The 71477-nt window shown below is 36.4% G+C and overlaps 7 protein-coding genes across 8 annotated transcripts in view; 5 read left to right on the top strand and 2 right to left on the bottom strand.

The window, feature by feature from the left end:
- LOC140766634 (polyadenylate-binding protein 2-like) overlaps window positions 1-1927 on the top strand; it is a 10799-nt gene extending 8872 nt beyond the window's left edge. Inside the window, exons 7-9 of the mRNA XM_073106129.1 lie at window positions 874-1056; window positions 1187-1381; window positions 1495-1927. Coding sequence (XP_072962230.1) covers window positions 874-1056; window positions 1187-1381; window positions 1495-1749 — 633 coding nt within the window. The 3' untranslated portion in view covers window positions 1750-1927. The remainder of the gene's footprint in view (window positions 1-873; window positions 1057-1186; window positions 1382-1494) is intronic.
- A 5015-nt stretch (window positions 1928-6942) lies between these two features.
- On the top strand, window positions 6943-16129 carry LOC140766635 (probable E3 ubiquitin ligase SUD1). Its single transcript, XM_073106130.1, has 9 exons — window positions 6943-7394; window positions 8770-9465; window positions 11845-12624; window positions 12715-12926; window positions 13021-13395; window positions 14524-14681; window positions 14773-14936; window positions 15007-15153; window positions 15345-16129. The coding sequence occupies exons 1-9, from the start codon at window positions 7101-7103 to the stop codon at window positions 15870-15872; spliced, it is 3354 nt and encodes a 1117-aa protein (XP_072962231.1). The 5' UTR covers window positions 6943-7100; the 3' UTR covers window positions 15873-16129.
- An 8788-nt stretch (window positions 16130-24917) lies between these two features.
- LOC140767033 (uncharacterized protein At4g06744-like) lies at window positions 24918-26769 on the top strand. Its single transcript, XM_073106778.1, has one exon. It carries the CDS (start codon window positions 25158-25160, stop codon window positions 26481-26483), a length of 1326 nt encoding a protein of 441 aa, XP_072962879.1. The 5' UTR covers window positions 24918-25157; the 3' UTR covers window positions 26484-26769.
- Window positions 26770-31248: 4479 nt separating this feature from the next.
- LOC140767685 (cysteine proteinase mucunain-like) lies at window positions 31249-34221 on the bottom strand. The gene is made up of 5 exons (XM_073107679.1): window positions 33601-34221; window positions 33071-33306; window positions 32849-32989; window positions 31684-32133; window positions 31249-31549 (listed from the first exon to the last, which is right to left on the bottom strand). Exons 1-5 carry the CDS (start codon window positions 34088-34090, stop codon window positions 31457-31459), a joined length of 1410 nt encoding a protein of 469 aa, XP_072963780.1. The 5' UTR covers window positions 34091-34221; the 3' UTR covers window positions 31249-31456.
- A 14655-nt stretch (window positions 34222-48876) lies between these two features.
- LOC140767050 (probable beta-1,4-xylosyltransferase IRX14) lies at window positions 48877-56695 on the top strand. 2 transcript variants are annotated; one of them, XM_073106803.1, is made up of 4 exons: window positions 48877-49630; window positions 49706-50212; window positions 55953-56227; window positions 56327-56695. In XM_073106803.1, the coding sequence occupies exons 1-3, from the start codon at window positions 48930-48932 to the stop codon at window positions 56173-56175; spliced, it is 1431 nt and encodes a 476-aa protein (XP_072962904.1). In that variant the 5' UTR covers window positions 48877-48929; the 3' UTR covers window positions 56176-56227; window positions 56327-56695. The 2 variants fall into 2 exon arrangements, with proteins under 2 accessions (XP_072962904.1, XP_072962905.1); XM_073106804.1 differs by lacking the exon at window positions 56327-56695 and having other exon boundaries at window positions 55934-56158.
- A 2545-nt stretch (window positions 56696-59240) lies between these two features.
- Window positions 59241-61430, top strand: LOC140767088 (elicitor-responsive protein 3-like). The gene is made up of 7 exons (XM_073106870.1): window positions 59241-59406; window positions 59497-59601; window positions 59701-59827; window positions 60328-60399; window positions 60473-60518; window positions 60624-60897; window positions 60987-61430. The coding sequence occupies exons 1-7, from the start codon at window positions 59370-59372 to the stop codon at window positions 61010-61012; spliced, it is 687 nt and encodes a 228-aa protein (XP_072962971.1). The 5' UTR covers window positions 59241-59369; the 3' UTR covers window positions 61013-61430.
- Window positions 61431-70422: 8992 nt separating this feature from the next.
- The window catches only part of LOC140767460 (F-box protein At1g47056-like), a 2226-nt gene continuing 1171 nt past the window's right edge, over window positions 70423-71477 (bottom strand). The window contains exon 1 of the mRNA XM_073107379.1: window positions 70423-71477. This exon is cut by the window's right edge and continues 1171 nt beyond it. Coding sequence (XP_072963480.1) covers window positions 70853-71477 — 625 coding nt within the window. The 3' untranslated portion in view covers window positions 70423-70852.

Below are 71477 nucleotides of genomic sequence, written 5' to 3'. Positions count from 1 at the left end.
CTATCGCCCTATCTGAGCGGGTTTCCCCTCTCCTCTATGGAACTATAATATAACTGAATAGAATGGATACAGATTCTAATATTCCTTTAAACTTAGAGAAATCTCACTGTTTTAAGTTATTTGCTAGACAACCAATTCCAATGCACAAACTGATCCTCAGTTTATGATGTTTTCTACTTGAGTAAAATACTAAGCCCCTTTAACTTTATGAATAACTTTTTTTTTTAAATTCTGGAATATAACTCTTTATTTCAGAATAACTGCTAAAGATCATAATAATTCTATTCTAGAATACAAATACTATTTATTAAATTTATGTCATATATACTCACTAACTCAATTACTAATTTACTCTTAATATCTATCTTATTAACTTACTTTATATCAAATAAAAGGGTATTCATGATAATTTTATAAAAAATAAAATATTTTTTCTCTATTCTTTTCTTTACTTTATATCACATCAAGGGTAATTATTATAACCTTATTTTAGAATACGAGTGAATATAAGAATAATTATTCTTAGAATAAATATCTCATTTTGAGAATAATAAAGAGGATTTTTTTTCTAGAATTAATTTTATTCCTAAAGTAAATGCGGCCTAAGAATTATTCAAGTGTTTCATTTAAAGAACTCGATATATCAGATTATTATGTCCTTTTATTGGGTGTTATAGTTGAAATATTGAGGGATGGGTTGGTTGATTTCTTTTGCTGCTGAGGCTTTTGTCTTTGAATTAGAGTTTTCCTAATTTTGTTTATAGTATTTTAATGCATTTGCAGTAGGACCAGTGGTTTGATCTGACACCTTTACTTGTCTTAGTAGACTTAGATCACAAAAATACGTCCCTGAATAATATGTTTGTTTGACAGCCTGGATTTGGCTTCCAGCAGCCAATTGTTCCTGGAATGAGGCCTGCTGTTGCTCCAATGCCCAGCTTCATTATGCCCATGGTCCAACAAGGACAACAGGCTCAGCGTCCTGGTGGTAGACGATCTGGTGGAGGACCTGGTCAACAAACACAGCAGCACCCACTGCAACTGGTTCAGCAACAGGTGAATGATTTCCATTTACACTATTAGAGGAACTACTGCACTTTGTGATTTTGGCATTTTCTTTACAAATGTTCTAGCAGGCTTCAGGTATATCATCTGACACGTGTGTAATGTTAATATGAATTATCAGATGCTTCCTAGGGGAGGTCGTGCATACCGTTACCCTCCGGGGCGTGTCATGCCAGATGCTGGGATGCATGGTGTTGGCGGAGGAATGCTCTCTGCACCTTACGACATGGGTGGAATGTCTGGTAGACAGCAGCCTCTCCCAATCGGGGCATTGGCATCAGCGCTTGCGAATTCGTCACCTGAGCAACAGAGAATGGTAATAATCCTTTTTCCAGTCACTTTTATGTTTGCGTATTTAAAAAATAATAGATTCTTAAAGAAATCCATTCCATCACATTGTTGACAATTACTTATCTCTATCTCATGCAGATGCTCGGTGAAAGCTTGTACCCGCTCGTGGATCAGCTGGAGCATGACCAAGCAGCAAAGGTGACTGGAATGCTTCTGGAGATGGACCAGACTGAAGTGTTGCATCTGCTGGAGTCCCCGGAAGCACTGAAAGCGAAGGTTGCAGAGGCCATGGAGGTTCTGAGAAATGTTGCTCAGCAGCAGCAGCAGCGGCAGACTGATTCCCCAGCTGATCAGTTGGCTGCTCTCTCCTTGAATGATGGCATTGTTTCATGAGTCGATTCATCTTCGATTCCTTTAAAAAAGAAAAAAATCAACTAATGATTCAGGGTTGTTTAGTCTAAATTTACGTTAAGATTGTCTGGCAGAGGTTGGATATTTGCTCTCCATACTCTTGTCGTTGTTTGTTTGAGAAATTACTTTTTGTTGTCACTTATATGCTGGTTTTCTTTCTCGTTCTGTCTCTAGCAACCTTTTGCTTAAACTTTTTGAGTTGTCAAACATTTCATCGTAGGCTTGAGCACTGTGATCTCGGCTCGAACTTCGCTTATCACTTGGATATCGTCAAGGCACTACTGCAGTTCGTTGGAGATGACACTAGTTAGGTTTTATTCTTCTTTCACCATGATCTCAAGTTATCTCTTCACAATCTAATATAATTTATTTTGATTTATATTGGAGCTAGATCTAGTTGCATTGGAAAACAGGGCTACTATTGCAGTGATGGTGATTATTAAGCTATATTGTCATTTACAAGTTTACTACACTTAAGCTCAACGATGGCCGTGCCACAGGCATGGTTGGCACGGACGCTTGTTGGCCGTGTCATAAAAGAATCAGAGAAAGAGGTAAAGAATACTCTCATCTTAGCCATTGTAGTTGTTGTCGTTGCCACTCGTCGCTCGTTGCCCGCTTCGTGCCCTAGTTTTTGAGAGAGAAGATGGATCGAGAGAGAGAGAGAGAGGATCCGGATTCGAACTCGCAATTTAAATTTTAAACTCTCTCTCTCTCTCTCTCTCTCTCTCTCTCTCTCTCTCTCTCTCTCTCTCTCTCTCGGGAGCTAGGGCATGAAGCGGGTGGCGAGCAGCGGTGGTGGTGATGACGATGAGGTCGATGGTGAGCGGCGATGCGTTAGAAGGGGTGCTGTGCAGCACCTTTGTGTCACGTGTCGGTACGTCGTCGACACTTGCCGTGCCGACAGACACCTCGTGCCGGTCTGCACGTCCATCCTTGCTTAAGACATCTGAAATTCGCAGGTGGATTTGATGTAGAAAAATCCTTATAAACCAAGGAGTAGAATAATATGCACAGTGATACAAGATTTACAAACTGTTCAATATGCCATTTGCACAGGAAACATAATATTCTGTTGATTTTTTTTTCCCCTCCAAATAGGAATCACCATTTGCAAATCTAATTGACCACAGAATATAGAATAATTTGCTGTGGGAACTTCTGAGAACTTGAATAGCAATTCACCCTTTTGACTTATAACAAGCCACTTGGGGCATAAATACAAGATCTTTCACAGGATTTGAGTCATTTGACCATGGGAAGAATAAGTTGGGATGCTACATGTTCCAAAAAGATATTTGGAAGTCATTAGGATTGCTTGACGAGGAGTATTTATTTTTGTGATTAGTCTTCCTAATATAAAAACTGGGGATAATTGGGTCAACTGACAGCAGATATTAACCAAATCTGAGGAACTTTTCTAAAAGTAATATATCATAATAGATATTTATTCATTGATCATAGGTTGGTTGATAAATAGAGTTGCTTGGGAAGACAAGTTGTTTAGAACAACTCTGAAAATAAAGATAATTAGCATTTAAATAGAAGGGATACTAAAAGTATAATTTCTTTCTTTATGAGGTCATGACTCATGAGAGATGTTTATTTTGTTACTTTTTCAAGGAAAAGATTGTAGGCAAAGAACTTTATTAATACCAATAACTTAGTTATTTATATTGGTATGTCTTACAATTTAGATACTTGGTTTAGGGCTTAACAAGATACATACTAGTTAAGTTTTTAACATCAAATCTATAACAATAGTAGTGGGCAGGAGGATACTAGAAATTATACAAAAATTTTAAAATTAAATATAATATATATATATAAGTTCCCATTATTTTTGAAAGAAATACTAGGACTAGTTAACTAACCTAAAATTAAAAGACTAATAGAAATTCTTAGTCTCTATTTTGGTAGTGAGCCTAGGGTTGAAAATGGGTCGGATTAACTCTAACCTGACCCGCTATCCGACTCGATTCGGATAAAAAAATTTTATCCGATTCGGATAAGGATAGAATTTTTGAAAAAAATTCTATTACGGATCGAATATATTTTTCGGATTTGGATACGGATATCGGATATCTGTTTACCCGCATATTTTTTTAAATGATTTACAGTTTTTAGTTTGCTTATTTAACTTTTAAATATTAATATTATTACTAATAATACGTTATATATTATTTATAGAGATTAATTTCTCTAATTTTTATATATTTGACATACAAAAAAATTATTTGTTGTAAAACCCTTAATAATTTTATGTTAATTATATTTAAATAAAATATTATAATTATTTTAAATTCAATCAATATCCGTTTAATATCCAATCCTTTATCCGAAAATTATCCGTATTCGTTTAGTTAGGATATGGTTTTAAATTTTGCTATCCGTCCAATATCCGTATCCGAACTAAAAATACGGGTCCAGATATGGGTCAAATACTATCCGATCCGTATCCGATCCATTTTCACCCCTAAGTGAACTAGATTGCCACCTAGGTTCAATTAAAGAGGAGGAAAGAGAAAGGTGGTTGGGTACTTGGGTTAGTCCTGCTGTGTTTGGTTACTCACTTTCGAAAACTCTTGTATTTTCTAGTTATAAAAGTTAAATTAAAAAAGTGACTTTCTTATCTACCAAGTATAGTTTCGCCTAGAGAGAGAAAGGTGGGGTGAGTTTAGCTGAGAGAGACTAATCTCCAAAGCAAATGCCCCAGGAGACACGTAAAGAATGTTCGGAATTGAAATGGAGAGAGGGAAAATTAAGAATGGTCTCTTTTGCTACAAGAGAAATATCCAATCACCAATAAACTAATCCGTTCAATGATATTGCCCAAATTACAAACATTTATTAATATATATATATATATATTTAACCTCATCCAGCAGTAGTAAATTATCATTTCTATGACTTCTGCTCACCTAATGCAACCTCATCAAAAAGAGACATTTCTCTCTTAATTTCTTTTTATTTGAGAAAATTATATTTTATATCCCTATTATTAAACCCAAAATTATTCCAACTCTGCTGTAGTTTGATTTGTATCACTTTATCCACTTATAGTTATATCTAAACTAAAATCATCACTGTTTACCGTAGGCTGAATTTGAAGATCCTCCTTAGAGACAGAGTTGTAAATGATTGGATAAGTTTTTTAGCGGATCTAAAATAATACCGATCGAATTTCATACGATAAAGACAAGAAAAATATATTGAATATATGCATGTTCTTATTATATCTTTGTCATCAAAAATTCGATCAGTATTACTTTAAATACGCTAAATTTATCTTTAATGAGAATCCGACCAATAATTTGATTAGATACGATAAATATAGTAAAAATTTTAGTTTAAATATAACCCCAAGAGATAGGGGTGGCAAAATTTGACCCGACCCGATAACCCGACACGATAACCTGGCATTTAATCGGGTTTGGGTTTGGTATAATCAGGTTCGGGTCATAAACGGGTCAACCCGTCTAACCCGTTTAATAAACGGGTCGTGTTCGGGTTTATACAACTGACCCGTTTTGACCCGTTTGACCCGTTTAATTATACGGGTCGGGTCTAGTTGGGTCGGGTTAACCCGCCAACCCGTTTATATATATATATATAATATATAACCTAACCCTCTCTCTCAAATATATATATATATACATATATATATATATACCTAACCGGCTAACCCTCCCCACTCTCCACTCCAGCCGCCTCTGCCTTTCCAAATATTTGCCCCCATCTCTAATCTCTCTCTCCAGCGGCGATCGTCTGCCACCGTGTCTCCGCCTGCCGCCTCCCGCATCTCCGCCTGTCTCCTGCCGTCTCCACTCCGCGTCTCCCGTACCTCCCGCGTCTCCGCCTGCCATCTGCACTCCCCATCTCCTGCATCTCCGCCTGCCGTCTCCTCTCTCTGTCTCCGCCTACCGCCCACCACCGAGTCTCTCCCTGTCTTCGCTTTTCACGGTGCTGCAGTCTCCGCCTGCCGCCCCCGCTCCCTTTCTCCGCTTGCCGCGTCTCCTCTCCTCCTCTCCCTGTCTTCGCTTTTTGCGGTGCTGTAGTCTCCGCCTGCCGCCGTGCTGCAATCTCCGCCTGCCGCCCCCGCTCTTTCTCCGCTTGGCGCAACCGTCTGCCGCGGTGCCTCCGTCCTTGTATCTGCTTGCCACGGTGCCTCCATCCCCTTCCCCGTCTCCGCCTGCCCTCCTCTCCTCTCTTTGATGTGTTCACTCTCCTCCAATCGCCTCTCCGTCCCTAGCCGCACCGACCACCTCGTCTTCCTTGGCAGATCCGGAGCTCGCGCCATGGGAGCCAGCTCCTAGAGCCTTGCCTCCACCGCTGCTGCTTTGTCAACACCAACGTTGAAGCTTGAGACATTTGAATTTATTTTTACTAAATTTTCCTACAATATTGTAAATTATGCTGGATTTGTGTAAATTTGTGATAGTTTATCTCTGCGGCCTGCGGGTGATGTATTACGCCGATTAACTCTAAACGGGTTAAATGGATGTAAATTTAAATGGGTTGTATTTACGGGTTAAACGGATGGTTAAATGAGTTGAATAAAAAATATAATATATTATTAAACGGGTTAAACGGGTTATATAAAAAATATAATTTATTTATTAAATGGGTTATACGGGTCGTGTCGTGTTACCCGTTTAATAAACGGGTCGTGTTCGTGTTTAGAAAAATTGACCCGTTTATTAAACGGGTCGTGTTCGTGTTAGTACTATCTTAACCCGACCCGAATCTGACCCGACCCGAACCCGGCTAACCCGACCCGATTGCCACCCCTACCAAGAGACTATTCCGAGCTGAAGTCAATTTAGATCACTATAATTACCCTTTTTCTATTATTTTCCTCTAGTCAATAATATATTATAAAATAAATTTATTATTTTAATATGATCTTTTAAAGAAACTTTCTTTGGCTGGTGTGACCTTTGCAGCCGTAATTAATGAAATAACTAACGTTATTTGCATTTTGGCCCCTAATCTTCAACAAGAAAAATCGAATATCTTCGCAAAAATAAAGCTCATCAACGGAACCGACAGTCACATCCAAATCCATTTTACAGAAAAGTCCTATAAATAATTATAAATTATAATAGATCGTGTAATGTAGAAAGATTCCGCGGTTCTTCCATCTACCTAACCCGGTTTCCATTTCCTAATTCCCCCCCCCCCCCTTCTCCATCGATTGATTCCCCTCTCCGCGTTCCTCGATCGCTCCTCGCTCCCTCCTTCCTCCGAATTCTAGATATAAATAAAATCTATACAAATTTCGCGTCGAAAGGAAGGGAGATAGAGAGAGAGAGAGATCAGAGCGTGTGGCCATGGCGGAGATCACCACTGACCAAACCCTAGCAGCCGGCGCGGAGGGGATCTCCACGGGCGAGGCATCCGCCTCTGCGGCGGGGAAGGAGGAGGATGGGGGCTTTCCTGCGGCGGCGGCGAGATTCGACGAGGAAGATGAGGAGGAGGAGGGTGATGTTTGTCGGATCTGCCGAAACCCCGGGGATGCGGAGAATCCCCTCCGGTACCCGTGCGCTTGCAGCGGAAGTATCAAGTTTGTGCACCAGGATTGCCTCCTCCAGTGGCTCAACCACAGCAACGCGCGCCAGTGCGAGGTAGGTCTCGCTTAGGGTTTCTTTCCTGTTAGGGTTTCCTTCTTCTATGTGATGTTTCTTATCAATTGAGGGTTTCTGTGGGGGATTTCTGTTGGATAGCATGAATTATGTTGTTGGTTGCTGTTGGAAATGTGATTCATTAGGTAAATGACCAGTTTTTGATAGAAGCTTTTATATAAAAAAGAAATTGATTAGTTGACTAAGGAACTTTCTGGTTTAGTTTTTTATGAAAATTTGGCATATATGGTTATATTGTTCATTAACCACTCCTTGGCCTCCAGACATAGGACCAACTTGCTGGACTGCATGAGACTTAATTGAGCCTCAAATATTAATGCCATTTTTAACTATGATTTCTTCTGCAATCAAGTATAGACAGTTAGACACAACCATCATTCTTGTGTATCTCCTTTTGATATCCTTTATTTATCTATATTTACTATTCATTCTGTAATTGTGTATGGATTTATGTGCAGTTATAAACACCATCTATGCTTGTGTAGCAGTTTCTCTATGTTTACTGCATTTGTGTTATTCAACCTCTTGGTCGTCTACATAAACAATTTCTTGGAGTGAAACCTTTTCTCCTTGGATAGTTGGAATCACCTAGGTGTTGTATCTCTAATACAATAGCTTATTAAATTACCATTCTAAAATACGAGAGATTTCCAATTCGAGTTATTTCACGGAATAACACTCGTATATATTGAGCTCGTAATGGTACCTCGCAATTCAAAAGTTTCTCTACAACATAATCTTAGTTTGAATAGGGCAAATGAGATATGATCCACGTGTGCTGGAAGCTTAACCATTTACTAATCGGTTCGGTCATCTAGGCTAATCAAGGCCAGATACTAGAGTTATGAAAAATACAACAGCTTATTAAATTACCATTCTAAAATACGAGAGATTTCCAATTTGAGTTATTTCACGGAATAACACTCGTATATATTGAGCTCGTAATGGTACCTCGCAATTCAAAAGTTTCTCTACAACATAATCTTAGTTTGAATAGGGCAAACGAGATATGATCCATGTGTCCTGGAAGCTTAATAATTTGCTAATCGGTTCGGTCATCTAGGCTAATCAAGGCCAGATACTAGAGTTATGAAGAATACAACTGAAATAAATAGTGAAAAGTAGATAAAAAAATTCAAAATAAACAAAACCTAGCTAGAGATACTTATACTAAGTCTAGAACTTTCACTTGGCCAATTATGTGCTTTTGATACCTCTGGGAAATTGGTGAATTGGTTTGATCATATACTTGATTCTCATATAAATTTGATATTTCCTTTCAATTCTTTTATACATGTGAAATTTAGTTATAGATGAGGCAGTGATATATGAATTATGTACTTGTTATGCTTTGCAGGTGTGTAAGCATGCATTTTCTTTCTCCCCTGTCTATGCTGAGAATGCACCTGCAAGACTACCTTTCCAAGAATTTGTGGTTGGGATGGCAATGAAAGCGTGTCATGTGCTACAATTTTTCCTCCGTCTTGCCTTTGTTCTTTCTGTTTGGCTCCTGATAATACCATTTATTACATTTTGGATATGGCGCTTGACATTTGTGAGGAGTCTTGGTGAAGCACAGAGGCTATTCTTGAGTCACATTTCTGCACCTTTGATTCTTACTGACTGTTTGCATGGGTTTCTACTTTCTGCTAGCATTGTTTTCATATTTCTTGGGGCTACCTCTTTAAGGGATTATTTTAGACACCTCCGTGATCTTGGAGGACATGATGCCGAGAGGGATGATGAAGGTAATGAAAGGCATGGTGCTCGGGCGGTTAGGAGAATAGCTGGCCCTGCTAATAGAATTCCTGTTGGTGATGCAAATGCTGAGGATGCAGGGGGAGCCCAAGGAATTGCTGGTGCTGGTCAGTTGATAAGAAGAAATGCGGAAAATGTTGCGGCTAGGTTGGAGATGCAGGCTGCTCGCCTTGAAGCTCATGTTGAGCAGATGTTTGATGGCTTGGATGACGCTGATGGTGCAGAAGATGTGCCCTTTGATGAGCTTGTCGGCATGCAAGGGCCTGTCTTTCATTTGGTTGAAAATGCAATAACAGTAAGTGCATTCTTCTTTTATGCTGCTACATTTGCATTTCCTTATTTTCTCTCCATTATTGAAGTTCTCTATTGAGTTCTTGTACTTCTCTTCGAACTTATATTAATTTAAATTATTTGATCTGTGTTGCAAATGCTATTATAATGGATGTGGTCCCCTGTATTTATTGACTGGATACCTATCTTTTGGATAATTTCCGAGTATAGAGACCCTATAATACAGGATGGAACATAAAACAGTGTAACATGGAGTTTTCTATCTATTAGATGTACTCGAAGGTCCTAATTGCTAGCCATCTTATTTTAATCTACTTTCATATCCTTCAATATCATCTAGAATATCAGGTACTTTAGTTTTCTCTTAGGAATAGTTTTATTTAATTGTAGGTTATTTTAGAGCTTTGTGGAAGTCAAGGAGACTTCTTGGTTCTATTTATTTATCATCACAAGAATTTGTTGATTTGAGCAACAGTCTTATTTTGTTTCCATTGATGACATGGAAGTGCCCAGCACATACTGTAGTTTGTACAATGCCCTTGATAACATAAGTTGAATAATTTGCTTATCTCTTGAAACATGTCATATTTTGTTCTTCTTCATTGTATGCAACATTATGTTACTGTCAGATTTATTTCAAGTAGTGGAAAGTATTGTTAGTAATCATATTAGTGAGCCCCCTTTGACACATCTACTGATGAGGTTGAGTAAATATACATAGTGGTTCATATAGGTTTAAAGTCATCCTAGTGTATTAAGTTGGAGTAAAGGTCTTATAACAGAAGTTTCACGACCAACTAGTTAGGAGTCATATTTGTTCTGTCGTCTTGTACATGAGTAATTTGTATAATGTAATGATCAGCAAATATGATGAGTTGTGATGGACAAAAATGGTGCATTTTCATGAGTCTAAACGCTTCATGCAGCTCCTCTTGAATCGATGAAGGAAAGATCCCAGCTAAATGGTTGCATGAGTAATCAAACTCACATCCCTCTTGGATCAATCTAAGTGGCCATCATCTCATCAGTCTAATAGAAAACAGGAACGTGTGTCAGTCAAACCTTGATCATCATCCTCTACTCAAAGAGTCAGGCTAATCTTGGTACTCTTTCATAGAGAATCTGTAGTTCATAAATATTTAACCAAGAGAATATAGTTGAGCTTGAAAAACGGGCATCAACTCCATGAAGACATATGATGTATCACGGAAATTTGCTTGATGACCATAGCGAGAAAATAGAGATTCTATAATCTTAAAACCATCTTATAGGATTATCTATCAGCTCATCCTTTCTATCATAGCTTGACTTCAACCCATGGCCTCAACTTGGACTCTCGATAGCGTTCAATAAACTGTATTTTATGCAAGCAGGATGCCTATAGGCTTCTGTGCATATCTCATATTTTGTGCTTTCCTTTTATTTTAGGTCCTGTTATAGGAGGCTTGATTTTTTTTTAATAAACAAAAACTCAATTATATTGGAGAACTAGCTCTTAAATGACATCAAATATCATCTGAATTTTGTATTAATACCTACATGGATAGTATCAGAAATTCATTTGGATTTTTTTCTTCCTTTTTCTGAATAGGGTTTTCATTTGATTCTAGTTGATTGTGAATGCATGGGGTTATTCTCTATTCTTGATTCAACTAAATTTAATTTAATTCCAAAATAACCTAGCTTGATGTTTGTATTATGCTAGTGAACATCTCCATGCCAATGCTTAAAATGTAACACTCCGGTCACCATTGAATTCATGGTGAAGTTATACTAATTTTAATTTGATTCTAAAATAACCTAGCTTGATATTTGTATTATGTTAGTGAACAGATCCATGCCAATGCTTAACATGTAACACTACAGTCACCAATTAATACACGGTGAAGTTTTGCTTTTATGATTAAGAATGTTAAAGAAATCTTATCATTTATAATTTTTGTTTTAAAAACTTTACTTTTTTGCTTAAGTTTAGCCTTACCTTCTCGGTTCAACCTGTAATAAAGCTTGAATTAGAGTTTCTTTGAGCTTTGCTTTATTTCAATGTCATGTTGCTTGCTGCTGGATCAAGTTCGACACTGCTTGAAGTAAGTTTAGTTGTAAATATCAGCATGTCCCAGTGATAGAAGTATATTGTTTGACTGGAAAGAGCCTAGAATTGGCTATTTTCTTAATAGGAAAGGCATTGGAAACTTCATTAGAGTCTTTTCCCTCTAGACTTTTGATGCTATTGATTTTTAATCTATTGATAAATTACTTGGATATTCAATGTGGTGCTTTCTATTCTAGTTCTACCTAAACCATGTGGGGCATCAGATTTGCTTTCTGTCTCATGTTTTGTGTTAGTAGGTAGTAAAAATTCTAAATAGTTTTCTGTTGTCAGGTGTTGGCAAGCAATGCAATATTCCTTGGTGTTGTGATCTTTATACCTTTTTCATTAGGTAGGATAGTCTTCTACTATCTATCATGGTTCTTTTCTTCTGCATCTAGCCCAATGCTGGCAAAAGTTATGCCACTCACAGAATCAGCCCTCTCCTTGGCTAACATCACTCTGAAGAATGCACTTACTGCTGTAAAGAACTTGTCAGCTGAAAATCACACTGAGAGAGTTATAGGGCATGTGGTGGAGGCGGTTGCAGGATCCTTGAAAACAAATTCAACTGGACTCCAGGAAGTCCCAAATAGTGTCATTAAACCTGTTTCAACAGATTTACTGAAAGGAACAATTGTTGGATCCTCGCGTCTTTCTGATGTTACCACACTTATGGTTGGATATGTATTCATATTTGGTCTGGTGTTCTTTTATCTTGGATTACTTGCTTTGCTTCGATATGCGAGGGGTGAGCGCTTGACTATTGGAAGGCTTTATGGCATAGCTACTATAGTTGAGGCTATTCCATCTTTATTCAGGCAACTTCTGGCAGGAATGAAACATCTGATGACTATGGTTAAAGTTGCTTTCCTTCTTGTAATTGAACTTGGGGTCTTCCCACTGATGTGTGGATGGTGGCTTGATGTATGCACTTTAAAGATGCTGGGTGCAACAATTGCTCAAAGAGTTGAATTCTTCTCGATTTCGCCCTTGGCAAGCTCTTTGATTCATTGGTTTGTGGGAATTGTTTACATGCTCCAAATTAGCATTTTTGTCAGTCTTCTTCGCGGGGTAAGATTATTTTACTTTGTGCTGATTATGGCTGTATATTCTGTTTTTTTTTATCTCTTTCCTCATTACTTCAATTTCTACTCTTGGTAGGTATTGCGCAACGGAGTTCTTTACTTCCTCCGGGATCCTGCAGATCCAAATTATAATCCATTCCGTGATCTTATTGATGACCCCGTGCACAAACATGCTCGGCGTGTTTTGTTATCTGTTGCTGTTTATGGAAGTTTGATTGTGATGCTTGTGTTCTTACCTGTCAAATTAGCAATGCGGTTGGCACCATCCATTTTCCCTCTGGACATTACGTATGTCATTACATTTTTTTCTCTGTCTTACGTTTTGTTTATTAATTATATTTATTCTTTGATCACATCCTGACAAGACTTGTCAAAATTGCAGAGTTTTTGACCCTTTTACTGAGATTCCTGCCGATGTTCTTCTGTTTCAAATATGCATCCCATTTGCAATTGAGCATTTTAAACCACGTTCAACAATCAAAGTCCTTCTGCATCATTGGTTTGCTGTGGTTGGTTGGGCCCTTGGCTTAACTGACTTCTTACTATCGCGATCCGAGGAAAATGTTGGGCAGGAAAATGGAAATGCTGGAGCAGCTAGACGAGACAGGATGCATGATGGACGTGAAGTTGGAGTTGGACTGCATGACCAACGTTTGATACCACATATTGCTTTAGAAGATAATGATAGAAGAGGCGATGCCATTGAAAACACTGATGCTGCTGAAGAAACTGATGTGGATGATCAATCAGATTCTGAGTAAGTACTGATGTTATTCTTATCTGTACAAGTTCAACTTTTAACAGTTTCATGCATGTCTATGACTTTCTCTTTCTCTTTCTCTGGTATGTAAAAGTACTTTAAATTTTTCCGCATATCCATTGATAAATATCTTGAAAAGGAGAACTTGGTATAACGGTACTTACTCAGTGGCATTGGCTGCTGTTGCTGAGGCTAAAATAAGAATCTGAAAGTGTTACAATCAAAAGAGCGAAATACCATGCGATTCATTGAGAATGCATGATGCGGAGCTTTGAGGAGACATAAGAGCATTAGAAATAAATCATGGGAAACCTTAGCTACCTTGTGTTCTCTTTTGCAGTGTTATTTTGGAGTTATGGCACAATAGCATGGGTGCGTTTGTAGTAGGTTCTGATCGTACTTCTTCTAAGTGTATTCTATTTTTCCCCTTATTCTAGATCAAACTAGATCAATTTTTTAGTCTTTCTGACCAAATCATACTTAACTACCAAGCTGTCTCATGTTTTATTGATGATGGCTTGTTGGGAACTGATATTGTTGTGTTGAACCAAATTGATTTTGTTTTGGCGATGGCATGCTTTTATTGACCATCTTAGGTACTTTTCTTTTCTGCTGCCATCTGCAGTCTGTAGACCCTAAGTAAATTTGATGGTTGAGTTCTTCAAAGGAGTTCCTGGAGGAAATATGAAGATAGGACCACTCAGCGACATGGCAATACATTACATTACACAATGCCAATTTAAATTCTCTTTCCTAGCATGGCTTATCTGTTGAACGATTAATTACTATTTAAAATTGTTAGTGGAGAATATGTCACAGTCAACTTGACAGATTAATGTATTATGAGCAGATAAATCGACTGATTCATCTTCACCTGCACTTAAGATGGTATTATGAGTACATCGGTTGTTACCCTGGGAAATTTTGGGTGGTTATGTGATCATTGTCACAGATTCTAGAAAATCTCTTCCTGATTCACTTTTCATAAAAAATTATTATTGTTGATCTATATTCTATATTGGTTTACGTGGTAATTATTCTCTCCTTTGGCTTGGTTTGGGAGAAATGTGACCTTTGTGGATGCTTTATTTTCTTACATGGTATGGTTTTGTACTTCCCTGACAGGTATGGCTTTGTACTTCGCATCGTGTTATTGTTGGTATTGGCATGGATTACCCTTCTGCTATTTAACTCCGCAATGGTCGTTGTTCCCATTTCTCTTGGGCGGGCTCTTTTTGATGCCATTCCTCGCCTCCCAATTACACATGGTATCAAGTGCAATGGTAATACGTGTGTTAGAGAAGCTCAATGAAATATTAAAAGTTGATCTTTTTCCCTGGTTGTGAAGTTTAATGCCCATTCTTCTATTGTTAGATCTCTTTGCTTTCAGCATTGGATGCTACATTATCTGGAGCATTGTGGCTGGAGTGAGATACTCGATTGATTATATTAAAACTCGGAGAGCAAGTGTTCTGGTATCACAGATCTTGAAGTGGTGTGCTATTGTTCTGAAGAGTTCTGCTCTTTTATCAGTATGGGTAAGTTTCTTTACTTAATGTGGTTATTTTATGATCTGGTTTTACTCAACAGAAATACTGTTATTTTCAGATCTTCATCATTCCAGTGTTAATCGGGCTCCTCTTCGAGCTGCTAGTAATTGTGCCAATGAGGGTGCCTATAGATGAAAGCCCAGTTTTTCTCTTGTATCAGGATTGGGCTCTAGGACTGATATTTCTCAAGATATGGACTAGGCTGGTAAGTTGTGTAATCCTTTTGACTGGTTTCTAGTAAGACAGTCGACATATTAAAGTAATTTAGGTTTATACATTTTACTCCTTGCTTTTGAGCAGTGCAATTTGCACTTAATGAAATATGATTCTAGAGTGATTCCTATTTAATTAAGTATTGCTCTAACTGATGTGCTCTTGCTGTGGTTGTGGATAAAGGTTATGTTGGATCAGATGGCACCTTTGGTGGACGAAAGCTGGCGTAGGAAGTTTGAGAGAGTGAGAGAAGATGGATTCTCCCGGTTGAGAGGGCTGTGGGTCCTGCGTGAAATTGTAATCCCAATTGTGACAAAGCTGCTGACTGCACTATGCGTTCCGTATGTATTTGCGAAAGGCATCTTCCCTGTACTTGGCTACCCACTCATAGTAAACTCTGCTGTTTATCGCTTTGCCTGGCTGGGCTGCCTCCTCTTCAGTGCACTGTGCTTCTGTGCCAAAAGATTCCATGTTTGGTTCACCAATCTTCATAATTCAATTAGGGATGACCGCTATCTGATAGGCAGGAGATTGCACAACTTTGGTGAGGAAACTGTGCAGCGAAGTAGTGAATCAGAGATAATTCCACAGATCCAGGATGTGAATCCACTGGATCTCGGTCTCATTCGGCGTGATCAAGAAGCAGATGTAGGGCTGAGGATGCGACGCGGTAACCAGCGCCATAACCAACAGCAGAGGCAGGCTGTGTAGATGGAAGATGCTCTTTCAAAGAAAAGCTTTTCCAGAGAATTTTGCACTAAAATGCTACTGCCGTTTTCCTTTTTTCTGTTTGTTGACTGCAGTGTTAGGTAAATTGTTGTATAACAGTAAGGGAAAAGTTGGAGACAGTAAAAAAACCTCTACTTGTTTGGGAATTCCTTGTAGGGTATGCTTGGTTTATCTGTAGTATGGGATTTCATCTGTAAATGTTAATAGAACTTCACAATCAATTATTTATATCCGATGAAGCTGTGTGTAGTCGTAAATATAATCGGCATTTTTACTAGGTTCTGAGTCATGAAATGAACAATGCACTCGTAATGGGCTAGAGTGATTAGTTTCTATTTTCCCTTCAAAAATGATTCGTATGGAATTACTTTGTGCTAAGAAACTAATTGGTTTAATATTAGCCTGATTACTCTTAACAGTCCCGGTAGGTAACACTGCCGGTTGTAAAATGTTTCCAAATGTTAGTGTTTCTTTGGGTGGAATGATTTTAAATGCTAGTTTTTCTTTGGGTAAGATTGGGATCAACTCATAGTAAGGCGACCACTCGCTTGCTTAATACAAGGATTGTTCTTCTAGGAATTCAATTGTAACTTTGTTTGCTGCGTAATGGATCAAATCAGTGTTATTGGACTTTTCGAATCTAGAGAGACGAGGGAATCATAGTTAGTGAGCACAAAACAAAACGAACAAATACCTGAAAAATTGTTAGTATATATAAAGTTAAATTGATCGTCCTTTTCCCTTTGGATGTGGATAGTTCACCTTTTGCTGGCCGAGTAAATGTCTTCAGAAGACGTTTCTTTTTTTTTTAACTTTTTCAGCCATCTAAATAAGATAATATTTTTGTTACCTAACCAAACTGTTCTAATTTTAGTACTTTCTTCTCCAAATATTAAGTCTTAATTCTTAATTATTCACCCTCTGAATAGGTAGTGTGCTTTGGGGCCGAATACATAAGATAATTGCAAGTTTCTTTTGTGGAATGTTATCATCATATCATGCCAGATTTATTATGAAAGCATATCCTTCTGTGATCCCAGCTGCAGGAATTTTCTGCAGTTCAATAGATTTTCTAATTAATACTCTAACTACTAATGGCAGCCCACAACATGATTCCAAGTTCGACAAATTGTCTATGGATTTAGCCCTTTGACCATATAACATCAAATGGTGCCGTAGAGATTTTGAATCCGAGAATACTCATACAGTATTAGCTCTTTTGATCATCAAATGGTGTCACTAGAGGTCTTGGAGAGATGTAGGGGTAGACGGAAGCTATCGATTTTTGGTGTTGGTTTCACGGTAAGGTATTTTGCTAGTAAGGCTGAAAATTATATTAGCTATACTTTGGAATAGAATCAAATGATTCTTCATTTCGGATATGGAGAATGACTTCTATGATTTAGGTTTAGGTTTGATGAGGAGGATATGAGTTTTGTGCTCACTAATAGACCATAAATAATTCTTGAGAAGGTTTTGAACTTGATTGCTTGGAGGAACAACTATCATCCTCCACTGGAGGTCTTCACCATGGCCCCTTCTAGATTCAGCTAACTCATCCCGATGGCGGCTCTCTTCGGTAAGCCATTTAGGGTAGACAGAACCTCTTTTGAACACACTCGAGGGTATGTGTGAAATAGACCTTAAGAAGTCTCTCAAAATGATTGTCTAGTTAGATTCAAAATCTAATAATATTGACCAAGTGATAATTATGGCAACATTCCCTCCTTTTGCTACCTCTACGAACATATAGGTTACAAAGTGAAGCAATTCCTTAAGGCTACCCGGGGAGAGCTTATGTGGGAGGTGAAGACCAAAGTGGACCTCATCTCAAGGTGGACCGTCTAGTGAAGAAGCAAAATAGGAAAATCGAGGCATAGCAAGACTCCATGTTTGGGTCATAGTGCACCGTCTAGTGAAGACCAAAGTGGACCTCATCTCAAGGTGGCTTAAGACCAAGTGGTGGGGTAAGTCTAAAGCATACCCAAGGTACATCGAAGGGATCTAAGAATCATCAAGCTAAACCCAACCAATAGCTAAACTAGAATTGTGGAAAAAAATGTAATAAGGGCCCACTAACCTTATGGTGTCCACAAAAGTTATGAAACAGAAGCATACCAATGGGCAGAAGAACTAAGAAGCCAAGGGGCTTTAGTGCTAAGGGTGATAAACCTCCTATTAAGCAATATCAACCACCTTCAAAGCATGCAAGCTTTGAAGGAAGTAGAGCACAATTGATTACACTTTACAAGGAGAAAAGTATGATGGAGAAGGTCCAACCTGCCTCAAATCGACCATTGGATACCCTTGCTATGCCAAATGTGCATGAACTTGACATGCTAAGTTTTTGTTAAATACTGCAACCTAGTTAGTAGTGAGGCTGTGGTAGCCACCAATCAGCTTGCATCGATATATCAACGAAGCTTTCAATGAATATAAGAGAAAATGATATAGTATAAAAAAAATTATCCGTTGATGAAGTTTTTGCTCTAGAGCTAGGATTATTAGTTATCAATAGCCTATTTATTAAGCTTGGCTCAGACTAATACTGTCTGTCCTGTTTTACTTATGTGAGGACGAGTTAAGGGAAGGAATAAAAAAGGAAGCTTGAAGAGTCTTAACCCAAGCATAATTTCAAAGATAGGTTGGATATGGCCAAGTCAAGGGAGACCTTGACTCAGTCAGTTGCTTCGAAAAAGCATATGGAAGTGATCAAGTTCGTTAAGCAAGCTGTGCTCCTAGCTCCAATAGTGGAGGAGGCAAATTGAGAGCTCGACTCAGGCCATCTCTAAATGGTGTTAGTAGAACATATGAGGAGAATTAGATGAGGTAATTCCCATGAACACTAAAGGTTCTAATTGCAGGCTAAGGATTGACGTTTGGGTGTTCCCTTCCTCCAAGTTGGTGAGACTCAAATGTGCCTCTTTCTTTGTTTTCATTATTTTAATATTTAGTGACTTATGATATAATTGTATAGGTGACCCAAAGAAGAAGGTGCTCGATCGTTGTAGAGACTTAAATTGAGAACACAAACTATACTTCCTTATGTTGTTAGAAACTTATGTAGGTCGAGAGACGGCTTGATACATGGCCAAAGTCTTGGGTTGATATTGGTCTTGGTTTGCTGTTTCAGCGAGGGACACATCGGCAAGCATCATTGTGCTATAACAGACTAATATTAGTTTGGTAGACATGGCGGTTACATCTCGAGATATTGCCCATCTAGTAATCATAATTCGCTTGGGATACACCTAGTTGTGAATGGTGTTGTATATTAGGAACTACCTACAAGAAAAGCGGGAGCAGTTAGAGGAGCTCCCTAACCTGACCGCCTTTCAAACACATGTGGTTTACCGCAAAAAAATAGCAATGCGATTGAACTCATCCTGAAGGGCAATTCGATGGGTGCTTGCAACTCAACATATTTAGGTTGGATGAGCTCCCTAACCTCAACATATTTAGGTTCAACTAGACAGGTGCTTTCAAAAGTTCATTCATTCAATGTGCACCACTTATACAAAGTGCACCATTTAGATTGATCCACTTTGGATTATACCTCATTGCTATTTATTGTTCCTCTATCCCCTAGGCTAATAACTCGGCGATTTGAGTTGTCATAATTGATTATAAGGATAGAGCAGATCGAGACAACTCCTGCACTTTTTGTCACTCCTTAAGTGAGAGCTTATGTGGGGCTACTAGTTACTTCTTCGCCATTCCTGTACTGTTTTGCCAATGAGGTTACACTTTTATTATTCTTATTCCTAAGAAAGACAACTTGATACTAGTAAAAGACTTGCCTTTATTGCTCTTTCCAATATTGCCTAAAAGATAATTACAAAAGTTTTGTTTGGAAGACTAAAGATGATTCGGCCCAAGCTAGTATCGATCATAGTAAAACAAACAACATCCTTGCGGTATAAGATTTGGCACATTTGATGGTCTACGATAAAGACAGTCTGCTAATAATGATGGTGAAGATAGATATGAAAAATGTGTATGATCAGGTTAGTTGGGATGCAATGTTGGGCATATTCTCACTCATCAACTTTTCTATGTGGTGTGTGTGGATCCATGCATGCATTACATTGTCAATGATTTGCTAACCAAGTGGATCTCGCCTTATCATGCCTTGCTACAAAGTGTTCCTCTATTATCGTATCTTTTTATCCTCGTCTTTCTAGTGCTCCCAATTCTCATCAATGACAAGATAAATTCTAAAGAGTTACTCGGGTTTCATATAGGAGACACTCAACTCTTATATCTACTTTATGCTGATGATATTCTCATCACTGCCCAAACTACCAAGTCCAACATCGAGTGCATTTTCTCTTGCTTAAAATGCTACTTAGTCTTTACTAACTAGAAGGTGAATTTGACTTGACAAATCATTGTAGTCAGGAGAGGTCCCTAGGTTGTAAGAGGCATTCATGCACTTTGCTTACTTAAGTGTCCTAAATCTTCAAAAGATCAGTCAAAGTTAAGAAGTTGCAAATTAATAGGTTAGAAAAAAAAAACCCTCATTTTTAAGACTAGTAGAGCCACGATGGTGAAATGCCACCTTATTGGTCATTTTCTCATATTTGCTATGCAGCACTTAGTTGCCATACTTGGTCTTATCGCATCGAGTCAAGACTCTCTTATTGGACAAAAGACAAGGTAGATATCTATACTTTGTTAACTAGGAGCGGTTAGGAAGAAGTGAGCCAAATCATCTGTAGGTCCAAGCTAGTCAAATTGGCTAGGCTTATTTTTAATATTCTTAACTAGACGAATGCACCTTGGGTGAAGAGGCTTCGGTCCAATTATGAAGATTTTGATCCATGGGAGACCAAGGTGCTCACCTCGACTTCCTAGCTATGGCGTGCTATCAACCTTATTGTAGCTAAACTAAAATGTGGTTGTAGGAGGCTGATCATTAATGGCCGCTCCACCAAGGTAACCACTACTCCCAAACTTTCAATTGTTCCATGGAGCAGGCAACCTTGAGTCGTGAATTAATTGCTCTTGGATTGTCAACTATTGATGTCCGACATCTTAGGAGGGCAAATGTAGAACCTTGAGAGATTCATAAGGAATGGGGGTTAGCCTTCACTATATTGTTACTCCATTGGGTGATGCCACCACTGTCAACTCTTAGATCTGGTGGCTTCACCCAAAAGGAGAGACTCAAAAAGTCTATCTATGACTTTTTTCTCACCGAAGGATGAAAGATACTATAGTAGCCTACAGTGTCTTTCACCAAAGTTGAGGGTTCAAAACTTTTGTTGGAAGTTCACGTGGAACAAATTATCATTGAGATATGCATGGCATGCACATGGTCTAGAGAAAAGTTACGCTCTTCGTTGTCTACAAAAAGAAATAGTTACCCCATTTATTTTTGCATGCAAGTACTGTAAAGGTATGGGACGAGTTACGTCCATGCCTAAGAGATTTGGCATCCTAGATTGATCTAAAGTTTCTTATCGTGTTGGATGTGGATTTGAGCTAGAACTTACGATTGAAAGGTCATATAGCCTCTACATTATGGTACATTTGGAAATCAAGAAACATGGTGGTTTTTAGAGACAAGTTGCTAAGCCAAGGATTATCGCGTATATGATGGCTCAACTAGCAATGGACTATGCTAAAGATGCTAAGAAGACCCTCTCCAGCCACTAGCAAGAAGGAGACCAAGGAGGTCATGCTTGAACTAGGCAGAGTGAAGTTGAACTCAAATAAGGCATTCACTAACAGTGCCTATCAAAGCAGAGCGAGCACAATTATGAGGAATGAGGAGGGGAGTCTATTGTTGGTTGTGTAGGAGTTGTATCTCAATGACTTTTCTCTCTTTTGCGTAAGTTTGGATGATTTGCTTGGGCATTTAGCTCATTGAGGAATCAAAGTTAATACTGAAAATCAATTATTTAGAGATAGCCAAAATCCTTTGAGGTGAAACTATCTACCCTTGGAGAACTAAGAATATTGTAGCTAAATGTTTAAGCCTTTTGAGTAGTGTTCGAAACTTATGAAATGGGTGATGGATGTTTAACTGAATACAACTCTTTTTCTAAAAAAAATCTAAGTCCATCACTAGGGGTGTAAATTAGTCGAGCCTGAGGGAGCCAGCTCTAGCTCAGGCTCAGCTCGAAATTAGTTTCGAGCTCGAGCTAAGCCAAGCCAAGCCAGACCGAGCTTGAGCGGAGCCCGAGCTTGGTTAGAGTAAGAGGATGAGACAACAGCGATGGCAGGGATGGCGGCTTGCCGAAGGAAGAGGAGGTGGCTTGCCAAAAAAAGGAGGAGGCCAACGGAGGAGACGATAGCGGAGAAGGCTGATGAAGGAAGAAGAGGAAGACGATAAGTCACCACTAAGAGGAAGAAGAAAACCAAATTTTTTTTTAATGGTTGGTTATTTGAAGAGTTAGTGGAGTTTGGGAAATGGGAATTAGTGATTGATGGAAAAGAGAAGTAATAGTGGCTAGGTCAGTCATATCAAGAGAAAAAGAAGATATAAGCATTTAATAGGGTTTTGTACTCTTAGCCATGTGTCAAATGGAGAGTAAATGAGTAGATTAACATATATATATATATATATATATATATATATATATATATATATACAATTTCGAGCTTATAGAGCCGAGCTTAATCAAGCTGGCTTCGGCTTAGGCACAGCTCAAAAATAAATTTCGAGCCCTATTTTTATTTCGGCTCAGAGCCAAACCTGAGCTCGAGCCAAACATTAGCAGCCCGTTTATTTTGGCAGCCGTATTCGTCACATCAAAGATGAAAAGATTCATCTTATCTATATGGTGCCTACCAAAAATTTAAAGCTTTTTTATTTTAATGAGAATGAGTTGAAGCCCCAATAGCTGCACCAGTTCAGTGCTTCAACACTCACCTCATGTATACTCCAATATTAACTAAGTGGGCAGTGTCCCATTGCTGTGAGGGACCATACAAAGCCCTAAGTGGGTTGATGCAACAAAAACAAAAGAACAAAGGATTATAAACACCATCCCAATCCCAGTGGGAATGAAGGACTTCTTGAAAGGAGGTGGCCATCAACCTCACCCTAGTTGAAGTGGCTCTAAAGGAGACCCCCACCATTGTTGTCAAACTATGAGGCTAATCTGCACATAATGATGTAGGTCTTCATGACTAGGACACCACCACTGCTCTGCCTTCAAAGCAATGGATTGGTTTTAATTAGAAAGAAAGGAGGTGTTCAAAGGCATTAGAAGGTGGTAATGGATCCACAAACCTCAGTGTGTGGCCCCAAAAACATTGACATTCTACCAAACTTTGCATTGGATCAAGAGAACTATTGGAATGAAATTTTATTCTTGTACTGAGCTTACTCTATATCAGTTGCTCATTGGTCAACTGTTAACTTCTCTCTCTGCCCAAGTGAAATTGAGAGATTCTTTTTGTCATTAATTGAGGAGATCAAGATTTAGAAAAGATAATCTTTTTATTATCATCTGTTTGAATCCTTGGTTTCACTTTAGAAGGGAAGGTGTGCAATCTTTTATTGTTTCTTTTTTTTTTTTTGGAGTGGGGATTAAATGTTCATCTTAAATAGTACTACTAATTTGAATCAAACTTATTTTATTTTATCTTACATAAATGCTGAGAACTTGATTTGTTGTAAGATAGAGACATGTCAAGTTGCTGAGAACTGTGTGTCCCCTCATGCTAGTAGCTAATTGTCTAATTGATGTCACTTAGCTAGTTATAATCTTATGAACTTGCTAAGCTTTTGCATTATTCATATGGTGTTCCAATAATCATATGAGAAATTTATTAAAGCATTTGCATGCCCAACTAATTTAGTAGGCAATTAATTGTGTATTAATTTGCATCAACCAACAAAGGTCATAGTCCATCTAAGCATTTTCCTAATTATGTTGAAAATGTTTCTATTATCGATAATGAGCCTGTAAGCTAATTATTCATTCTAAAAAACAGATCAAATTACGAGCGACAACCAGCCCAATCAAGCACACTCACGAAGAAATTTATGCTCGTAATCATTCGAATTTATAATCTCCTAAAATGGGTGATATGATCCTATTTCTATTAATTAAAACTGTTTGGTTGCACATTAACAAGCTATAAACCCTTCTCAATATGATAAACTATTTAAGAAGAATAATAGGTTATGGGAAATTATAAGGTAATGTCAGTGGGAAAAATAGCACTATAGAGAAATATTTAAGTTCTAAATAATTTACCTTTCTATGGTTTGAAACTTAAGAACTTATAATTCTTTTATGATTCAAATCAAGTTTCAAACAGTTAGTCAGTCCTTCAAATGGATATAAAATGACTTAATTGCCCTCACATATATATAGTATGATTTGAGAATGACATAGTAATTTGGAGAAAGAGAAAGTTATTGCCATCAATTAACCATCTAATAGGTGCAACTTAGTCTAGACCATTAAAAGTTATTAAGCAATTAAGTTCTAAAGTTCAAAAAGGTAAATTGAAGTAGAGATAAACCAAATAAGAATAAACTCAAACTCCATATTTTAGATATAGTATCTTTATCCTACTTATCCACATTTTATTTTTAAATCCCTTTTTAGATTGAGAAGAGAAAAAAAAGAAAAAGAAATTAAAGAGTAAAATAAGATTATCTGGAGTTATTTCACTCCTCCGTAATAGAAATTTATAATTTACACCTTACATTTTCACTGTTTATAAATCAAATTTAAACTAATTAGTATAGTTAATTTAAATTAGATATTTAATTAAATTTAGTTAAAATGAGTTAGATTTATAAATAATAAAAATAGAGGGGGTAAATAGTAACTTGACGAGAGTTCAGCGCATAGCCACCGCAGCCGTAAACAATATTAATTATCTCGTATCCTCTCTGTCGCCCAAACAGGGAGATACTGTACGCCCCCCCTCCCCTTCTTCTTCCTTCCCAATTAAATCGAAACATATAACATGAAATTCTTTTACATAATTTATAACCCTCTTCAAGACCCAACCACCAATCCACTATCCTTCCTCCGTTATCATTATTATTACCACCTTCTCTTCTCTTTCTCTTTCTCTTTCTCTTTCTCTTCCTCTTCCTCTTTCTCTTTCTCTTCCCTTAATTTCGAAATGTCATGCATGCCTCCACTTGCTACCATGCATATATGGTCCCTTCTCTTCCATTCCCTTCTCAATTACTTCACCTCAGTCTTCATCTCTTGAGTCTTGACCATAGAATATTCTATTTATACTCTTCTACTTTCCCTTCTCATAGCTCTCACTATAATTCATACCATGCCTTCTCCAAAACCGTTCCTCCTACTCCTCCTCTTGTTACTACTACTGTTACTACTTCCCTTCTACTCCTTCTCCACTACCACCACCACCAACTCTACCATCTCCGTCACCGGCGATGGCGACGGAGAAGAACAAGACTGCGGATGCGGATCCCCCGCACCCGCTCCGTCCCCGCAGCCAAACCCCGCCAGCTTCCCCAACCTGAAGCAGTACTACGCGTACCTCGTCATCCAGAGGTTCAAGCGGACCATCACCTGCGACCCCAACAACGTGACCCGCTCGTGGGTCGGCAACCGGCCCTGCACCTACTCCGGCTTCTTCTGCGACAACCCACCCAATTCCCCGACCACCCCTACCATTGCCTCCGTCGATTTCAATGGCTTCCGCCTCTGCGCTCCCACAATCTCTGGCTTCGTCGACCAGCTCCCCGATCTCGCCTTATTCCACGCTAACTCTAACAACTTCTCCGGCTCCGTCCCCGACCTCACCGGCCTCCCCTTCCTCTACGAGCTCGACCTCAGCAACAACAAATTCTTCGGGGCCTTCCCCTCCACCCTCCTCCCGCTCTCCAACCTCGTCTTCCTCGACCTCCGTTTCAACACCTTCTCCGGCGCTGTCCCCTCCCCTATCTTCTTCATTGGTTACGAGGCCCTCTTCCTTAACAACAACGGATTCGACCAATCCCTCCCTTCCAACCTCGGCTCCTCCCCCGTCGTCTACCTCACCTTCGCCAACAACCGTTTCACCGGCCCCATTCCCCGCTCCATCGGCAATTGGTCCAACACCTTGCAGGAAGTCCTCTTCCTCAACAACCGCCTCTCCGGCTGCCTCCCCTACGAGATCGGCCTGCTCAACCAGACCACGGTGTTTGACGCCGGAGACAACCTCCTCACCGGCCCCATCCCCCTCTCCTTCGGCTGCCTCCGAAATCTCGAGGACTTGAACCTCGCCAACAATTTCCTCTACGGCCACGTCCCGGACATCCTCTGCCATCTCTCCAAGACCGGCAACCTTGCCAATTTATCGCTCTCCGGGAATTTCTTCACCTCCATCGGCTTGGGCTGCTACGAGTTGATCCACAACGGAGTGCTCGACGTGAGCAGTAATTGCATCCTTGGCCTGCCGGACCAGCGGTCAGCGAAGGAATGCGCGTGGTTCCTCTTGGACCACAAGCACTGCCCCCTCATCACCTACATCCCGTGCCTGCACGAGAGCTGGCTGTACGGGGGCGCTGCGCTTCCTGCGAGGACGGCGCCGCCGCGCAGGCCGGCGAGGTCCGAGTATGTGGGGTATAAAGCGCTCCATCAGAGGCATGGGAATTAGACAAAGGATTGGATTGGATTGGAGGAAGGAAGGAAGGAAGGGGGGTGTAATGGTAAAAGTATGCGTGCATGGAATGTGACATGGCACCACTGATCTCGTTTAATAATTATTTTTTTTTCAAGATTTATTTCTAAAGCGAGTCGAGTTTCGAGTTTCGAGTTTCGAGTTTCGAGCTATAAAAAGGGAAGATGAGATTTTAAAATATTAAAGATACCATGTATGCATGATGTTTATTTTGTTACCATCAAATAATTGAGCATTAATTGGTGAGTGGGATCATGGGGGACTTCATTTATAAACCAGTCCATCTTGATTTATTAGGTTAGGTTTGGATTTAATGTCAACCTGAGCTTCATACCTCAAAATGTTCATATATTTATATATATATATATATTAATATTAGATAAAATCTAAGACTTTATATTTTTGGAAATTTATCAAAGAGACGTTACCTTTGGTATTATTATTATTATTATTATTATTATGTGGATATTTATTATTCGATCCTTTCATTTTTTTTTAATATGTCGCAAAAATATCTTGCCATTAGTTTTCTTATCGGTTAATTATTACTATATAGATGATTTAAAATGACCTTACTACCCTTGAATAATTTTGAATAAGTTTTTTTTAAGTTAAAAATAAATGGATAACTAAATTTTAAAAATCATGAGAGTTATTTTCAGTATTTTATTTCTTTGTTTTTAAAATTAATAAAATATTCTCTATTTTGTTAGCCATTGTTATGATAAATTTAACTCAAAATAATTTTGAGACATTAAAAATCAAGCGCAGTATATTGTGAATGATAATAAAATCAAAATATACGGTGTTTTTATAAATTTTTCTTATATTTTAGATAAATAAGATATGGTAGGGTTTAAGTTTTCTCAGCTCTATTTTAACACCGTGTTAATTCATCGGTCACTCTGAAAGCTAAAACTTAAATAGGAAGGATCCCTAAAGAAGCTAAGAATTGACAATCCGACGTTACGAATGGACTCCATCTAAGCCCTAATGCTTATAGTAGAAAATATTCCAAAAATATAAGCATTCAACAATCAGAAAATTTCAAGCAAAAATGGAGTTAGGAGACTGGATGCACCCTTTTGAGCAATCTCACAGCTGAGGCAAGATCAGAACCTTTTAATGAATTAAGCTGGCAGCTAAGGAAAAACTTGGCATTAAATGCACATTTTGGTCCCTATTCTACTGTCACTTGCATATGACTAGTAGTAACACAGTTGTTTTTATTAATCTTTTTTTAATAATTTATAAGTCGCTAATTGATATATAGATTAGATAATTAGACTTACTCTACTACTAAAAAGAGTCGAAGTGAGCTTAAACTATTAAATATCAACTTTAGTGTTCATGACAAGATTAAACTCACAAGGACTCAAGCACTGAATGGCTTAGTAACATAAGCTCTACTATGATCAAAATGTCATCCACTTTAATTTTATTTATGAGTGCAATCATATTCTGGAAAGGAGGGATATGGTCAAGACTAAGTCAATCAAGACTCAAAAAATAATTAGTTGGATTAAATGCTGAAATCATGTGCAATGTTGGCCAAAGATTGCCCACCATTATTTGTTGTATTTAATGCATGAAAACAGTACCAATACTAGAAGGAACCCAAATTATTTCAAATCACAATGCCCAATTTTCAAAACAACAACAATAATAATAATAAGGGAAAGAGATGATTCCATTTGGACCCTTTAAATTATCATTGTTTTTCATACACTTTCTAAATTCTTTTATTAACTAGATATATCCCCAAAATTAAAAAAAATCCACATATACTCCCTTAAATTAAGAAAAATAAAGTAATTAGACAGACCTCTAAAATTTTTAAAAAAAATTTAGGAAATGTATGTGGTAAAATAAGTTTAAAAAGTGTGTGAAAAATGATGATAGTTTAGAAAATCTAAGTAAAATTATTTGAAAAAAAAAAACCCAACAACGACGACAACTATAATTATCAATGTCAAATGCATACATAATTAGCGGTTACTTTAATATTCGGGGCCATGTAATATAGCAAGATGAAAGAACTAAGCAGACTGTATGCAAGTAAGGCTTGATAGTGGCTCATGAAAAAATTGGAATGCTGGGTTTGTATTAGAAACTTTACCGAGAACAAGAATTAATTTGTAAGTAGTATTTTTCTGGGTAGAAACATATAGTTTCATTGTTGTGAAGATATCTAAAATAATTATGCCACAAATGACATAAAAATAACTTATATCTACAGCCATCAATTAGTTCCTTGTTAAGAAATAGCTCATTTTCGACTCAAAATTATATTAGAGATTAACATGCTTTAATTATTATTATTATTATTATTATTATTTGTGAATGGTGAATTAAGAGTAAGAATTAGTTCTCTAGTGTTTGAGCTCTTTGGCACCCCTAGCTACATCTCAGAAATGATTTAAATTGCTTATGTCAAATAAGCAAAACTTTATGTAAATCAAACAACTACAAAGACAAGCAAATGAGTTATATTGAGACAAAGTCAAACTTATGGCTATTGAAATTCTGTTACTGTTATATTTGTTGGTCCAATTGAAAGCAATCCAAAATCTAAACATAAAACCTAAATATGTAAATATATATGCAAATTGTAATGGTAATTTATGAAAATTAAGAGAATAAAATTAATAAATTTATGCATATGTATGAGTACGTTATAAAAATTTAAATGAGATAAATAAAGAAAAGAGAGAAAATATGATTCTAAGATTTATAACTATATCCAGTCCCCTCCTCAATGTTTTGTAATAGTTAGCTAATAGTCTGTTTGTAAATGAAATAAAAATTTCAGTTAGTCAAAAGAGCAAGTCTCGAGATGAGGCATTTGAACGCCCTCAAAGTCATTCAAATATATTTACCCAAGAGCTAGAAAATTAATTAGGCGTTCAAATGGCCTCGAATGCCAACAGCGAGGTTCCTAGGTCTAGGTATTTTTTATTTTATTATTTTTGCTTATGCTGGACAATATGACTGGAGCATATTATATCCTATTGTCAATTCTCGTTAAGTCAGGAAGCCACCTATAAATAGATGTAATGTGCACCTAGATAATTATTTTAGATTATTGAAGTTAATTTACAAGATCGTCTTCTTCCTCTTTATTCGACTACCTCCAAGCTTTGAAACTCTAGCCATCATCTAGGATCTTCATTGCTGTGTCCTTGACTCTAAGGAATAGCCATACTTCTTTTTTATTTTTTTCCTATCGACTACCTCAACTTCTACTATTATCATCTCCACCACCGTACCATAACATTAGGCCAATCACAAACACGCCTCTTCGGCCTCCCGTTTTCACGATTTATGTTAATAGATTTGTTCTCTATCCCAAATCTATCTCAATCCCAAAAGCACTTTGACCATCTAACAGTTTGATCTCGAATTACTTTTTAACTTTAGAGATCCACGGTAACCCTAATTTTCTCTACATGAGTTAGAATCTAATTTCGTATTTGAATTTTGACTTACAGTGATTACGGGGTTAGGAAGGTGATCACCATATATTTCTTCTTCAAGAATTTACTGTACACTAAAACACATGTATTACTAGCTTTCTGAGATATTGGAATCTTCATCCAAAGAAATTTATCTTCAAAATCTCTTCTCTCATAAACTATATTTGATTTTAGGTCCACTGATTTCTAAAAGATTTACCCAATCTTTAAATCACAAAAGGCAAAAACACAAATCCACATGTAATCAATCCCAAGAAATTTGATTTACAAATAAATATCACTATGAAATAACTCTTTCTCATTAGAAATAGTTAAAAACAACTAAGTTTTTAATATGTACAGATTCTGATTAGATTTTTCTCTTTGATTTTGGAGCACTTTTTAATACAGATAAAACAATCGAATTGGACTTTATAATTAGGAAATAAATTTTAGATATTCAAGTTATCTTTCTAATATGATAAGAATTACATTAAATTAGCAAATTTATACTAAAAAAAATTAATAAACTATAGATAATAGGCTAATAGGTACCATTACACATAGCTAGCTTTCAAATTTCAAACATATTTTATATACAAATTATAGAAAATCAAATTTATTTTTTCACATAAAAATATTATATTCAGATCAGTAATGGAAAGTTATAATTGGAAATCAGATAGGTGTCAAATCTATTTGTCAGAGATAGAGTTTTATAATTTCTACATTGTGAGATAAGTTTGACTTTAAGATATGTAACTAAAAGTTATATATATTATTATGATGATAATGATATAGATAAATGAGTCTTGTTTTCATATTATTCTATTGTCAGAATTATTCGGTCTTTGCATAAAAGGATATATTTTCCAATTGCAAATTTCAATTTTAACTTTATTATTATTATTATAAAAATAGTTAATTTATTTAGGATATTTACTACTTGTATTTTGCCTAAAATTTTTCAAAAATACCTTCTTAGTTTATCCTAACAGCATTTTTAAAAAAAATAGAGAATATTTCATTACTTTTAAACATAAAATATTAAAATACTTAAATTACCTCCTCACTTGATTTTTAATTCTCAATTTAATTTTATCTAAACATAAAAAATGCATTATAGTAGATATCTTAACTCATATATGTGTGACATTTTAGGCAGAATACAGTAAATTAAATGATAAATCTTATATCTTAGATTGTAAAGGAATTCAACATTGAATTTTTTACCGTACCAAATTTAAATTTTCTATACTTAATAAGATGTAGTAAAAGTACCAACATGAGAAAAGATATTCATTTCATATTCTTACGAAGTGAAATTGAAGCTATGTACAGAGTTAATTGTTCTTAGTCATACAAGCTTAGCATCAAGCTTTCTTTCTTTCTTTCTTTCTTTCAATCAAATTCATAAAAAAGATAAATATTGCAGTAGGTTTCATCAGTCACTGCTCCTATCGTTCCCCCCACCAGTTGAATGATCACGCTATCTCATTCATTCTTCTCTTCGCCGTCCGAGAGAGCCCAGTGAGGCTTGGCAAAGGTGCGAGTCAGGGCCTTCACGCCAATTGGGTTGTCCTTGCTCTGTGGATGTTTCAAAAGACATACAATTAGATCATACAAGAGAATTGAGCTAAAAGGGGATTGTGAAGTCGTAGTATATCAAGCATACAAAGACAGACAGCATGATCAACTAACTCTCTTGAAGAAGAATTTACCATTAGACAAGTCCCACTCCTGAGATTGCAAACAGGGTATTCAGGTGGGCAGCAGCTGGAGTGATCCTTGCAGCAAATAGCGGCTTGAACAGGGCAGCATCCCCAGGCGAAGCAGTGGCGGCCGTACCCGTAAATGCAGCAGCAGGTGCTGCTCGCCGGGCAGGAGTAGTGGTTGTCGCAAACGTTAGAGGGAGCCACGGGAGACGGCGGTGTTGGGCCAGGTTTTGGTGGGTTCTGGCCCTTCTTAACAGGGTAGGATGCCATCATGGCAATCCCGCACTTGCCGGCGGCTGACTTGATGTTACGCTCGATCCTTACATACCCAGCCTCGCCCCAGTTTGGTCCCCAGGAGTTCCTGACAATCCAGTAGTCTTTGCCGTTCTCGGTGCCATAGCCAACAGCCACCACACCGTGGTCAAGCTCAATCCCACATCTTCCAGTGAATATCCCCTACAAGAGAAAAGGGAATGTTAAGATCAATGCCCATGATCAACAGAAGACTACGTACTATCTCTAACAATAGACACTGTTAATACTTCACCTTATTTCTAGAATGCAGATAGATTACTATACATACAAGAATCTAAACAAAGAATCTTTAGTTACTTAAAAAGAATTAAAGACAACATCATACCAATGGAACGGGATACCTGCACTCCACTCCCAAGTTGCATGCAATCATGGGGAAAAAGCCCCCCCTTTTGCAATTTAATTGCATTGCTAGTTCGATCTATAATAATGGATTCTAGTGTGCATTATATGTAAATTGTGTGATGTTATAGATGCATATACTTAATTCTATATGCCAAATCGAAAAACTATATATAATTTAATTGCAAAATCCTAGGAAAGGAAGTATAGACTATATATTTTCTAGCTGACCATCATAATGCTACCATAATATCAAATGCATATACTCTTCCAGATTTACCAAAGAGTAGCTATTACTATATCACATCTAACTTGAAAGAAAGAAATATAAACAGCAAATGATAGCATGCTAAATGCCCAATTACCTACTGGTGCCAGCCATGAAGGTACTCTAGAGAATCAAAATAAACACTTGATCTAATCTTACATTATTAATTGTTGCAGTCAATCATGCTCAGTAGAGGCTAGTAAGTACTACAATCTATCAAGTAGTTTTAGTACAACAAGGTCATACCGAGTTGTAAAGCTGAAACTCCCGGCCGCCGGCTTCGATGGCGACGCTGACCGGCTGATGCGCGACGGCCTTCCGCAACGCCTTCTCATCGTTCTTAGGAACATCTTCATATCCATCAATGGAGACGACCTTGGCGTTCTTCTGCAACACCCCAAAAATCGTTGATGAGACCAAACCAAAAACATATCACATAACAACGGAGAAAGAATCGAGATATCTAACCCTGGATAAGTCGCATCTGCCATTCTGGGCTCTGTACGGATAATCCTCCTCGGTGTCGATGCCGCCGTTTTTTATTATGAACTCGAAGGCGTCGTCCATGAGCCCGCCGTTGCATCCCTGGTTGCTGGCGGTATCGCAGTCGACCAACTCCTGCTCCGAGAGCGACGTCAGCTCGCCGGTGACGATCTGGTTGATGCCTTCCACTGCAGCCACCGTTGAGAATGCCCAACAACTCCCTACACAATATCCATCCGCAGATTTATTCGCCAACATAGCATTCTAATCTAGTAATTTAGATCAGATTAGATGATAATAGCAAAAAAAACAGCGACGGACAACGACACCGCCGTAAATTCAAATCGTCCAAAATCCCGGAAGAACCGGAAAGGAACAGGGGAGGATGATGCCAAAAGGCCAAAAAGCCACCAAGGGCATAAAGGTAATTATACCACCACGATGCTTTCCTTCGTCCAAAAGCAAAAGGGGGAGGGGGGTGGAAGGGAGAGAAAGGTAAAGCAGAGGAGACCTACCGCAACTGCCCTGGTCCTTGACGGGAGCAACGGCGCCGTTAGCGCGCCAATCGACGGAGCTCGGCAACTCCTCGCCGTCGACGTGACGGTAGCGTCCGCTCCCTTCCTCCGCCTCTCTCCTCCTTCCTCCCCCACGACTTCCGAGGTAGATCGCCCTGTATTCCTCGTTGGTGAGATCGGCGAAGCGGTTCAGCCCCAGCCGGAACGACCTCTCACCAGCGTCAGCGGCGGCGTTGTGAGCGTCGACGAACCGGACGTTGTCCTTAAAGATCTCGAATCTCTTCTCCTTCTCCCCGAGCGCGTTGTAGGCCCTTCGGTGCCTCACCAGCCAACCGTCGTAGAGGAGCCTCATTTCCTCCTCGCTCCGCTCCAAGCCCTTGACGCCGTGGGCTTCGTCGTAGGTGACAATGGACATGTCCATGGCGGAGGAGAGGGAGAAGAGGAGGGCGAATAGGAGGAGGGAGAAGAGGGGATTCGGAGAGAGACCCATGTCGAGGAATCGCTGATTGAGGGCAGGGAAGATGGGATCTTGACGCTTTGGTTGAGGAGGTGGGGAGGGAGAGGGGTTGTTTATATAGAGGAGGAGGGAGAGGTGGGGGTAGACGTAGTGGATAGGGAGTTGAGGAGGTTGGAAAGGATTTAAATAACGGGATTATATTATGGGGATATTAACGGACATTATGGGAGCCAACGATGCACCCGGCATTTAGCGAAGGTGGTTGGCCCACCGGGTTTTGATTACCTTTCTTTATAATTAAAAAAAAATTATCATTTTACACCTGGGATTTTTATTTAATTATAGAAAATAAGACTCTAACCTTTTTTTAGTACACATAGGACTCCTAAAGTATTAGAAAACTTTCAACCCCCTAACGTTGTTAATAAAAAGGTATGAAAAGACCCTTTTAATTACAGTAGTATTTATGTATATGTGAGTCGCCTGAGTTATAAAAGAAATTTGAGAGATTTTCGTTGATTCAGGAAATCTATATGTACCAAAAAAAAAATTTAAAGATTTAAGGGGTATATCTATAAATATGCAATCTTTAGTAATTCTTTTAAATAACATCTCTAATTTTTATTGTTATCTTTAATAAAATTATGATTTACACCTTATATTTTTATTATTTATAAATTAAGTCCTATAATTTAGTGAATACTTGTAAAAAACCATATCTTACGGTTAGATCAATTAATTAAATTTAATTAATATTTTATATTTAGTTAACTAAACTAAGAAAATTATAAAAATACTCTCAACCAAATTATTATATTAGTTATTTTAAAAGTAAAATATCTCTACTTAACGGAATATTTCGAGAATTGATATCAAATCTAAGTGCCTGATTTATAAATAATAAAAAATATAAGGTGCAAACTATAATTATATAATTCTTTATTTTAGGTGGGCAATTACTGAGTAATTTTGTCAAGAGCTAGTATAGATAGTGATCTTAATTAATTTTCATAAAAGAATATATATTTACTGTCGGAATGTCTAAAATAGTGTCACAAAAGTATCTTAATTGCCAATTAACTTCGGAATTATTGAGGCAAGCTATCAAAGCGAATTACCTACTAATTTTCTCAAGTTGGTCAGTAGTGAGATGTTGTTCATGGCTACCATCCAAAGTTTCTTTTCGGAATAATAACCATCAACAAGATTGGCTCTTTATACTAAATAATGCATTTAAATTATTATAAAAAAGAAAAAGAAGGGTGAAATAATGAGAGAGAGAGAGAGAGAGAGTTGGATGGGGAATTGGAGCTGGCTGGCTTTCTCATTGGGATGGGAGAAAGGTTGACAATAGAACCCAAGTGCTGGAATAATGGGAAGAGAGAGAGAGAGAGAGAAGAGGCGGTGGAGAGGAGAGGTGAGGTATTGGGTTTCCTCCACTTAGCATAGAAAGTAGGTAAATAAATACCTTTCTGTCTGTCTCATCTTTCGGCTGCCCTAGAAAAAAGTTCATATTTTCCTTCTAAATTAAGTAATGGAAAAGGGAGTTCTTTTACCAAACTAGCCATGGCTCAATATTATTTTTTCTTACCAATTTATATCTCTAAGTTAATAAAATATAATAGTTTATATATATAATATATTATTAAATTTATGAACAATTTATTTAGAAATTTTTGGATGAAGAATTGGTCTTCAAGCGGATCTCCACAGCGTTTGATTCGGAATAACAGCGATGCATATAGTTTGAAGTCTAGACTAGACAGTTAAAAGCTTTGTGGGACTCAAGTGCATATATATATCTAGAGAGAGTTGGTATTTTGTTCGGTCCATATCTAGCCTTCGGGTTCATGAATGATTGATAAAAAAAAGAAAAGATTTTTAGATGAAACAATAATAGAATGTGTTATTATTATTATTATTATTTTGCCACACATAAAATATTGATAAAAAAATTAGAATCTTATATATAAGAAGAAAATACTAAATCTATTATTATTTTTTCTTTTAGATCTCTTTTTGTAGGCTCTCAATGGACCAAAAGATAGCATTTGACGAAGAATAGAGAGAGAGAGAGAGGGTATGAGTTGTAATTGTAAGTAATAGTAATAATAAAAATAAAATGTGTTATTATAACCATATTGTTAGCATTTAATGAGGGAGTTGGAACTCGGAATCACGTTGCGATTTCCGAGGCTTGGCCTAAACCTCCTCTCTCTTTTAGTCTTTTTCTCCATTCCACCTTCAAAGAATCAAGAGACAAAGAGGTGGACCACTGAGCAGTGACCAGTATCCAGCGTCTAGATTAGAGTCAATTACGTAAGAATTCTTAGACGTTATTGCGTATGGAAGTACTTAATGCCAGACCTATGAGATCACCTTTAATTGGCTTTTAGTCTCAGAGCCAGAGGATACTTATCGTAGAAGATACGTACGTATATCGTATGGGATAAGTGTTGGGTTAGGGATCCTCGTGACATCTCAACTCCTCCTCCTCCTCCTCCTCACTAAATATATTACTTTATCTTATCCTTTTCTTTTTAATCTTTTATTGGATGTAGAAGAAGGTACCGTTTCTTTTGAGCACCTTTATTATAGAGACGGTTATCTGCCGCCGCAATCTCTTATTCTAAAATAATAATTTAATTATTAATTTATTCTTAATATATTTATAAGCAAATACTTCAATGCACATTTAAAACTTATGATCTTAATCAACGGCTATAATAGCCAGTTTTCATATCCGGTATACATTAAGTAAGAAAAAGAGTATATTAGTTAAGAAGATTAATTATGTGTGTCTAACTTCCTAATTTTCTTATTATACCCTTGAAGATCTTAACCATTAGATTTTCATCAAAGTGATTGATAAACAATTATACGTTTTCTTTTCTTCCGTTAAGATTTCTCTCTTAAATATAATTATGCCTTAATTATAGGAGATATCATTTAATATTAAATAATTTAAATTTGATTATTTGGAGATAAACTTCAATTTAAATATAATTCTCTATCTCTATCTATTAAAATTTAATTTAAGTCAATCTTAAACTAATGGGAGATATATGTAAATAATAAAAATAATCAAAAAGATAAAATGTAATTAAATTTTCATCAAGTTAATTATAAAAGACATCAATACCCTTATTTTGATATATATACATTACTCTCAATTAATGATATATATATCTTTTACTTAATAAAATATTAAGATAATATAATTGTTAAAAAATAATGTGCAAGATTATATATCTAAAAAAAGTTACAGAACCGTAATATCTTTCATTCCTATTATACCTTTAAAGATCTTAACCGTTAGATCTTTATCAAATTGATTGATAAAGAATTAATTCTATTGCACGGAAGAAACCCTCTTATTTATATATATAGTCTTATTTTAGAATACTAGTGAACATAAGAATAATAATTTCTAAATTATAATAAAAAAAAGTGAATAGAGAGGAAAAGACAGATAGGGAAGAAAAAAAATTAGAAGCGTAATTTTACCCTATGTGGTTTGAATTAATTTCACAAAGCCCTCGTGTATTTTCAACCTAAACGCTTAACTCACATATGGTCCTGATTAAAGTATAATTATTATATCTTTTATCATATTTAATCAAATTAGATGTTGAATTTGAAGATCCTTATTAAAAACAAAGTTGTAGAGGATTGGATAGACTTTCAAATGCATCTGAATAATACTAATAGAATTTTAGATGACATTATCATATCTTTATTATTTGAAATTCGATCAATATTATTTTAGATATATTAAAAATTTTATCTAATTCTCTATAACTTTGTTTCAATTTTCAACATTGTCTTCAAATTCGACATCTAGTAGTCAAATACGTTGCGAAAGATAACAGTTATATTTTAGTTAAGATTATATGATTGTTAAATGCTTTTTAAGTTGAAAATACATAATAATTTATAAAATTGGAGCTAGGAGTGTAAAATAATTTTCCTTAAAAATAACTATATAGCCTATCTGAAGTAAAATATTTTGTTTATGTCAAAGGATCTATACAGTAAAAAAAGCGTTTATGGGGGTATATATGAAAAACATAATAGCTTAGAGAGGGTGAAAAGGTAGAAGAAGGGCTTCTACTTGTGATTCTAGTTTGGTGTTCTACTTTTGCATTGATTTTCATAGTCGAGACTCCCTAATAGAACGAAAGCTCTCAATCGAGTATTGTCTTCTTCGGTAATTTTTTGTCGAAATTCTCCTATAGTTCATCATAGTAAAATATTTGTACTGGATTAATGGATTTTTTTTTTTCATTGTGGCACTATCATTTTACTTTACTTTGTTAAGAGGGTTTTCTACTTGAATTTATATCTCTTGCTTTCTTAATGATATTTTCACCTGCATCCCAAGTAGGGGTGTAAACGAGCCGAGCCTGAGCGAGCCGGCTCTAGCTCAGGCTCGGCTCGAAATTAGTTTCGAGCCTCACAATGTTGCTCAGGCTCGGCTCAGCTCAACCCGAGCCGAGCTCGAGCTGAGCCTAACTGAGCTCGAGCTCGATTAGAGGATAAGGCGGTGGCGACGTGGGCGGTTGCGACGTGGGCGGTGGCGACGTGGGCGGCGGCTTGCCGAAGGAGTCGGAGACGAATGGAGGAGGCCGACGACGGAGGAGGAGGAGGAGGAGGCCGACGACGGAGGAAGGTGTGGCGCCGTGGTGGTGGTTTGCTGTCGTTGCCGATGGAGACCGACAGGGAGGGAAGAATGAAGGTGATCGGGTGGATGAGGGTGAGAGTGAAGGTGAGGGTGGGGGAATTGATGATGGGGAAGGTGATGTGATGGGAAATGTGAAGTAATTAATGAGGGTGGGGTAGGTGAGGATGATGAATGTTGAGGTAGGTTACGGGTGAGAATGAGTTAGTGAAGGACACGTGGCAATATTTCCTTATGCCACGTGTCCTTAGTCATAGGGACTCAGGCTATCGAGCCTATCGAGCCGAGCCTGAGCGAGCCGGCTCTAGCTCAGGCTCGGCTCGATATTAATTTCGAGCCTATTATAATGGCTCGGGCTCGGCTCAGCTCTGATCGAGCCGAGCCGGACTCGAGCTTCACCCGAGCCGAGCCCGAGCCGAGCCCGAGCTGCTCGTCAAGCCTGACAGCCCTAATCCCAAGCCATGAAATTACACAAACTATAACTTTAAATTAAGCCCTTTCTTTCTAAGAATATAATATGATTTGATTCATATTGGTTCCACTCGTAGCATTAGGTTCATTGAGATGAGCCTATTTATCTAGTTGAGTTTTGTTAGAAGCATTTTACTGAGGCGTGTTCAAACGGGGATGCGAATGTCTACACACGTTCGCAAAAACAAATAACGTAAATTGTGCGTTCGAACGGAATCGGGCAGTTTGAATGCCTGCATACGTTCACATCGACAAAGAACTGAAATTCTGCATTCGAACGTGATCGGGCGCGTCCGAACGCACCGCGGTGAAAGTTGTGGGTTTGTTAGGATTTGTTAGAGTTGTTTAACTTAGTTGATAAGTCCCTAAGGTGAGCCTCTATAAATATGTAGAGAAAACCCTAATTGGAGTCAATTTTGAATAAATGAATTGACTTTGACCTTTATCTCTCTCTCAACATATCTCTAGCAATTAGCGCATTCTCCTTCCTCCCTTCTTTCACCCCCAAGTCTTTGGTCGGCCTCTTCCAACTTTCTAACCCCTCTTCTACAACAATTTCTCCTTTTTCACACCAATGAGTAAACCTAGCATCTATCTAGATATTGGAGAACTATCAAGCTAGAATCTAATTGACCTTTGATCACTGTTTGGTTGATATCTTGAGATCTATTCGTTTAAATCTTATGATCTTAGATTCGTTAGAAAGCTCTTTCCAAAAGCGACAACATATCTAAAATTCAGAAGGATTCGTCGGTTAGATTGTTCGCAGATTCTTTCAGAAGTTACGAGCTTCATCAAGTCCAGAACTGTTGCGGGTCGGATTAGACCAATGGGTAACAGAATAGAAAACTTTGTTGGATGTAGGCAATTTTAGAACCAAATAAAGTCTATATAAACAAATAAAAATTCGCCTATTTTTTATTACTTTGAAAACAACAACAGTATGATTAGAGCAAATAATTGTTAATTGCTTCACTGTAATCTATCCTCATGTCTTAAATTATAGAAATCATCCTTAGGTACATTATGAATTCGCATGTGATAAAAGGACCCTGTTAATGATGGCCATAATCCCATCAATTATGTTTACATCAGAGAGAATATCTATGTGACCAAAAGTAATTATTATGAAAAAAAGAAAGAAAAGAAAACCATATCTAATATTATAATCAATCACCTCACCTAATTGCTATTTAATCACACACATTGGACAACTTATATTGGGTCATTTGTCTGCAAAATCAAAAGGGATAATTACATCTCCACTTGAACTTATCCCATTTTTACATAGTCCTCATTTATTTTTCATGGCACTTAGCTCTTAACCATGTAAAACCTTGATTAATTAAAAAAAAAACTCACTTGATTAATTTACGGGATCATTTTATTCTTATTTTACAAGAAAACTTTAATTGAAGTTTGTCGTTATTATTATTTAGGTTTGAGAAAGGGATATAAAAATTAGCGATAGTTTGCGGGACATAGAGAGAGTTAAATGTCTTAATTTTACATTATTTTTATATTGTATAATATATTTTCAAGTGTTTTGTGATCAGAATCTATTACAACATAAAAATTACACTAACAATTATTTTCCAGGATCACCCAATTTCTTTTGTTATACTTTGTAAAACTAACCAAACCCAAGTAATATGTCACCAAACTACTACTTTTCAATGTGGAAAAAAGAAAAGAAGCAAGGATTTGGTAGTTATTTTGTTTCCACTAAGTAAATGTACAGTCCATATTCCATGGAACTGGTATTAGTCTGCAGAGTGTTGCATAACTTTCTTTTCTTTTTGTCTTCTGGTGGCAAAGATTGGCTGTTCCTCTCCATTTGGTGTTTTGAATTTGGATGGTAGACAATCAATTCCTAGGTACAGACAGATAAGTTTTTTTAATAAAAATAAATAAATGAAATGAAAGACAAACAGATAAGTTTATGATGCCTATCACATCACTCAAGGCATCTATCTTATGGATCATTGTATCACAAGTATGTCTATATATATATATATATATACTAATGTTGCCTCCTAGAGATTTAATATATTTTATTAAGTACAATGACCCATTCTTTGTTTTGATAAATATCAGGGTTATCCACTTACCCAATCAATTAGAAATTCAGATACTCCAATTAATAATATTATATATGTAGTGGATTTTTAAAATCGATACTATATTCACTAATGGAATATAGTTCAGATAGTTAAAGAGGCTCATATTATATCAGTATCCAATGAGATACTATAAAATAAATTAACAATATAGTCTATATTATTTTACTTGTTTGTTAATGGGTTGTTGAGATTTAGAATTTTTTTTAAGCATTAATTTTAGTCCTGTGTTGAAAAGAGCAAATAATTGAAAGTGATTTATAATGAAAGCTTATCTACCTACAGTGTTAGTGACATTTTCATTTACCCATTTATAAATAGGATAAACTACACTTAACCTTCGGAAATATTATCATTTTTCACATATACTATTATTTCAGAGAGTTCAGAGGTTCTACGTGGATAATAATAAAGTTCAGAAGTTATACATGAAAAATTATGATAGTTTATAGTAGCTAAGTATAATTTTCTCTATAAAATACATACTTTCCTAGTATCTAGCATTAAACTAATTGGTAGCTTGACCAGGCTATGATCACATTAGTGAAGAGTCTTAGAGATGCTCTGTATACCTAACTGTTGATGTAAGGTAGGTGTGAGTTGCTCAGTCTATTCTTAGCTGTTTTGGGTCAACTGAAAAGAACAAAAAGAGAACAATATGTCAATATCTCATTTCATGCTGTATTGTGTTGTCATACTCTTGTTTAGAAATTAGGAATGCCTTTATAGTGGGTGGCCCAATTATCCCATGGTGAAATATCTCACTTCATGGTGATGTTTCTGATGGATATATACAATCATAAGATTCATACTTTATATTATCTCAGAGCATGTAAGTCTTGTTCAATTGAGAATAGAGTGAAATAGAAATTACAAAGTCTAATTTGTTATTATTAAAATGAATGTGTTATTCTAGGAATAGTTATTTCTATGTTTACTTGTATTTTGGAATAATAAGTGTAGTGATTATATTTGATGTGAGATGAGGTGAACATAAATTAAAAAAATTACTAAAATACCCTTCGATTTGATTAAAATAGATTGATGAAATAAATAGTAAATAAATTATTATATTTTACATATGCAATGCTTGGTGTTATGTATGCAATGCTAGGCTAGGGCATTGCTTATGCAATTTAGAGAGATAGATATATAATGCTTGAATGCAAAAAGAGATAAAAATGCAATGCAATTTAAAATATATTTTAATTTTACACAATTTTGGTTTATTATATTATCTCTTTTACATTTAATACCAATTAATAATTTTATAATTTAAATTTAAGTATATAAAATTAAAATAATATTTAATAATAATAATACCTTTTAAAATGTGCTTATTTTTATGAAATATTAAATTATTGATATTTATATTGTTTAAATTGAATTATATTATTTAGTATAAAATAAAAAATATGATAAGGGAGGAGAGCGAGTAGAGATGAGTAATAAATTATCATAAGATGTTAATAAGATATTGAAGAGAGAGAAGAGAGGTGTAATGAATTATGACAAGATGTTTAAAAGAGATAAAAGATGGGTGATAAATTATAGATTATTTTATAAATTATACCCTACATTATTTTACCTATTTTGTGATTCACACCCCATCTTTGACGATTTTATAACCCAATCCCTCATTTTTCTCTATAATTCTTGTTTAACACACTGACATTATTTTGACTAACTGATATCGACCAAATTACTAAAAAACTCTATCCACTATTTTTTCTCCTTTCTACCCTTCCTCTGAAAAAGATATGGGTAATTTACGTATTTGTAAATTATTTCATATATTATAACAGAATATTTCTTTACTGGTACTGTTTAATTAACAAAGATGTTAAACGAGAATTATAAGAAAAAAGTAGGGGTCAAATTACAAAAACCTCAAAGGGTGTGAATCACAAAATAGATAAAATGTAGGTTTGGCCACCCGACAGTCACCGGTAGTTGCAGCAGCTACCACTAGCTAGCAGTCGGCCCGAGGAAGCCAACCATGGTTATTGGTGGTCGTAGAAGTGTCGGATCCATGGTCACTAGCCATGGGCTTGTTATAGCGTAAACCATCATCTTCGATGGTCTTTCAACCAGTGCTAGCATGAATGGAGGCCTTGACACTAGTGCAAGTGGTCCAAGGAAGGTGCCGGACGTTAAGGTTGGGGTCGATGGAGATTGGATCGCCGCCGATGGAAAGATAAGGGTTTTAGCCCTAGCTTCCACTGTGGGTGGGAAAGACGACCATGTGGCCAATATTGTGGGCGGATTTGGCATGAAAGTAGTGTTTGGGAGGCTCTGTGGTAGTAGGGGTAAGGGGGCTTCACCAAGGCCGAAAGAGTTGTGGTTGCTACGATTTGGGGCTCCCCCTCACCTCCCTCATAAGTGGAGTATTTTAATTACGGTTGGGTTGACCATGCCATGGCTAGCGGCACTGTATGGTGTTAAGCGGGTAGTAAGACGTATGCCAAAGTCTGGATTGAGTTCTTGATAATCTCTTTCAAATCGGCTCAAAATTTTAGGATTAAAGTCTTAACAGACAAGATCCACATATGAATTATTCACTTTATTTGAAATTCAAAATAATAAGCAAATTTAACTAACTTGACTTGACTAACTCGACTGGCTTAACTCACGTGGTCAGATCATATTAATAAAAAAAAATTCGAAATACTTTTGTACTAAAAGTCTTATGTGTGAAAATTGTTGTATTTCAGAAGAAGAGAGCGAATAAAATAAAGGGAGAAAAAAAAAATTCTCTCATACTATTTGAATATACAATATAAAGAAGACAAAGGAAGGAAATAGTACAATTAAAAGGAAGACCTTTTTATCTCTTTCCCAATCATACAGAGAAAAGGAAAGTGTGTATAAAGTCTTTTTTTAAATAATTTTTTTTGGTATTTTTGATAATTCAATAGTCAATAAGTTATAGAGGGAATAGCGAGTCAACTCTCCTCAATAATTAGTTTAAACAATTAGACCAATATTATGGTACAAACGAGCAACATAATTAGATGTAAAAAAGATGGTTGAGAACGGACTATGGAAGAGGACATAGGAATGGATCAATAAGAACTATCTTTAGAAAATGAGAGAATAACCATTATTCAAAGAGAAAATGACATATAAGAGGGAGAAGATATTTTTCATCTAAAATATGCAAGAGAAAGAGAGAATTTAGATTGCCAATTTATTTTGAATATAATTTGGGCACATCACACTCAGTTAAGTTTGGCAAAAAAAGTAACAGGCCAATTTTAGTCATACGTATATGGATTAGTTTGAGACTTATTAAAATATACAAATTAAGAATATTTTACCCAATTAACAAGCAGAAAAGGCAACACTAAGAAGGTTATAGAGCTCCAGGGGAAAAAGATCAAGAGACCCCAAAACAACACAGGAGGAGACACCATTACCTCGATTTGTTGCCCGGTCAGCAACTCAGTTTGTCTCCCTAAATACATAAGCAATCTTGACTTCTTTAAAACTACACAACAATCTTAGACAATCATCCACCATATTCCTAAGTTGCCATAGGCTAATACCATCATGTTGTAGCAACTGAGTCATCTCCAAAGAGTTAGTTTCTAATACCAACTTGCAATCTTTTATGGCTGCATTTTAACTCAATAGGATAGCCCATACTTCTACATATAAAGCCGAGACCTTAGGACAAAGTTTCCATGCAATTTTTACTAACTCACCCTTCTCATTTCGTAATATCATCCCATCCCTACCTTAGTAATTGTGAGGGGCATAGCTTCCATTCGAGTTAAGTGTAAGGTAACCTGACTTTGACGCTTCCCATTTGACATCCTTTCTCTTAGTGGCCAAAGACCTATTTTTTCACACTTCAATATATTCTTTAGCAAACTACATAACCCAACGGATTATCACCTTTAAGATCTCAGCCACCCCGCAAAAAGCTATTGAGTTACATTATTTTCACACTAATCATAACATGAACGTGAGGGCAATTTTAATATTTTGATAATAGCTCGCCTCCCCATGCCATCTATACATAAGATAATTCCTATCTATATGATTCTTCAAAGTGCCCATACTAAGTTCTAGCTCCGCCTAACATTCCAAGATATACCAACAAGCAAAGAAAATATAGTAGACATTCATAGTGAATCCTACATAGAGCAAGCTCTCTTTTTGGCCAATTCGGAGACTATGGATATAATCCTAGGTAGGAAGCCATTGCGGTACTAGCTTCTAGTAAAATGTTCAAACTCTTGAAGTTATCGAAAGACGCCAAAAGTCCTTTCCAACCAACCCAAAATTTCATCGGTTGAGGGTTGATAAAAGTGTAGATTGACTTCGTCATTGGTTCTCGTTTAGGGTGTGGCCACTAGCTCTAATAGTCTGCATAGCTGACTCCTTCTAATGGCAACGTCGCTATGTTAAAGCTAGTTTCGTTCCTCATTCCCTTATTTATCCTTTCCATATTCTAAATCGGATCTACTAGGAGGTCAAAGACCATTAGCTTCTATTAGGTTTTATTTGTATTTATATAATTGACAAATTGTATTTAAAATATAATTTATATTCATGTAATATGTCTAAATTTTATATATAAGTATATGCACAAGTTATGAGATGTTTGATGAAAAATATAAAGTGGAAGATTGATTTTAAAGTTAGAGTATTTCGAAACGATTTTAGAATCATTATTGAAGTGCATAAACAATGTCATAATGATTGAAAAAGTATGAAAAATTATTCAAGGGCATAGGAACAAACACTCCGCATTTAGTTGTCTACTCTACCGTTTAAAATGCGTCGGAATATACTCTAGGGTTGTTTACAGCATGTTTATACATATAAAGGTTCATATTTGGTCATTCGCAACGTGCTCACATTACAAGTCACTGTGTTCGAACGCACTCGGGCTGATTTCAAACACCCCCATGTAATTTATAATTTTTGGAGTTACATGAGATCTGATTTGATTTAAATTTGATCTTATTTCAAAGATGTACTTATCTTATCTTATGTCTAAGAAGTATATAAAGTAGCATAATCGAACCCTAGGTGAAGCTATCAAGTATTAATTTAAAAATCATCTTTTAGAAACTGTTTATCAATATTTTGATATCATATCGTTCTCAACTCTATGTATCTATATCATATCCGAAAGAACTATCTCTCAAGAGTCATTCAGATGTAAGGATCAACCTTGAGGGTCACTGAGGTTTAAAAACTTATCACAGAAAGTAGTATGTCATGGGGTCTAGCGAGTAAAGTTGGTATAGATTGAGTTGTGGGAATTGGCGAGTAATCTATAAGCTTCTTATTAACTACTACAGATTTTAATAATTGGTTATAATCTGAGTTTGGATCCGTAGTTCTTTACTCGATTTGGGGTTTTTTCACGTAAATTTATGTGTTTATGATTGTCTATTTCACGCTTCTTATTAACTAATACATTTATTATATTTTTCAATTGGCATCATAGTATATCTAAGAATTCACGTAAGTTCATTTTTTCAGCTTGTAATTCAAAATGCCAAGATGCATAACATGAGGCTGTCAGTTTCACAATATTAACAATAACCATGGTTCGAATGCTGCCCTCGTGGTGCACCCATTCCTAATAAGCTTCTGATACCCAAGCCTTAACATACCTACACTCAAGTCCCAAGGGTCTAAAGGAGTATATTTTGCCAATATAATATTTACCCAAGGAGTGTCCGCCCTATTGAAGACCTTAAAGACCAACGTTGCTAAGGTAGGTATTTCTAGTAAGTCAGAGATTTCTGATAACCAATCATCTTCCTCTATTCTCATAATTACTTCCTAGCTGATAAGGTGTAGATCTCAGCCTCTCCTTTTGTCCCAAAGAAATAACCTCGTTTTCCTGGTAATATCGTCCAAGACCAAGTTCGGCAACCATGTACTCCCCAACCATTATATGGTATCATCATAAGGGTTGCATTGATTAATGTATGTCTTTTGGCAGTAGATAAGACTTCTTTTTCATCTTATACGTTTTTTCTCCACCCCATCAACCAAAGCTTTATGATCCTTTACTTTGACTCTTTTTTCTGAGATAAGAACTCCCAAGTATACAAATGGTATGCTTGCAATTTAAGAGATTCACTTAGTTGAATCGAGAGAGCAAGATGAATCCAACTTGGTAAGTAAAATACAACATTTTGAAAGTTTACTCTCCGATTGGATAATTTGGAGTAGTGAACAAAATAAGCCAACACACATTTTGCATTTCAATAGTGACCAATAGGTCATGAGCATAAAACAAATGTGAGAGTTGAGTATCTCCAGCTTGAAACTAATGAAGCTCTCTACCAACATTTTTGTTGAGGATGCTCCACAACAACTACATGACCAAGATAAATAGATAAGGTGAGGGTGGGTCGTCTTGCTGGAGTCTCTATGAGGCCAAATCTAATTAGTAAGTTTGCCATTGATGATGACGGCAAAATGAAGAAATAAGATACAAGCTCAAATTCAATTACATCATACATAAGGAAACCCAGGTGATAAAGGGTACCAAACACCGCCCCAACTAAACCGATAATAAGCTCTCTATATCCAACTTGATCATCATCCTCAGCAGGCCCCATTTGTCATTGACCATTGAATGGTCCGCTTCCTAAGCTACTAGAGTGTTGTCCATGATGCTATGCCCCGCTCTGAAGGTTGCTACTCCAAGTTGATGAGCTTAGGAAGATTTCTCTTCAACATACCTATCAATACCTTTGCAATGACCTAGTAGGCCACATTACAAAGTGCGATTGGCTAATAATCTTATATCTCGGTAGAGTAGTCCTTCTTGGGCACTAGTGCAATAAAGGTGTTCCCCAATAACTGAGTAGTTAGACGTGGTGAAGAACTGGTCAAAAGTTTTAAAGAGGCTCTCACCCATAATGCTCTAGAAACAAAGATATACTTCAATTTGACCTCGCTGCTTTGACTCAAGAAAGGCTCCACAACCCATCTCTAATCTCCTCATAGAATACCGATGTTGTTGTGCCCGTCCCATTTCCTCCAAGATAATTGGTTGTGTCGATCAATCAAACATCTCTGAGATCGGTTCCTCCTCCAGTCCTCATAGACTGTTATAGAAAGCCGTGAACAATCCTCCACCTTAGTTTGGTCCTACATCCGTCAGATAGAAGAACTCAAAGTTCCTATCCCCATTTTAAACCCACCTTAGTCGGAATCTTTACAGCCATTTGATATTAATTTGTCTACTTAAAATTGTCTTCCTATTGTAGAGGCTCCGAAGGGCGAGCAGGCCGCTGGCGTCCAACAACCCTGTTGCATCAACGGCTCAAGCTCCGGGATGATTTGCTTTGACTCCTTCCAGGTTATGCTCTAGAGAGCCAACATCTCTCTTAGAACACCTACTTAAATGCTCTAGACAGCCAACATCCTTACTGAACTGCAGCATCGGTAAAATGTATTGACTTTTTTAATTTTTATTTCTTCCAGTTTGGGCATGTCGGTCCCAGTCTATCCCAATCCGGGAAATTGGCAGAAAGAACCAACTGCAACCCGAGTCTATTATATCTTTCGTCTTAACACTCACCCCTCTCACCAACTTCACTAACTCACCAGGCAACAAATGAAGCCCGCGCCACCACTCCACCACCCGACCCGCCGCGCTGCCGCCGACCCATCCTCTTCCTCCGCCGCCGCTCCCGCCGTTTCTGCTGACTCCTCTGCCGTCCACAAACCCTCCTCCTCCGCCTCCGCCTTCTTCTTGCTCCTCTTCCACCTCCTCTCCTGCCTCCTCTCCCTCTTCCTCGGCTTCCGCTTCTCCCACCTCCTCCTCCTCTCCTCTTCCCCTCCCATTCCCCTCCTCTCTCCCCCTCCTCCTTCTCCTCCTCCGCCCCCTCCCCCTCATCTCCCCTCCCAGCACGTCACCGCCGGCCGCCACGGCATCCTCGTCCGCCCCCATCCCCATCCTTCCCCCGTCGAAACCTCCCGCGCTTACCGCATCCTCGCCGCCGTCCAATCCGAGCAGCGCCGCCTTTTCAAGAACCAACCCGCTCACCAACGCCCTCTCCTAATCATCACCCCGACCTACTCCCGCACCTTCCAATCCTTCCACCTCTCCTCCCTCGCCCACTCCCTCCTCCTCCTCCTCCCCTCCCCTCTCACTTGGCTCGTCGTCTCGCCCGCCGACTCCTCCAACCACACCATCGCCCTTCTCGCCCGCTTCCCCTCCCTCCCCGTCCTCCACCTCCCCTTCCCCGGTAAAATCCCTCCCACCTGGCTCGCCCGCCGCCGCGCCGAGTCCCGCATGCGCCTCCACGCGCTCAGGTGGTACAAAATTATCATCTTTCGCATTTCTTGCTAAAACTTTAAGCACTTAGTTTTGTTCTTTGATTGATGTAGGGTTATACGGGAACGGCGGCTGCACGGAGTAGTCGTGTTCGCGGACGACTCCAATGTGCATAGCTTGGAGTTCTTCGATGAGGCGAAGAAGGTGAATTGGATGGGGGCAGTCTCGCTCGCGATTCTTGGGCATGAGAGCGCAGAGATTCCGATCCAAGGGCCGGTGTGTAACACGTCTGGGCATCTGGTTGGGTGGCACAGCTTTAATTCGATTAACTATCGAGGTAGGACTGCTACATTTATTGGGGAACAGGGGGTGGTGCTGCCCGGGAAAATGGAGTGGGCGGGGTTCGCGATGGATGCAAGGTTGGTGTGGAGGGAGGCTGAGGGGAGGCCGGATTGGGTGAGGGACCTCGATGAGGTGGGGTTGAGTAAGGAGGAGATCGAGAGCCCACTGGATTTGCTGAAGGATGCGGCGTTTGTTGAGCCACTTGGGAGTTGTGGGAAGAAGGTGATGCTGTGGTGGCTCCGGGTGGAAGCCCGGTATGATAGCAAGTTCCCGGCTGGGTTAGTTTTGAACCACCTTTCTTAATTTTATTAGCTATGTCTCTATTATTGTTGCTTACTTTGGATGAGCTATTGTGCATTAATTAGTTTCTTGGAAGTTGAAATTGTAGACTTTGCTAATTGTTGTTCTTTAGCAGATCAATTGTCTTAGAATCATGTTTCTGAAACCTACTGACATGAATGTACTTAACTCCTTATAGATAATGACAGAAATGCTTTAACTGTTATGATGCATGCAGCTCACTGCTATTATGCTATTGCTAGAATTGTACTTGGATCATTGGATGTATTTGGAAATATTTTTGGGATGATAGAAATTGGTGAACTAATGAAATGTAAACTCTGTCAGAAGACCTCTATTCAAGCTTGAATTATTTTGTTAATTTGTACTTTTGTCTCTTCATTCCAAGTTATCATAGTACCTAATACAATGTAATCATTTGATTGCCCTGTTGCTAAAAATGATTTCATTAGTAGGATTAGGCTATTCCATCATCGGGTGGAATTGTAGTCCTCGGGATTATAGTTTGTCTAGAGTATCAAATTGATTGATCCTCATGACAATTGTAGCTCTTCTCACTTGCATTGATTGGCAGTTGTAATAACATGGATGATCATTCAATTACTCTTTTTGTGATGTGTATTTGTAGAGTAACGTGGTGGCTTCTATTGCCATATTTTAGTGGTGTAGAATCTAGATTTTTTGGTGAATTAACACTAAGAAATTATGTGGGATATTTGAGTTATTAGTTATGCCTTTTGCCCAGTAGCTGATAATGATGCAATGATAAGGAGCTTATTCTTTTCAAATTTTTATAAAAACATGGAAAGGAAAACATCTGAAAACTAGAATCTCTAAACATTGTTGTTGAAGGAATGCATAAATTTCCTACTTTTCTAATTTTTCAAAATGCTTAAACACATACTTAAAAAGGCTAATAATTCATATAAAGCTCTTTGTTCTATTCTCTAAGTTATGCTGGGGCTGAAGTTTACGTGGCTCAGCAACAATCTTCCCTTTTTGCATGTTAGCTTGCCCATATTATTATTCTCCTTTGAGTTGTTTCAATTAGCCATCAAACCAAAGTTTTATCTGGAAATTCTGACCCACATGGGAACTATTACCAAACCAACAAATGCGATTTGTTTGCTAGCTCCTCTTCTTAACTCGCGTAATGAAGCAATCCTGACTTTGGTCAATGGATGCATTTTTTTGCTTCTGACTCCAAGTTTGCTCTACTACTGGAATTTATTACTATATGGGGAGAGTCCTTGAACCCTATTTGGTTATGACCTCCTTACAGGTGGACTCCTTCCAACAAGAATCAATGTTTCTTTTAACTTGTCATATATTAACTCATATGAGAGAAGATCCATTAATCTTTATGTGGGGATCTTAAATTTTCTTCACTAGTAAAGCTACTTAGTTTGTGATTCATTAACAAACAGATCTAATTATTATGAAACCTGAAAAAGAAGGCTGAATCAAAAGACTATCTTCAATATCTAGATATGGTTTTGTGGTTCTTTGAAGGTATAATGGTTCAGACTGAAACCAGACAATTACTACGCATAAAATCTTAGTTTGGCTGAAGGACCGCTTGAGAGATTAAAGACACTCATCTGTATGTGCGATTATAAAGGTTCTGGAACAAATTCTCTTTGTAGGAAAGAGTCCGGGAAACTTATCTTTGGTAAGGCTATAAGTACTGCCCTTCATTAGAAAAACAAGATGCATCCTCATGAACTGCCAGAATTCTCTAAGCTGGGTGAAAGAATTTGTCAGCAACTCAGCATCATGTCATTTTGGTTGGTATACGACAAAATTACTTTGATACATAGGGATTGAGCATCATGTCATTTTGGTTGGTATATGACTAAAATTGCTTTGATACATAGGGACTGAGGTCTAGTTATAGTTTTAACCTGTTTGTTTTAAAGGATCACATTCTAGTTGCTATTTACTTTAAAGGCATGAATATTTTAGGAAAATAGGACCCAGTGAGAAGTCACGTAAATAGAACACCACTTGAATAATGGTTCATGAAGTCCCCGTTTGGATCTAGGTTAGAGAATTCCCTATTATAGATTGAGGAATACTATTCTAGATTTGTAACTAAACATCAAATTATCCATACTCTAGATTGAGAACACTATTTAATTATTTCTCACATAAGCGCATTTATAATTTTACCTCTTATTCAACTAAAGTTATTTCACATATCATGTCAAAAATTCTGGCATATCTTTTACCACTCACTATTTCATTTTTACAAACCAAAAGTTTTCACTTGATTTATCCACTTAATTTTTATATCTACCTCTCTCTCCTATTACTCACTTATCTTATTTCTTATTCAAGTACACATTGTATACCTATAAGAAATAAGAACACTTTAATTTGAACTAAATGTCAAATCAAAAGTACTTGTGTCAATTTTCACTTATTCATATTTTGACCTTTAATCAAATATAATTATTACACCACTATTTTAATTTACTTATAAACATCCTATTTTCATCTAAGTTAGAGGTACTATTTTAGGAGTAAGAAATTATAATATTACTCTAGATTTTCCTCTGACTGGAAACCAAACGGGGCCAAAAAGAACAAAAATCCATTATCTAGGTTCTATTCTGGAATATTAATGACCTCTATTGCTCAGTGCTATGACCAACAACTACCAGCTCCAAGTATCCTTGATCAGTTATTCAGAAGAGAGCATGCAATTTTATGAATACCTACCTCTAATATTAGTTGTGTTCTAGACATGAAGAGCTTTAACACGATTGCCCCCTCACTAATCTGCGAAGAATGGATAGACAAGAAAAATATAGAGGGACCTTTGATATCTGAATATAAGTTGAATACTAAACTTTGAAGATTTGTTCCATGTTCTAACCCCTTTGTTTAATCTCCCAATTAAAGCAATACTAGAATTGTACTTTCATTAGTTAGATCGAGGTTTGAACTTCAAAGTTTTACTGGGTGGGTCAGTAACTGATTTAGGAAGCAACATGCTTACTGCGATCTTACTTAGCATGAGAGTATCCAATGATACTAAAACATACATTAAGAAAATCGAAAAGCCATTTGTTTTCTATTTATCACCTTTATTGTCTCTGGAGTGATAGTCTTATGCTTCTAATGTTTAAAAGAGAAACTTTAATCATCTTAGATGATTTTATCTTTTTATCTGATTTTTCATGCATGATTTTCTGCCTATGAATGAAACATTATATAAGACATAATATGTAGAAGTTCATACTTGAAGCCATATCTTTTACTTTATTATGGAAATGCTTATGTTTTTTTAGCACTTTCTAATTTTTCTATGTTTTCGACTATCTTAAGAGGACGAGTAGCTATCATAAATAGATAAAATAAGCTTTAACATATTAAGAATCATGCACAAGAATAATGAGTTTCAGCTTAATGAATACACCTACTATGAGTATGTGGGCTCCAAATAACAGATAACACAATGGTATCCACATTAGGCAGGAAATTGGCCTGGTTATTGTGGACAAAGAGATTTAATGTCTAAACTGCTTGAATAAAAATAACTTCTAGTTTATTGTCTTGCTCCTGTGCTGATGCTCCAATTATTTACAAACTTTAATGGAGGTATCCAATGGCCATTTGCCTTGATGCATATTCTCTGACGATTTTCTTACTCATTCTCTAAGAACTTATTGGTGAGATGCTTAGGTGACAAGATGGTTTGAAGTGTCATTTGAAATTGAGACATTTCGCTGAAAAATTTCGTATTTCAGTCCTATCCGATCCAGAACTCTCCTTCAAAACTGGGATCTAACTGAAACAACTATAGTAATAATTTTTTAATGTATGGTTTAAATTCAAACTTGGATTTGATTTGAATTCAAGTTGTACTTGAATAAATATCAACCTCATTGCTTAAATATTATTAGATTTGTGTGATAATTTGGAAAATAAGATAATAAGAACTATTTATCAAAAGGAGTTTGAAACCGGTATAACAAAAGTAGAACCGAAACTGACCGAAATTGACAGAAATGTTTTGTTTTTTAACTAAGCCGGAACTCAAACCCAAACAGGAACTTCGAACTATGGCAACAATTACTAGAATCCACCTCGTACATTTAATGTTGTATCTCAGTAATTAGAACCTGTTGCTCAGATACAGAGTGTCTTTTGTGTCTGGTGATATTTATTCAATTATTCTTGATGAAATTGCCCCTCAGATGTGTAGGTAGAAGCTACTCGTCACGCTAGCACATTTGGCTTTTGTTCTACCACTTAATGACTTATCCTTCTTCCCTGAATCAGTTTCACTTGAGTCAACTTTTTGGATATGCTTTCTAAAACAGAAAACCCTTTGATGTCCATTCCATTGGAAGTGCAACTGATCAGAACTTTCTTCTGAAAAGTGCAACTGACCTGAGCTCAGAGGATTCACAGGATATAATGCTTGCATATAACTTATTAACTTTCAAAACAGTTCAGAGGAAAAGAACTCTTGCTAAAACACTGTGCAAGAGACCTGTGTACAAAATTGGCACTAAATCTACCACATCAGTTGTTTCTCCAAACAGTAGTAGTATGTCAAAAGCTACTTCCTTAGAATGTTGGTGTTTTATTGTATACTAAATTAATTCTGCAATTAAGGCAACAATTGTACTTAGTGAATAAGAAGAATCTGTTAGAGAGGGTAGAGATGCGATGTCTTCCATCAAGTGTTGAACAAATCAAAATAATGTTCTAAGAACATATAAACTGAGCTATATTGAGAGTCAGACTGAATTTTAACTTTACACAGATGTTGTGAATTAGGACATAGGTCTATATGGTGAAAGAAGAGTGAGAGAAGGCACGTAGATCTTTACAAGATTCCAGTGACTAGAGGGTAACCGAATGAAGTGAACTTGAAGGGGCCTTGAACTATAGATATGTTGTCAAAAGCTTGGATGACATATGGATCACTTGTGAGGCACAACATATACTAGCTAGAATATGATTGGTAAGCTATAAATTGTTCTAAATGTGTATCACTTTTCACTTACATATAACTAGCTATGATGTTATCTGTACTCTCTATCAAGTGGGGGATAAACATTGATAAGCCAAGCTCACTCTAGAGTGGTTGACTGACTGCTCAATTTTTGCTTACCCTTTCCATGTCACGAGTCTAGGAATATCACATGATCTTTGTTCTGTGGATCTTCAGATCTAAGTAGGTCAGTTTATCTCTTTTTTCTTGATTTTAAGAGCTTGTCATTAGCTGGCTATTCTTCTAGATCAGGCAATATCAACATGTCATGGAAAGGAAATCAGTTGGAATGTGCCATCTTCTGCTCAAAAAGAAGTTTTAGATTTTGAATAAGCAGTAATAAACTGTTTTTTATTTGTTAGAGTAGCAGCTGTTTGGAGAAATTCACCTATCTAGAATGCATTTAGTTTAAATATCTAAATAAGTTTTACTCTGATAACACTAATGTCCCTGTGACTAGCTGTAAAACTGCTCTTTTTGCCTAATTTAATTTGAATCTTTGATTGTCAATTGTACTGATTAGAGAATCACTTCAAATAGGTGAATGTAATTGATGCGATTGATAATTGATTTAGTTGTCATGACCATGAACCTTCCATTAATGATCAGATTATCCTTTTTCTATCAGAAATATCAAGTATTTAATAGTCAATGCAGAAAATAATACATTCTCTTGTATTACCTTCAGGTTGTTCTTTTGCATGCAGATGGAAAATAGGTCCTCTAGAGATTACTGTTCCTGCAAAAAGAACTCCATGGCCTGATGCACCACCTGAACCTCCAAACAAACAAATGACCATCCATCAGAACCATGTGGAGAGGCATCCTGCAAAGACAGGCAGATCTTCGAGATCTAGGCGGAGCTCTCGGAGTAAAAGGAAACATGAATCATCAACACGAGCCTTGGAAGTTTCTCATAAACAAAACTGATGACAGCTTGACTGGGGTTAGAGTAGGCCTGTACAAGGTTACAAAACAAAAGGTTCCTGTGATTATTCCAGTCTTTGTTCTACCCTTCTAAATAATTAATTCCATGCTTTGTAGTAACAGACTCTTTATTCTTCCCTTTGTGGTAATGCAGGATCTTTCTTTCCTCCTCTACATGGAATCAGACTTCACCAAAGGTCCTTCTGAATCTGTTGGTCAATTTGTTCATGAGAAGTTTATACGAGAATTATGGAGCTTTTTTGGACAAAGACTAAACAATACAGGAAATTAAGCATTCACATGTTGATGTTGATCTTTTCAAAGCATGAAGACATACCTGATGTTCTGTCGTTTCCATGCACATACAAAAAATAGATACGTAACTTGGATCTGAATCAATCCGACCTACCGAGAGAGCGAGTTTTTATGAGAAGTGTCTCAATTAATGCAAAATATATGTAACCATTGTCTATGTTGCATCCAAAGTTTTCCCATTCTTCAAAATTTTGAGATCCTTTTAGTCCTTCTAGTGGTTTTAAATTCTCTAGTTGCTTCCTTTCTTCTCCAACAAATATTTCTTCCTGCATTTGAGGGTCTTCCACATTGATGGAAGCCTTCTTCTGGGTTTATTATTTATTGGTTGCATATGAGGTTTGTTCTTTTATGTTATATATATTAGGTTATGATTTGATCATTCATATCTATGATAGATTTGCAAACTAAGAACAACATTAATAAATTTTAGTAAGTTGCCGACTTGAAATGTGACAATTTTTTTTTGCTTAATTATATTTTACCTTTGTATTATTTTGATCCTCTATACTATAAAAGTGTATTCCTTAGACATTTAAAAAGCTACAACTCTTTAGATACGCGTAATAGACATTCTAAAATTATATTTCTATTTTTTTATTGTTGGAGAAAAATATTAGGATTTATTAGTTGATAATATAAATAGCATCATCATTTTGTTTGAAAAATAAAATAGTTTACATAACTATATCACTAATATGATCAAACTTTGATTTTATTAACTTACATGTGTGAATGCTAAATTAATTTATATTTTCATGTAAAAGTAGAATATTAAATTTATTAATGTTTTACCAAGGAAGCACTAACAGGTTAATTATTTTTTTAATATAAAATTACTAATTGGATTAACGTTTTATAAGGCAGAAAAAATAAAATAAATAAAAAATAAAAAACTAAAGTAATTATAATTGAAAAATGAAATAGTAAACATAAATAAATTGTTAACAAGATCAGTATTTTATTTTATTAATTTACAAGTCTAAATGCTAAATTAATTAATATTTTCATCTAAAAGTAAAATACTAAATAAACTGACCTAGTTTTGGACTGGGCTTGTTTTTGGTTGAAATCTTAAACAATATTCAACCTATGACCCTATATTTTATTCAGTTTATAATATTAAGAGGAACTATAAACATGAACCAAATGGTCCACTAAACCCATCAAAATTTATTTCATCTTCAACTTGATCACCCAATTTATTATTAATCAGATATAAGACCATTTCTAAACCATTTACTTGTTCTAATTCTAGATATACTTCCCCCGTTTCTGATTACTTATTTAATTTAATTCAATAAATGACATCAAAATCCGTAGATTTTTCTTTTCTTATAAGCGTGTGGAATAAATTCGACAAGATTTTAATATAATTTTCGGTCAACCAATAACTTTCTTTTCTTATAGAAACAATTTTTTAATAATAATTGGATTTATTATTAATAGACTATCAAGACCTTTCCTTACCTGTATCTTAGCTGCAGAAGTTGCATTTGATACCACACACTCCTTATCAATTGAAAAATAGTATTTTCTATGAAATATTCTCTCCACCTAAATGTAGTTTCATGGTATTTTCCACAAAATATAATGGTAGTAATGGAGGAAATTCTTCGAGAGATATATAATTTTAATAGTAATAATTATGATATTTTATAGATATTCTATCCAATAAATAACTAACTAGAATGACAATTCTTAATATAGAGATAAGATTAGGGGTGGAAGATGTCGCTCTAGCCTAAATTCAATATATTTTAAAAAAATAGATAAATACTAAGAAATTTGTATATAACACTCAGCTTTATGATATAATTTTGATTTATCCTCTATATATTTTAACTATTTGCAAATCGAGCCCTATGAAACTGTGACAATATTATGTTAAGTAGAGATATAGTATTTCTAAAATGACTAAAATGCCTTTATTTTTAGAATGACTAAAATGACCTTAGTATGACTTGGTTAAGAGTATTTATTTTGTACCACACAACTAAAATGACCTTGAAAAATGGTATTTTCCACGAAATATCCTCTCCAACTAAATGCAGTTTCATAGTATTTTCCACGAAATATAATGGTAGTAGCGGAGGAAATATCTTTTCCCAAAAACAAGATGATGAAAATTCTTAGAGAGATATATATAATTTTAATAATTATTATGATATTTTATAGATATTCTATCTAATAATAACCGATTAGAATGCCAATTCTTAATAAAGAGATAAGATTAGTGGTAGAAGATGTGATTAAAAATTTATATATAACCCCCGCTTTATGATATAATTGTGATTTACCCTCTATATATTTTTACTATTTGCAAATCGAGCCCTATGAAACCGTGATAATATTCTGTTAAGTAGAGATATAGTATTTCTAAATTGACTAAAATGCCCTTATTTCTAGAATGACTAAAATGACCTTAGTATGACTTGATTGAGGGTATTTATTTTTATAATTTTCTTAGTATAGTTAACCTTGTAAATATAGTATTTAACGGCAGGGTGTTTTCGGCACGTATTTGCTAAACTATAAGACTCAATTTATAAATAATAAAAATATAAATAATAAATTATAATTGTATTAAAAGATAGGGTGTTGTATGCAAATTTTTCTAATTACTATATCTAAGTTGAGTGAGCTCATAGCCAAAGCTGAGTGGCAATTATGTAAAAAAAGCACAGTAGGAAAAAGGCAAAGGTTTTTCCGTGCAGTTTATATGGTACGTCTGTCTATAAAGAGATCCGAAGCGTTTCCCAAATGATACAATACCCGACGACCTAAACTGCGACCTCTCTAGCTGACACAAAAAAAGAAGAAGAAAAATCTCGATCTTTCTTCCCGATCCCTTTGACCTTTCGTTCCGCCTCTCAGCGATCTCCATGTCGGGAATCCAAGGTCAAATCCTCGACGTCACGGGTAAGATTTCTTTCTCCTCGATTCGATCTCTTCGTCCCCAATCGTAGTTTTCTGACCCTCGCTTCTTGAATGCTCGTTTCTTCTTCCAAGTGGTCGGGTGTAACAAGCTGAGAGACACCGAGCTCTTCTCGCGCCAGGATCCCTACGTCTGCATCGAGTACGCCACCTCCAAATTCCGCACCAGGACGTGCACCGGTGAGCGATTCACCTCCCAAAGGCCCGATTCGGTTCTTGATTTATATCGTTAGGTTTTGCGTTCGTGATCGATGTGAAATTTGATTGGTGTGGTTTCAGATGGGGGGAGGAATCCCACCTTCCAGGAGAAGTTCCAGATCCCGCTCATCGAAGGGCTCCGCGAGATGAACATCGCCGTCTGGAACAGCAATACGTTGACCGCCGACGATTTCATCGGTAATGGCAGGTATTATTTTTTCTTCTAAAAACAAGATCATTACTTGATAAAGAAAATAACATTTCGCACCCTATATTTTACTAATTTTATGGTTTAAACCTACACCGTGTATTCTATTATATATGGAATATTCTTTTTGTACCTTTCGGTCGACATGAGGACTTTCTTCTAAACAGGGGATCAAAATGTAAGAACTGAAGTAGTAGGGCCTTAACAGCGATTTCTTAATATTATAGGGGGGTGAAAAGTACTTTTCCCTATTATAAAAGAGGGACGCGTCTTTGACAAAGTATGCCACTATCACTATGCCTAGACTTTGCTTAGAGTATCATCCAGGACTTCAGACTAGTAAAAATGCAATAGTTTTATTTGTTAATGCTCAAGTTTTTATTGATTATTTCATTTAGTTAGTTATTTATAAACCATCTCGACATCTAGGAGTTGGCAGTCTTCCGAAACGTTGATTATGATGTTGTTTTCAGTGTATATTGAATCAATTTGTGTTTCAGGGTTCAGCTTCACAAGGTCCTCTCCCAAGGATACGATGATTCCTCGTGGCCGATTCAGACTCGACATCAAAAGTGAGAATCTTGACACAATATCCATATCGCTTAAATTTGTTTGTGAAAATTCTTGACACTGGATTATTTGCAGGTTTGGGGGAGAAGTGAAGCTCATCATGCACTTTTCTAATGCTTTGGTAACCAGAATTCTCCAATAGCATTCCTTTGTTGATTTGCGTTACTGTTTTGCTTTAGAAATTTAAATTAATATTTTATGTTGTATTGCAATTTGTGATGAGAAGCAAAAGCCGCCGCATTACATGCCCACGGCGCCAGCTGCACCATATGCTCCTTATGTTCCTTCATACCCTCCTGTTGGTGCTTATTCGGGTGCTAGCGCTTATGGAGCATATCCACCTCCTAATCCTTATCCTTATCCATCTTCGCCATATCCACCACCCACAATGCAGCAATCATATGCACCTGCGCCCCCGACATACCCTCCTCCTTCTTATCCTCCACAGTCGTACATGCAGCAGTATCCTCCTCCACCCGCACAGCCTTACTATCCACCAGGTATGACTCAAATTAGCATCCACACCCTCTTTACACTTTAGCACTTACTAGATAGATGGTTAGTATGCATTAATGGAATTTTTATGCAGGGCCTTATTATCCACCACCATATTGATCAAGAGTTGAAGTGGCAGCACAAAAGGAAACAGCATCTGATAGTAATTAATCATTCAACAGATTTGCTACCTCCATTTGTGCTCGAGAATTGTCTCTGACACTTCATTGCATATCCTCTTCTTCTCTTTCCTTCTCCCTCCAGTAGTTTGTTAGGTATTTTGTGATTGCGTAAGCTTTGAAGTGCTCAATGTAAATGTGCAAATAGTGGTCTTTTACTTTTGTGATTTGCTCAAATGTTTCTTTTGTCTGAGTGCACACTATTATTGTGGTGAAATTAAGTTGTGATTCTGATGGATATATATTATAATTTGGTCTCTTAAACATGGTTTAATTGATATAACCATGCCGTTAAGCTGAGACCTTATTATAATCTGCATTGTAACTTCAATATATGATATTTGTTAGATGAGTATCATTTCTCTCTGGATCAGACAGGTAAGTTCAAATTTTGGCGTATTATGAACAACCATCTCATAAGATTCTATGAATGAATAGAACTCCTCAATCATATTCACTATCATGTTGATGAACAGGGCTATCTAAGCAGTAGCTTTTGCTGCTTAAATAATATGTGCAACTTAGCCCTCAATCATACGTAAACAGACTTATTCTAAAATAAGCCTTTTTATTTTTATCTTACCTTATTTTAGTATACTAATTTAGTATTCTCTCTTATTTTATTTTATACAACTTTTTAAAAACTATTTATTAATAACTTAAGATTATAATTTTATCTTTTGAGATAATACGTATCATATCAGCTAAGTTGTTCTCTCTCTCCTCCCTAAAGACTGCCACATATACTCGCACGAGGTTATAACCCCTAACCCCACACTGCATGAGTATAGGGTGTGGGGTTATAACCCTACATACCTAAATATGGAATTATAACTCCACATACCTAAGTATGAGATTATAACCATGCATACTCGCATAGTGTGGAGTTATAATCCTATACAAACTTTGCATCTTTCCATATGCCTGTACAAAGTTGATCTCTTTTACAATGATGGCATAATAGCATCACAACTCTTAGCATTCCTACCTAGAAATTTTTCCTAAAGAAGTGGGCTTAGCCTAGGTTAAATTTATTAAAACAGAAAACAAAAGAGGAGGAGGAGGATGGTATAGGAGTTTCAAAGATGGTGGCGGAGAAGTCCTCGAAGGGGTAAGGGAGAAGGGAGGGAAGGCAGTCATCCATCGTCTTGAAATATTTGACAGCGAGATTCGAAGGCTAATAGCTATTTAGTCTTATGTAAGAAAATCCACTTATTAAACTCATTTCTACTAATAAGATGCTCATAAAAGTTCAAACATTTCCTCTAAAGATATAAATTTTAATTCTGACCGACTTTTTGCTGCTAATTACGCACGAAGTTAGTTTTCTTTAGTAAAGTTAATACATTACCTAAAATAAGCACATACTAGATATCTAGATATACACCTTGTATGTCCCTATACAGAAAGGCCTTAGGCCTAGAAGATAGCTAGTAGTCAAAAAAAAAAAAAAAACAATCCATCATTTATATCCTAGTTGGCTAGCTAATGAGCCAACATTACACTTACAACAGTAGAATAAAGTAGAGAAGAACCCCTCCACAATAAGCTTAATATTTGCAAAGATGAGAACAATTTTCTAAGGAGATGCAATCACATCATTGAGTATCCAACTCAAGTTGAAGGCAATATAGATCTTGTTGCTTTATAATATAGAATATCTTGAGGATACCATCAACTTTAGCCTACACAAAAGAGACATGAGGAAGAATGCAAGCTGTTGCAAAGAGGGCTATCAAACTATTACATATTAATCTTTATAATGCTCATCGCATAAAAAGCTAAGATAATTGGTTTGTATTAGTTACGACAATGGTGCAGTTTCTTTGATCTTTGAGAGAAGATAAAAAATCCCAAGATGAAGAAATGATCTTGTGAAATAATGAAGGCATCGATTAAAAGAGTTCCTGAAGACTAAAGTGTTTCTATTTTTTTCAAAATGCCCGCATACCATTAAGAACAATATAATGAAAAATGGACAAAGAAAATGATCTAAGGAGGTGCCTTCAAGAATCTAAGCTCCTTTTACATCAACCAGTAATAAATTGAATGGCGAGATTAAGCTTAAATTCCTCAAGGCACCATAATTTCTTAGCCGTAGGACAAAGAGTATGTGAGAAATATTTTAATTAGGTTTCCACAAGTAGCACATTGAGAAAATATCGAGAGATAATAATATGGAGTCAATTCTTAGTAGATAACTTACCCCATATTGTCTTTTAAATAAACACTTTGATATGGGAGTCATAGGAAGGTATTAAATTATTTTTCAACTATTTTGAAACGCAAGATCATGATCATATTGATGCATTAAGAATCAGAATATAGACTTAAATAAGGAGAGTCTAAAGAATGATTCAGCCTACAAACAACAATCCTCCTACGGTTAAGATGGTAGACAAATTACATCCACAACAGCAATCATAACATTACCAAATATGAGAGAGAGTCTGTCCATTTGCTATGATTGATTTTAAATAAGTTCGATAATTTTCTTTGAATGTGACACAATTTACATATTAAGAGGAATTGACTTGAGGACCAAAGAAATGTTAAATATCAAAAAATCTCTATAAGCTTGAGGAAAACCAACTCCCATGTTGTTTTCTAAATTTGTGTCAACATAAGTCCAACAAGTCCACTAAATGCTTGAAAATAAAGGGTTTCCCAAAGGTGAGCCAAACCATGTTTAGACTGCATAAAAAGAACCTAAAGCTTTTTAGATATTGTTATTAAATCAACTACTCTTGGCCCAATAATAGCCTGATAAGAAGCTCCCAATTTTCTTACGCTAAGGCCTCTAAGAGACTTGGGCCACTTAATAGTCGCCCCAATTGATTATATGAAGCCCTTTCGAAAACTTCCCCTTCTCCTATAAAAATATTTGAGCTACTTTTTTCATATTGTCTGAGGTAAACAAAGGAACAACAAAAGCTCCAAACGAGTAATTAAATTAAACAAAAAATTAATAGGATACCTAATCAAAATGGCATGACCAACTTGTGATAAGGTGGACCTCTTCCATCCTTCAAATTTGGACTTAGCTTTGACAAGAACATAAGAGAAATCTCAATGTCGAGGTCTATTAGGATAAATGCTAATACCAAGCTAGAGAAAAGAAAAATAACCATGCTTAATTTCAACAAGCCATCAACATCTTGAGCTAAAGAAAAAAAAAAGAAGATTTGGGGCGATTTATCACTTAGTCAAGGAATCATAGATTAAAAAATAATGATTGATTGCCATATAATTCATCTAAGTAACTATGATGGCTAATAAGATATCATAAACAAAAATTAAATAGCAGAGACTATGATCAGTATAGATAAGGTAACTCTTAAGTCAATCAGAGGACATAATTTTATTGAACAAACTTAATAAGATTTGAGCACAAATGATAAAGATATAAGACAATAGGGGGTCTGCTTGACGGATCTCACATGGCACTTGAACTGCAGCATAGAAGAGTGAGTTAGAAAAAATGAGAAAGAAAACAAGGTAAGCATGAATCCGAGAAACCCAAACCCTAGAAGAACTTGTGAGTTCAACGATCGGGTCCATAACTTGCTTCTGAACCATATCAAAAACCTTCTTATATCGAGGTATCCTTATTCTTAGGCTTCTCAAGAGAGTGGACAAGCTCTTAGGTAAGAATTATACTGTACAGAATTAATATACTTGCTACAAAAATGGATTGTTCAGTCATAGAGAGTTTTCAATCTGTTAGCAAGAAGCTTGACAAGAAACTTGGGAAGGATGTGATAAAACATTATTTCTCCTAATGTTTTCAAAATTGCTTGTTGAATTTATCAATTAATCTCATTAGCTATTCATTTTTAGATATGCTTGATTTTGTGGCAACTATGGATAGAAATGAACAATATATTCGACAAAAAGACATATCAGTTAGGATTTAAATAGCTTATAGGGGTGTGACCAAAGTGGATTCAGTTGGATATGTATAAAGATTGGATTCATATGTATTTAATCTTATTGGATTCGAATTCGAAATTAATTTTAAATTGATAGATAATTGTAATATTTATATTTGATCCATATATTGTCGGGTCATGTCGGACTAGAACCGAATTCAAATTCAATTGGATAATGGATTGAATTCGAATTCCTCGTGAATAACTAGTATACCACAAAATAAATAAAAAATCTTATCTTAAAACAACAAGCCACAATTCTTAACGCTCAATTATGATAGTTTAATAGCCAAAATTAGAGCACAATATGTAACTTAAAATGATGCAAGCTGAATATATTAAACAATATAATAGAAGTATTTAGTTATTTCTCGAGAGACTTGAAAGTATTAATACATAAGAATTAGCCTAATCGATGACTTCTATTTACATAATTTAAGTATTGGCTACACAACCATTGTCTATGAATTTTAAAAATCTATTATACCCCTAATGGATATGTAGCAAGGTTACGATTTGAATCGTGATACTTAATGCGAGTCCCGCCCATTCATCAAATAGATTGAAAATTTAAGACTCACTAACGAAACAAATTCAATAATGGATAATTTGAATTTGGTTACACCTCTAACACTAATAATAACAACAACAACAACAATAATAATAATAATAATCTTATTAGTTCATTCTAGGATAGGTCCAAAGGTAACACTCTTCTAGTACCACTAGTTTATTTAGATCCCCAAGTTTAAGTTTTTGTATTGCTTAATATTATTTTTTCCTTTAATTAATTCTAATAATTTACCTCTATACTTAGTTTCAAAAATCTCCACCATGCTCAGTTTCAGAAAAAGAAAATATTCAATACCTAACAACTTAAAATTTTGGATCAACTAATTCTCTAATATGATATCAGAGCATAGTTTTAGTGGTCTTGTCTAATATGCGTGGCCACACACTCTACTATTCTTTATGTCTATGTGCATCTATAATAACCTCATGTGAAGAGACATCTTAAAGGTATGATATACTCTGTTATTTATTACCTAATGTTTTAGTATTAGTTTCTGAGTCAATTGGTTATCCAAAAAAAAGATCTCTTCCTATGCAGCCCTGCAGTACTGGATATTTGACACACCACCTACAAATATATCTTCTTCTTTTTTCTTAGTTCCAAAGTTTCCAAGAAGTTCATAGGTTCAGAGTGTTAGCTTCAATTAAGTGCCATATTAAAGCTTGATTTATACTTGATGTGGTTAATTTTAACTTGGCTAACAATAGCTCGAGATTAAGCTCAAAGCAATCTAATGGCTCAACAAGCAATACTTAGGCTACATGTAAGACAATCATATTAACAAGAGTCCACCTCTTTGATCTTTATCCAATCTTGTGTCCTACACTGCAAATGTTTGATTTGGACAATAGAAAGAGGGTAGTAAAGAAAGAGTAAAGCAAACCATTTCTTAACTTAAAAAAAGAAGGGAACTTTACACCAAAGTGAAGTACAAGAGAGTATTGCAAGGACAATGTCAAGTTTCTAGTTAACAACCAGACTTGGCATTTAAGAAATTTTACAGAATTCCTCACTAGCTTTCTAACACAAAGAATGGATGCAAAAAGTTCATTTAGATAGATAGAACTGAAAGATGGTTTAGGTTCATTGTCACTAGTAACAACAATTCCAACATAAAACTTCTACTACAAAAATTCACTCAGACATGCAAAACAAATGCAGCTATCACTAGAATTAACGAGTAACTAAAACTCGATTCCAAAAGTAAATTATCATTCTATAACCTGATGTATTTAACAATAAAAGATGTACTTGTAAGGATCTACAATCAAACTAAATGTAATGAAAAGGAATGTGAAGCTAAGAATAGGAGATCACTAGTAACAACAATTCCAACTTAAAACTTCTACGACGAAAATTCACTCAGACAAGCAAAAACTTGTTATAGCTGCATTTGTTTTGCTTGCCTGATCTCATGAGTATATGAGATATGCAACAAAAGATAACACCTTGTCTCCATTGCCAGGTCTCCAAGACTGAACACAAGGGAGAATATGGATGAGATAGAGAGGGAGAAAAGGGAAAAGATAAAAATAAAAATAAAAAATAAAAAAAGATGACGAAATTTCACAAAAGGGTTCATGCAGAAGCTTAAGTTAGGCAATAATTTAAAGGTTCAATTGGGGCTTTCATCCTAACCAGTTTCAAATCTAATCAAAATAGACTGATTACTGTCCAAATTGAACCAGTAGACTAATTACCCAAACATGATCTTCCTCAAAGCCTTTACCTGAAACTATTTTGATGTTGTCCTCAAAAGCTAAGGTGTAGCATTCATTTTTCCTTTTCTTTTGGCAAACATCTCAAAATCATCTCAATCGACTCATTATTTCGTCGTTCTTACATCTACTAAAATTTCCACTCATCAACCTCAATTAGAAATATTCTGTCAACAACCCAATTGTCCCCTTCCACATAATCAATATTTTAAGTTTCTTCATACTTCTAACATGATAATTCACCATATTTCAAATTTCTCAGGTTTGAAATGATGAAATTCGTAAATAAGAAAGACTACAATACTTCAGTTTGTGCAAATACCTAACCCATGCAATGAAGTAGCCTTGATGTAAAGCCCTACTAAAACCCTACTGGTGTAAGAAATTCACTTGTCTCTCCACCAATTTCCCTTTTCCTTAGAGAACCAATTATGCTCATATCAATTACAGCTGTACCAATGTAGGCATCTTCCTAAATTTTCAACTTGTTATCAGTTTGAAATATTAACAAAACCCACTAATATTTCCGCAGGTGCCCATTCTTGATACTCTTCTGCTTAAAGCACCATTAATCTCTCCTTGCACCATAGAGAAAGCATAAACAGTTTATGTGAAAAATAATTTCAAAAGCACAATATATTAGAACTTCAGACATTAGATACCTCACTTAAATCTTATGATAGACTGAGTAGCAGAAGGATTATATTAACTCATTTACATTACAGATAAGGTTCTCTTTATCCCGATACCTCATAGATCAAAAGCCATAACAAATTATGCTATCCTTAGTTGTTGACCTTAAAATATAATGAAAAGTTCTGTATATCTTTCCCATCAACACTTTGATATCAAGATAAGTTTTATTCACATACCTTCAATAATGACATTCCCTATCTTCCATGTTTTGGTTTATCAGAAAATTGATTCAGACATAACAGCATAATGTCATAAACTTTGGAAGGCTCAAGTGAACACCCTCAATAAGAATGAATAGGCAAAGACCTCCATAAACCACAATCCTAGTTTTGCAATATTCAGCTGATACAATGGCTTAACAAAAGTTAACATCAAACAGAAAATGCTTAACTAATGTTCCTATTACTAACCAAGGTAGTGATAACACTGGTGAATTGGTGATGACAGCCAATTAAAACATCAACAACAAGAAAAGATGGAGCAAATTATGGGTCTCCGAGATGTGCATCCAATTTTGCAAACTATGGGTCATCTGACAACATTTTGTAGTCATACATAGGAATACCCAGAACAGAAAATATGCCGGATATCTCATATTAGTTGTCTAGATTTCATAAAGAATCTAACCAATTCAGCTATAACTAATTTGCTCAAACTCTTGTGCACGTTATATAGGTCCTGAAACCAAAGAATAATTCAAGAAAGTTAATTATGATATCTACACCAAACTTACAATATCATGTCCCCCTTTCTGGAATTGTAGTTACCCAAATGAAATTCCCAATAGGCAACTCTTGATAATTTCCTGCACAATTTTCATTGTTTCTCCAACAAAACATAACGGTAAAAAATGATGTCATTGCTACAATTAACACTGTTTCAAGTTGACTACAAGTGTAAAATCGAATGCAGCTAAACTGAATAAGCTTGCTTATGAGTTTACATACCAGTGAATCATTCAAGAGGTAATTTCTGCAACCAAGCTGCAAGATACTAATTAAATGATTCTGTTAGAATATATGCTGTTGTACCCACACTAATTGATATGCATTACGCATGATACAGCAATAAGTCCATAACTAGTACTTAGATAGAAATGATCAGTTATACATGTGCAGTTCATAAAAGCATTAAAGAAGTAAAAAACGTTGAGGATTGCATAACTTATGACCTGAATTGGTGTTATATATAAATAAAATATCAAACCACAGAAAATCAGTAACAAAGTTTTAAGTGCCACTGCCAAGGGGTGTGCTAGCAACCTATTAGCACAATATGTGCCGTTTGGCATGCTGCCATGCCAAAAGATGTCTCATGCCACGCCCTAGTGTGCTTCTGTAATGTCAGGCCAGGTCAGGCCTTTTGTACAATAATGGCACTTTGTTCACACTACTTGCCGAACGGCATGGATAATGTCATCTAGGCCAAGCACTTTTCCATGGTTCAGCAATTCTCAGATTTATTGACGAGTATACCACTACAAGCTGAAACTTATCATCTTATGCCGAATTGTCATGTTTCCCTGTGCCGGCTTTCTTTAACTTTAATCTGATTTCGGTGAAAAAGTAAACCTAGTGCCAGCATTCTTAAGGCAGAACTGTGCACAGCACTGTGTACACCAAGCTTACAAAACTTTTGTGAAGACAACTGACTTATCTGATTGCTTCCCGAAACATGATAATGTTTAAGTATCCAAGAATATAGCAGAGCTTGTCCAGTATCTTCTTATACTTCTGTCACATAACCTACAAAATGTTGCAAAATCATTTAAAGTCCTCATTGATCAGAACTAATTAGTCACAAACCTGAAAGTCCTCTAAGGAACTTCTTTTCTATTATCCAGCATATACCTTAGTATAGTACCAACACCTTGTACTTTCTCTTTCCATCATGGCAACATCAACAAATGATTAATTTACTCATGAAACAAGAAATTTCATGACAAGGAAGCTAACAAAGAATTCTAAGACTAAAGCATGCATCTTATTAGTTTAGCTTTGTTTTGTATTCTCAATAGAGTAGTTACTCATAGTGTTTGGAGGAATCTGATTAATGGATGTCTAATGATAAGGGCAACTCACAGATCAGGCTGACCAGTTGAATCCGATAAGGTCAACTCAAGTATAACAAGCAAAGTGTACAAAAAACATTACTATCTCAGAATGTCTGTTTAAGTTCAGCAAAATAAGAAACATCAGCGTTCCTATCAGCAAAGCATTTTAGACTACAGCTTTCTTGTTGTTGACTTCACAGCTACTAAATTACAAAATTATTAGTCCATTCCTCGATTGTTGGCATATATATAAAAAGACAGTTGATTATAAAAACAGCACACAAGATAAATTTTTCATGAGTGGGCCAACTAATCATTTACAAATTGAAGGAAACAAGAATAGTGATTCACCCAACAGTTGACCATTTACAAATAGCATTGTGAATATCAAGAATGAAAAGATTCATTATATATTGGAAGTGCATTCACTAAATTAATTCCAATATGATTAGAGAAACACATTACACTAAATTAAATCCAATATGATTACAGAAGAGGAAAGTTAAAGCAAATTTCATGTCTAGTATAAATGTTTAAATATGTCCATAGTGTTAGAACAAGCAAATGTCCTTATAAGAACTTCCATTTCAAAGCTGCAATGCGCATCATATAGAGCAAGCAAAGGAAAGGCACCACTACTCTCTACCAATAATTCAGCATCAATTTCCAAAAGAGAGTGTTGAACAGCTTATCAGCATCAATTTAAAAACAACACATACAACATTAGATAAGATCACTTAGAAGCAAAAAAGAAAAATGAAAAAAAAAAAAGAACATTACAAGCAAACAAGAGTCTTCTCTTTCCCTTTCATGTATGAGGACAGCTACTCCCCCGTGACCACCTTCTGAAAGCCGAACCGAAGAAGCTCCTCCTGACGAGAACACCCATACGTGCCTTCCAAGGTGACGACGACGACCGGGCACTGCTGCTTGAAGGGAGCTCAAGGAGTCCTGACTGATTTATCAACACCGGGAGAAGCTCGCCATCACCGTCATTCTCCAAAACCCCACTCTCACTCACGGTGGCGTCTTGCAGCTCAATTGGGTTGGGGTTAATGTCCAGGTTGACCGCAAGGGAAACCCTGCTCACCCTAAGCCATTCGGCGCATTCCGGTGTCACACCTCGACACTTCTTGACCTTAACCTTCACAAGCTTCGGGCAACCATCCGCAAGTGCCTCCATTCCCTGATCCGAAACCGGGCAGCCCTTGATACACAATTTCTTCAGCGCCATGCACTTAGCAGCAATGCATGAGATCTCCGCATCTCCAAAGGTATCGCTGCCGCAGAGGGCAAGCCTTTCAAGATTTCGGCAATTAGTGGCAATTAATTCCAAACTGCGTGCGGTCGGATTGACTCCAATGAGCACCAATTCTTGCAAGTTAGAGCAGCGACGTGCTACAACGATGAGACCCTCGTCTCCGATCCGGTTT

The sequence above is a fragment of the Typha angustifolia genome, chromosome 9, assembly GCF_048772165.1.
Source record: "Typha angustifolia cultivar Huaian chromosome 9, ASM4877216v1, whole genome shotgun sequence".
Classification (NCBI taxonomy): domain Eukaryota; kingdom Viridiplantae; phylum Streptophyta; class Magnoliopsida; order Poales; family Typhaceae; genus Typha; species Typha angustifolia.
This window is presented reverse-complemented; position numbering and strand designations above follow the sequence as displayed.

Bases quoted from the DNA above. Each gene is read 5' to 3' on its own strand.
- LOC140767088 (XM_073106870.1), top strand. From the start codon at position 59,370: ATGTCGGGAATCCAAGGTCAAATCCTCGACGTCACGG. The intron at 59,828-60,327 runs GTATTATTTTTT...TTTGTGTTTCAG, and splicing joins GATTTCATCGGTAATGGCAG to GGTTCAGCTTCACAAGGTCC. The intron at 60,519-60,623 runs GTAACCAGAATT...TGTGATGAGAAG, and splicing joins TGCACTTTTCTAATGCTTTG to CAAAAGCCGCCGCATTACAT.
- LOC140767033 (XM_073106778.1), top strand. From the start codon at position 25,158: ATGCCTTCTCCAAAACCGTTCCTCCTACTCCTCCTCTTGTTACTACTA.
- LOC140766635 (XM_073106130.1), top strand. From the start codon at position 7,101: ATGGCGGAGATCACCACTGACCAAACCCTAGCAGCCGGCGCGGAGGGG. The intron at 12,625-12,714 runs GTAAGATTATTT...TACTCTTGGTAG, and splicing joins TTGTCAGTCTTCTTCGCGGG to GTATTGCGCAACGGAGTTCT. The intron at 15,154-15,344 runs GTAAGTTGTGTA...TTGTGGATAAAG, and splicing joins TCAAGATATGGACTAGGCTG to GTTATGTTGGATCAGATGGC.
- LOC140767685 (XM_073107679.1), bottom strand. From the start codon at position 34,090: ATGGGTCTCTCTCCGAATCCCCTCTTCTCCCTCCTCCTATTCGCCCTC. The intron at 33,307-33,600 runs GTAGGTCTCCTC...GATATTGTGTAG, and splicing joins CAAGGACCAGGGCAGTTGCG to GGAGTTGTTGGGCATTCTCA. The intron at 32,990-33,070 runs GTTAGATATCTC...GGGGTGTTGCAG, and splicing joins GCAGATGCGACTTATCCAGG to AAGAACGCCAAGGTCGTCTC.
- LOC140767050 (XM_073106803.1), top strand. From the start codon at position 48,930: ATGAAGCCCGCGCCACCACTCCACCACCCGACCCGCCGCGCTGCCGCC. The intron at 49,631-49,705 runs GTGGTACAAAAT...TGATTGATGTAG, and splicing joins ATGCGCCTCCACGCGCTCAG to GGTTATACGGGAACGGCGGC. The intron at 50,213-55,952 runs GTTAGTTTTGAA...TTTTGCATGCAG, and splicing joins GATAGCAAGTTCCCGGCTGG to ATGGAAAATAGGTCCTCTAG.